At 44.8% G+C, this 72089-nt stretch overlaps 1 pseudogene; it reads right to left on the bottom strand.

Moving 5' to 3' along the window:
• Positions 1 to 23414: 23414 nt before the first annotated feature.
• LOC123408165 lies at positions 23415 to 44996 on the bottom strand (annotated as a pseudogene).
• Between the last annotated feature and the right edge of the window lie 27093 nt (positions 44997 to 72089).

Here is a 72089-nt window from a genome sequence, read left to right as displayed (position 1 = left end):
TCAATCCAGTTTTCCATGCCCGCACGAAGCATATCGCGGTTGATTTTCACTTTGTGCGTGAGCGGGTTGCTTTGGATGCTCTTGATGTTTCGTTCATCTCCAGGGTGATCAATTGGCTGACGTTTTCACGAAGCCTACTTCTCAGCTCACACTTCGCCGTTTTTGTTCCAATCTCAACCTTGTTCACCACGGTTTAGATTGAGGGGGTGTTAGAGTTGTATTTTTATATATAAGTGTACATATTGTATATCCCCTGTATTCCGTGTTCTATAAGTTGATCTAATCAATATAAAGAGATGCCAGCCGGTTGGGACTAACCACGGCAAATAATTATCTTTGACTCATCGCGGCAGTGGCTCCAGCCCCGCGCGGCTTCACACCTCATCGCGCGCGCCAGCCCTCCCATGGCGTGAACAAAAAAAAGAAGGAAAAAGAGGTCACGATTTCCTGGAGATTGGCAGGGTCACGGATTCATCCTCAAGAGCTCATGCCGCCGACTCGCCCTTGCCGCTCCAGCCGGCCTCCGTACGTCCGCCTCACGCCGCGCCTCGTCCGCTCTCGCTGCAGGACGTCCGAGCCGGCCCTTCCTCGCTGTAACCGCGCGCAGGCTCCGGCCCGTCCTCTGCTCTTCGGCCCGAGGTGGCCTCGAGTTGCCGCTCATCTCAAATGAATCGTCAATGGGCTGATGTGATCGGCCGCGAGTGTTGCCGCTCAACGTCAGGTAATTTGATGTGATGCCATCATTTCGTTGTCGCTAATAGCAATTACAGGACCAAGTTACCGAGAAGAAAAAAAAGCATCTGCCACGGACGTTGCTCCACATGTGAAGAACAATTAAGAAAAAGTCAAATTACCGAAGCACCATGAATTAGTACTAGAACGCATGCCCGTGCGTTGCAACAGAAGAAAATAAAACACCCCCATACGCACACTTGACGACACTTTAGACAATACGGGGATCAACATTAAGCCACTTGTTTACATTAATAAGGAACGAAACATATATAATAGGCAACCTAAATGTAATTTTAAAAATTACTAACATCAAGATAATAGCATATTTGATATGTACATATTTTTCTGATGGATTTTCATATATACACACTCGACGGCACTTTAAACAATACGGGGATCAACATTAAGCCACTTGTTTACATTAATAAGGAACGAAGCATATATAATAGGCAATCTAAATGTAATTTTAGAAATTACTAACATCAGGATAATAGCGTATTTGATATGTACATATTTTTCTGATGGATTTTCGTATATACACACTCGACTGCACTTTAAACAATACGGTGATCAACATTAAGCCACTTGTTTACATTAATAAGGAACGAAACATATATAATAGGCAACAAAAATGTAATTTTAGAAATTACTAGCATCAAGATAATAGCATATTTGATATGTACATATTCTTTGATGGATTTTCATATATAACATGTTAGAATTAAAGTTGAGATTTCAAAGATATGAATAGTTCAAAAAACATTTGAAATTGCATAAAAAAAAGTAAAACAAAGAGTTACTAGGCCCAATGCAGCCCATCAGCTATCATAGAGAAAATAGGATAATAAAAAAGTAAAAAGAGAGGCACCTGGAATCGAACCCAGCTCTCCCGTGGAGAAAAGAGCAACTCTTGCCACTACACTGTCAAAGCGCTAGTGATATGGGTCTCGTAGCTTATAAGAACCGAGCAATATTATGACTTGTACAGAAAAACAATTCGTTTTGACTTAAATACGTATTACGGGTTGATTACGTAAAACTGCCAGGGATTTATTGCAAAATGATCATGACGGACGATAGAAGCACTTCATGCTTTATTATTATAGAAAAATGGTCCGTGCGTTGCCACGGAAGAAAAAAACATAATCTCCAATGATGGTGACCACATTCCGTTCACATATCATCGCTTGATTTAAAAATTTTGTGCACAAATGCAAGAAAATGTTTCTTCTTTTAAATTTATTCACAAGTTGAAGCAATCTTTAAATTTTCAAAAAATATATATCATGGTTGTCAAAAATCTTGGTAACTCAAAGATTTATTCTGAATTTGAAGAATTTATTTAGAAAACATACAATAATAATCCGATCCATCCAACAGTTAATTCTTCAAAATTCACAAAGGTATATTGTCATAAAGACTTAGAAGTATTAATGTTTAACTACCTATATTAGATCTTTCGTGAACAATTTTACAAATATGGAAACAATTTTAAAATGGAGAACATTTTTTACAATTTACAAACATTTGTTAAAAATCGTGAATATTTTTTATATTTCGAACGGGTTTAAATATTTTCTTCTGAATTGACGACCAATTGATGAAAAGACGAACATAATTTTTTATGTTGGAGGATTTTATTTTAAATTCACATACATTTTTTGAAACGCACAAAGTTTTTCTGAATAAAAAACATTTTTATAAATCAGTAATATATTTATTAAATTCATGGACATTGTTTTGGGATTTGCAAAAAAATATAAAAATCCGACGATTTTTTTGAATCTTATTTTTGATTCAAAATAAAAATTCGTCAGCATTTTAATTCAAAATTCTTATTTTTTAGTTTGCAAAAGTTTTTGTAATTCTAAATTACTTAAATTGTAAATAAACAAAAATGGAACGGAAAAATTTAAATAAAAAAATTAGCTATCAAAACAGGCATTAGCTATTTTTAAAATTTTATGACATTTTTAAATGCATTAACGTATTTTGAATTAGAAAGCATTTTGTTAAATGCCTTTAATAATTTTTAATACATGGAATTGTATTTGAGATCATGAACTTTTCTTATTGTACAATTTTTTTTTCTAAAATTGCAAACATTTTATTGTATATGCGAGCATTTTTTAGAAAACTCCGAGAAGTTTTTGAAGTCACAAACATTTTAGTTTTTTTCATATGTTGATTTATAATTTTCAGTTTATCAAAATTTTAAAGATTATTTGAAGTTCTAAATTATTCAAAATAGAAAAAGAAAACGGAACTGAAAATAAATAATTAAACGGAACTAAAAGCAGGCGCCTGTGCATGGGCCGGCCCATAGGGTGTGCTGGATATTCTCTTAGCGTGCAGAGCGTAATATAGAAGGATTTTACATGGGTTGTCCCAGTCCAAGATTTTTCACTTTTGTGAAACATTTTTTATTACTTACCGGTGGCATGGTGGGTAATTTATGCAAACTTTAGGGGTAATTTCCAAGACGGACGGCAAGAAGCCGTATTTTTTTATTATTAGGGAAAGATTCATTAATTATCTGGTGGAGTGGCACATGCGCGGTTCAAAGAAGAAAAGCTGCACGTACTCGACAAAGCCACTCCGAGCAAAAATACATCCACTGCTCGCAACAATTATAATGGTGTAGTCGATTCTGATCTACAGTCGCACAGACTACACGTCCTGTTCAACTCCAACCCATCTGAACCCATTATCAATACAGTCATATGTGCACCTGCCGTGCAAAAAACATCAGGTGATATTTATCCGTTTTGCTTTATCAATACACATTTTTTTTAAACAATTACTTCGTCCATGATATTTTTCTGTGCAGGACAAGTGCTCATTACAAGACGATATAATATTGTGGATATGGAGCTCATGTTAACCACGCGCCGGCATCCATCCACGCTACATCAATCCGAGGTAGCCAACTCGCCGTCTACGCCTGTTTACAAACGGCGTGGTCAATTTGCCGTTCACCCCGGTATCCAACGGAGTGACAACTCGCCGTCATCGGCGGTTTACAATGATGCGGCCAATTCTCACGCCCGCGTGACCAAGATGGTTTACAATAACGTGCCTAACTCTCATGTCTGCGCGACCAAGACGGCCTACAATGACGCGGCCAACTCTCACTTCCGCGCAAACCAAGACAATTACAATGACGACCGATTCTCAAGTCCATGCCAAAAACATCACACAACTCTCTCATTTCAAGACCAACCAGCCGGTGCAGTGCTCGCCTATACGAGCCGCCCAACAGAAGGACGCAAGATGCCGTCCTCACGGTCCGGTTTATATTAACTCGCCGATGCAGTGCTCGCGTGTACGAGCCGCCCAACAGACGGACGCAAGATGCTTCTCCCATGGTCCGGTTTATATTAACTCACCAGTGCAATGCTCGCCCGTACGAGTCGCCCAACAGACGGAGACAAAACGCCACCCTCGTGGTCCGGACGACATCAACATATCGGTGCAGTGCTCGCTTGGATGAGCCGCCCAACAGACACGCACAAGCCGCCGTCTGTTCTCCATCAAACATATCGGTGCATTGCTCGCCTATACGAGCTGCCGAACGGACGCATACAAGTCGCCTCTGCGGCCCATCTCCCCCGACAACATTGGAGCAAAGGAAAAAATGATGTTCATATCTTACACGACATCATCAAAACACGGATCAACTCCTATTCGCGCCGGTTTACTCAATGGATAGACGCGTTGGTCAATATTATCTACTTCAACATATAAAAATAAATATGCGAGTTTGTCATGATGGAAACATCCCTGGTGAAGCTACAATTTGAGCCGGCCATCATCGAGACGACAATTCAAAGCAAACAACACAAGAAAAGGAAAGTGGCCCTGAAGAAACCACGAGAGCCGGACTACCTGAGAATTAAGCACGGGTCAAAAGTCCATTATTCACCATCAATCCTATGTGGTCTTATGTCCCAATCAAGTATGGAGATTCTCAATCTGCCCCTTTGAGTCAACTTAAGACTCGGGGGCTACATGGACATGACTCGACAGACTCAACTGGGATGAATAATTGAAGAACCCCGGATCGTAACAGCAATAAAGTCGGCGCCCACGAAATTCGGGGTCTCTGCCGTTTCAGCTTCTTGAGAGCATGAGTCTTTATTGTTTCACAAGCCGTATAAGCATGGACGCTATCAGTATCAAAGAGCATAAGTCGTCATGCTGCACTTATTTCAAAACTTGATACTGGTAAGCCAAAGAGAACCAAAGTTGCCATGTTGTATGGTTCAAACATGGGCACCCTATATGGTTCTGAGAATCAAGTCGGCTTACTTGGGGGCAACGAGTTCCCAAGTCGTTTTGCAGTATGAGTGTAAACGCTTCTGCAATCCTATGTCCGACTTTTTCCTAATCATAGGTCACTTGGGGGCTTCTACTCACTGAGTTCAGCCTGAATACCCTCTTGGCTAGCAAAAAATTAACGCATTACAATGGGTATACTGGATTGTGTGTTTGGCGACTCGCCCTATGGTCCCATGTACTCTTGGCGAGTCAATCCACTTCCGGACCCTGAACTCACCTTGGTTAAAACATGAAGGGTGCTTGCGGGAGCCGGCATATGGAAAATAGACAAACCATGGGTTCACTGAACCCGCTTCACCGAAGCTTGACTCGCGCCTGATCAGCCGGTCTAAACAACTAAGGCTGTTGCAAGCTCACCCTACCCTGTCGTGACTCACTGAGCAGGCCGCCATGACTCACTCAGCCGGCTTAACCTTTTTTGGGTACCACTAGAGCCTCGAGAGCTCGTCCTACCCGCCGTGACTCACTGAGCCGGCTGACATGACTCACTGAGTCGGCTTATTTAAAATAGCTTGATGCCATACTTATCCTATCATATACTGTCACATCCCTAACCCTTAAGCAAATAGCATTCTGCTCATGTCTTCTTTGCATTTGCATCTAAGAAGTTTCAACAAAAGCAACAAAGTGGCAAAGGAAAAACTCAAAACCGTAGCCACCATTTCAATTAAAGGAAATCTCAAACTAGTTCAAAATCAATGAACCCAAAATGGCCTCAAGAAATGTTCAAACTTTCTGATAAATCATGAAAGTAAATGAGCATTGGAGAAAACTATTTTCTTGACACTTTAAGCTTTTTGAATAAATGAAAAAGGCTACTGGTTTCAAGTTTTAAATTTGAAATCAGAAACTATAAATTTCCAAAAATGTTGAAAACCTTGGAAATGGTTGGGGATATTATAACAAATATTTCAGGAGGTCTAAAATAGTTTTTTACTTTTTGTTTTGGAGCTGAATTAATTAGCAAAACAATAATTAGCAAAACAGAAAAACAAAAACAGAAAAAAATGGAAAAACCTTACCTGTCGCCTAAGCCTGGCCCGGCCCATCCCTGGCTCGTCCCCTCCCTCGCGCCAGTAGGCAGCAGGAGGTGGCCGCCGCCCCCTCCGGCGCGGCCACGCACCTGCCTGCCTGCCTAGCCGCCGCCTCGCGCTGGCGACGACGGGGATAAGCTCCCCAGAGCCTCCCCTATCCATTCCCCGCCTCGGTTCTCTTCCTCCTCCCGGATCTCCTCCTCCTCCTTGCTGCCGCCATTAGAGCCGAGCTCGAGCTCGAGCTGCCCGTGCCCTGGCCATAGGATTCCCTCCGAGAGCACGCCATTAGCTCTGCCTCGTCGCCCTGGTCATCTCTGCAGAAGCCGAAGCTTCCTCGAGCCCTGCAACGCCCGCAACGCCGTCGTCTTCCACCTCCGGCCGCCGGACCTCTCCCGTCGATTCGTCGCCCCTAGGCCTTCCCCGAGCCGTCTAAGCTCTGCTCTGCACTCCCCGTGAGCATGTGGTCGTTTCCCCTAAGTTTTCCCCGTCGATCCCCTCCTCTAGCTCTAGTTTCACCGGAGCCCGACGAGGACCGCCGCTGCCGCTCGTCGCCGGTAGCCCTCCGATGATCAGCTCGTCCTTCCGAGGGCACCAGCAGCTCCAGGTCGACGCGTAGATGCTGTAGCAGCTAAGAACCGAGCGTAGATCCCTCTGATTCAAAGACCCCGATGACGCCCGAGCCTTGGCCGCCGCCAGGCTCGTCGCCGGCGTCATCTCCGCCAGATCAGCCCCGGCTAGGTGCAGAAATGAAGCTGCGGGGGACGTGCCGTTCCTCTGGTGCTGTCCGCGCAGCATTTGGCCCCCTGTGCGCCGTTTCCGAGCCCCTCCGCCGTGCTGGTGGTCGCCGGAAGCTCAACGCCGGCGAGGACGACCTCGCCGCCGGTGGATGCCGACGTGGCAAAGCTAATCCAGCAGATTAGGAGCTTAATCTCTCGCTGACAAGTGGGCCCAAGGCCAAGTCAAACCTCAGTTAGGGCTGGTCAGTGCGGGATTAGTCCCACAGAGGCTGACCAGTGGGGCCCCCCTGTCAGGTTTGACCTGAACAGGTCGGCTGACCTGCTGACGTCAGCCTGATGCAATAAATAGAATTCCCAGTATAAAACTAATTCAGGAAATTGCTAAAAATTGTAAAAATCATAGAAATTAATCTGTAACTCCAATGAAAATAATTTATATATGAAAAGGTATTAGAAAAATTCAAGGATTCTGATTATGCTATTTTCAACTAGGTTTAATGAAGTTACAGAACCCTAAATTGTGGAATAAGGAATAATTCAATTCTTATAATCACTTTATAAATGGAATTTGCAAAAAATTCAAATTCCATTATATATACACTGTTCACCACTGTCCTAATTACAAATCAGTACCATAACATGACATTTCATGCATGTTAACATCAAGTTGATCTGAGCATCAGGTCGAATCAATTAAACCGGTATCCGAGAATACCCCGTTTGAATTGCTATTCGAATGTGATTCAAATCAACTCTAAACCTAATACATGTTGAAAATAATAACTTATCACCTTGCATTCTCATGCCATGCTCATGCATCATTTTGAGTGCATATGATTGTTATTGAATGTTGCCATTCATTTCGGTAGGCTCCGAACCCCCGGATTCCACCGAATATCCGTCTGACGGATATCGTTCCTCCTCTGAGCAACAAGGCAAGCAACCCTTTTGATCATCCCGATAAATCCCATGTTCTTGCTCCTGCACCTATTTATTGCATTTAAGATAAAATGCTTCAACTGCTTTTGCCACGATAGTTGAACCCACTTCCTTTGCATGACTTAACCTTGTCACAGTAAATAGCCAAACCTTGCAACCTAGCATACCTGGTAGTTGCTTGAGCTGTGATGTGCCTTATCCTGCTATGCATGCTCTGCTTAGAGTTGTGTATGGTTTGTCATCTGGGAGATGAACAGAATTGTGGAACGTGTTTGGTGAGCAAAGGTTGTGTGTTGAACTTGAGTTGGTAAAGGTACTGGTGAAAGGCCGTGTAGGAGTACATGGCGGGTTGTTTCATTGGAACCGTCCTTAGGAACCGAGTTCCGTGAATGTAATCCAAGACTAGATACTACCACATGCTGGGCCCTGAAATATGACCCCGCTCAGCCTATTAATCGCGTAGTACTCGGTCCAGGAGTTGCAAGTAGTTTCTGGTGTTTATAGTAATGCTGGAGGCCGTGCATGGTGCTGACCTGAGAGGTGGGCCGTGATGCGGTAGGCAGTGGCACGGTGTACCAAGTGGCACCCGGATGGTGGGCTTGGGAACCCTGCGCACATCGTTTGAGGCCGTGGCGGAAACCTCGGCCGGACTTCCGTACGGGTTACTCTCAGATAGGCGATAAACCTGGACTAGGTACTAGTGTGGTTAACGGTCGTGGCCGACTCCCTCGCTGGGCTTCCGCTTGAAGGTTGCCGAGGTGCATGACGTGCACATAGCGATAAGTGGCGAGAGCGTGTGTGACGAAGTACACCCCTGCAGGGTTATGATCTATTCGAATAGCCGCGTCCGCGGATATGGACTACTTGGAGACATATGTTGTTCATAGATAACTTCAATGGATACTCATAAAATTGTCAAGATAAGCGTGAGTGTCGTGGACGGCATTTCCATATGGAGACGGAATGATTCCACGATAGTGTATTGTTGTGGTGTTAGTGGACTCGTGTGCGAGAAATCAAGTTGTCAAAACTAATTTCAAAACGCAAGTTGTCTAGCCACGAGTCAAATGCTGGCTTCCCGCATGAAACCCCACAATACCTTTTGATACCTTGCATGAGTAGTTCTCCTAAAGTCTTGCTGAGTACCTTCGTACTCATGTTTGCTTAATAAATGTTGCAGAGGTTGCTAATGACCCTAATGGAGGGTTCTTCGTAGACATCGACGACGACGAGTAGCTGGTGTCCCAGCTACGATCTGGCCCTACGTCGGCTCTGTAGTATAGTCAGGCCATGTGCCTTCTAGTTGCCCTGTCTGTACCCAGACAGTTTATAACTCTTCCGCTGGCTTGTAATTGAATGACTGCTATCATGGGTCGTGAGAACCTTGATGTGTAACATTATGTGTGTGGCTCTTCCGAGCCTCTTAAACAAAGTTTGTATGTTTATGGTTATGTTGTGATGCTATCGATGTATCTATACATATCGGTATGCCATGCGTACGTGTGTCGTACTTGATATGTATGGGGTTCGATTACCTAGTCGTGAACTTTAGTAGCACTCCTTACAAGGAAATGCCCCTTTGTGATCCAACGAGCCTTGGTAGTTCGCTACTGCTCCGGACACATTGGTTGACCGACATGTGTCCTTCTTAGCTGCTGTGTCTGTCCCCTTTAGGGAAATGTCATGCGATGTAATGGAATCCTTGTAGCTTGCTACGACTCGTCTACATTCGCTGATGACCGACACCTGCTTTGTTGGGTCATGTATGCCTGTCCTTGTGCGGTACTGCCACTTTGGTTTATGACTAGACATGTCGATCCGGGTTCTTTGACATTGGATTGCTAGCGACGCTATCGCATACGTGAGTCAAAAGACGCAAACGGTCCCGGCTAAGGTAAGGCTGCAGCCGTGGAGTTAACCGTGCGTGAGACCACAAAGCGATGCGATGCGTTACAGGCTGGATTCCTATGGCTTAGGATCGGGGTCCCGACAGCGTTGGTATCAGAGCCTGACTGACTGTAGGATTACTAAGCCAAACTGGTCGAAGTTGAGTCTAGAATTGCTTTAGTTATATATAAGGGAATTGTTTGTGGAAGGGAACGTAAGACTCTTGTTCTCTTCTCAAGTCATTCTATTCTGGTCATCCTCGTCTTTTCTGCGGGAATTAAGGACTAGGTTACTCATCTTCTTCTAGGCTCGTGTTTCTGATCGGTAGATTATAGGACTACGGGTCGAGAGATATTGGGTTTCTTTATTCCTAGGAAGCAGGAAGTAAGTTTGATGATCAGAGAGTTGAACTTGATAGTTGAGTGGTTATGCTATTCCATTTTTTTGGGTTGTCTCAAAATTTGTTTTTGAGCATTTACAGCCGTTATGCTGCCCAATTTTGCATTTGGAGCTCTAATGCTTTTGCATTACTCTCTATTTACAGATGCCTGGTCGTCCTTCTCATCAGGTGGTACGTCTGACCAGGTGCATTGATGTACCGGGTCATACGGCCATGCTGGTCAGGGTGATGTCGGTGTGCGATTACCGCTGGTACCCCGAGTACACAGTGGAGGAACAGTACCGCGACTTCAACCAGAGCCAGTACATCTGCACTGTTAGGGTATTTCCAGACTACCCTGGAGCTGAGAAGCCAATCCATTGGTCCTATGGGTTGGGGGTCACCGTTGACATGGCAGTTCAGGATGCTGCCTATTCAATGCTGACTATTATGAGAGCAAGACATGCACTGCTACAGAATTCAGAGTTCTGCTATGTTCCGGCCTCTCAGTCTGGTGAAGAGGGATACCTTAGTGGAGTCTATTTTGATTCTTCTATGGAGGATCCACTTCTGCAGTCCACTGTTGAGATGCTAGAGAACAGAGACAGGGATGCTCGTGCTCTCCGCATGGAGCTTTATGCTACCCGTGCCCGTCTGTGGACAGTTTTGACGCAGCTGGCACCGGTAGTCCAGACAGGGTATGGAGAGATGCAGATGCTGAACCCTGTTAGGAACCATCTTCCGGCCCATGTTAACTGGCCAGCTATAGGAGGAGTCACACCTCTTCGGGGACCCCTCTTACCACTAGTCAGGGGACCAAGGCCACATCCGTGTCCTTATGGATCCCAGGGATCTCAGGCTAGAGTGTTTCCTGATCCGCAAGTTGAGCTACCAGGTCATGGAGGTAATCTCTATGAGATGTTCTATGCGGATGCCTGAGCTATGAGCGGAAGGATAGTATGGTAGAAGCCGTACGTTCACAGTCCTGCGTGTCCTGCGTGACTTGTGAAGTATGTCTGTAATGTGAAATGAATTCTGGAGGCCTAGATAAATAATGTATAGGAAGCTTGTAAGCCTCTGATGAGTAGTTCCACCATTTCAGTAGTTTGCTCTTCGAGTAAGTTTGTACTGAACTATGTAGGGGTGTGTATGAACCATGGTGTATATATAGCAGTTGCTTGTTACCATGTTGTTCGGATATTCATTTCCGCATTCCGTGTGTTCAGTACATTCTTAATCCATAGCTAGTATTGATATGATGTTGGTCTAAGCTATGAGTTTGTTTGTCAGGATGGTGTTCACCAGGTTGAACCGTGCCCCTGCTCATGAGCAAGGTGAGGGTAGTCAAGCGTCGCAGGAAGACCTGCCTCACCCACCCTCTCTGGTGGAAGTGATGCTTGAGGCAGAAAGAAACAAAAGGGAGACCAACCGACTGCTAGAGCGTATTGAGCAGAATACGGCTCGACAGCCTAGGAATGCTGTAGTGTCCCTCAATGACTTTGTGAAGTTGAATCCTCCAAAGTTTCATCATTCCGTCGATCCCCTCGACGCTGATGACTGGCTGTGCAGCATCTCACGCAAGATTCGCTCTGCGAATGTGTCTAAGGCCGACAAGGTGACCTTCGCGGCATATTTCCTGGAAGGACCCGCCAATCTATGGTGGGAGAATTTTGAAGCTATGCGTCCCGCTGAACCAGTGGCCACATGGGCAGACTTTAGTGCAGCTTTTCGTCTGCACCATATTCCAGAGGGCCTGATGGACAGAAAGAGAGAGGAGTTCTGTGCCTTCACTCAGGGCAAGTTGTCTGTGGATGCCTATAGCCGCGAGTTCGGTAACCTCGCCCGCTATGCAACAGAGGAGGTGTCTACTGACGCCAAGAAGCAAGCAAGGTTTCGTAAGGGTCTGAGCCCTGAGCTCCGTCGTGACCTGTGCCTCCATGAGTGTGCAAGTTTTCAAGCCCTAGTCAACAAGGCGATCAGTGCGGAGACTGGTCATACTGACTTCGAAGCCACAAGGAAGCACTCCCGTGACTTTGGCTCATCTTCTGGTTCCGCGTTTCCAAAACGCAGGCTGTGGGTTCCAAACAGTTCTCTGCCGCCAAGATACACTCCGAGGCCATCCTACGTGGCGCCTCAGACGAATCAGGCCAACCCTCGAGCAAAAGCTTATGGTGGTCCAGCTAGCAATGCTGCACCACGTGCCAACCAGGTGATATGCTACAAGTGTGGAGAACCAGGGCATTATTCCCGTGAGTGTCCTCAGAATGTGGGTGCCAAGCAACCCGGAAAGTCCGTCGGGCAGGCCAAGTCGGGCAAAGCTTTTTATATGAAGCCAACTCCTGTACGTGGCCGTGTGAACTATGTGTCAGTAGAAGAAGCTGCAGAGGATCCCGACGTCATGCTGGGTACGCTTCTTGTTAATCATCACCCAGCGTCTGTTCTTTTTGACACTGGGTCTTCTCATTCCTTCATTTCGGAAAGTTATGCACAGTTGCATAACATGTCATTTTGTGATATGCCAATCCCATTGGTTGTCCAAACCCCTGGTAGTAAATGGAAAACCTCTAGGATAACCTATGACAATGAAATTCTAGTAGACAGGCTAGTTTTTCTAGCCTCATTGATAGCCTTGAAATCTTCGGATATTAATATCATCTTGGGCATGGACTGGATGTCAGTTCACTATGCCAAGATTGATACTCATTCTAGAAATGTCCAGCTTACCCATCCCTCAGGTGAGATAGTAAATGTCTCTACTCGAGGTGCCAAATGCCAACTCTATTCCCTAAATGCCAACCCTCTTCCGGAACTTGAAGACATTCCGGTAGTCCGTGACTTTCCGGATGTTTTTCCAGAGGAACTGCCAGGAATTCCACTTGACAGAGATGTAGAGTTTGTGATAGATCTTGTTCCGGGAACTGTTCCAATAGCCAGAAGACCTTATAAGATGGCACCCCTAGAGCTAGCCGAACTTAAGAAGCAACTAGATGAGGCCTTGAACAAGGGTTTCATTCGTCCTAGCTCTTCTCCTTGGGCTTGTCCCGTCCTCTTCGTCAAGAAGAAAGACGGAACGGATCGGATGGTTGTAGATTACCGACCAGTTAATCTGGTCACCATTAAGAACAAGTATCCGCTCCCCAGGATCAACGACCTGTACGATCAGCTCGCTGGATCCTCAGTCTTCTCCAAAATGGATTTGAGGTTGGGATACCATCAAATCAAGATTAAGAACGGGGACATTCCAAAAACGGCTTTTGTTACTCGTTATGGCCAATATGAGTACACCGTTATGTCCTTCGGTTTAACCAATGCCCCAGCCACCTTCTCTCGGTTGATGAATTCAATCTTCATGGAGTATTTGGATAAATTCGTCGTGGTATACCTCGATGGTATTCTCATCTACTCGAAGAATGAACAAGAACATGCCGAGCATCTAAGGCTGGTATTGATGAAACTTCGAGAGCATCGCCTTTATGCCAAATTTTCAAAATGTGAATTCTGGTTACCAGAAGTGACCTATCTAGGCCACGTAATCTCTGGTAAGGGTATTGCTGTCAATCCCGAGAGAGTTCAAGCTGTCCTTGATTGGACCCAACCTGAATCGGTTAAGCAAGTTAGGAGTTTTCTTGGTCTAGCGAGCTATTGTCGCCGATTCGTCGAGAATTTCTCCAAGGTGGCAAAGCCTCTAACTGAACTCCTCAAGAAGGATAAAAAGTTCGAGTGGACACCACAGTGTGAGCATAGTTTTCAGGAACTAAAAAGACGCCTGACCTCCGCACCTGTGTTGCTACCACCAGATTTTTCTAAGGACTTTGTTATCTATTGCGACGCCTCGCGACAAGGATTAGGTTGCATTCTCATGCAAGATCTTCATGTGATCGCATACGCATCTCGACAGTTGCGTCCACATGAGGATAATTATCCCACACATGACCTTGAGCTTGCAGCTGTGGTCCATGCACTAAAAAACTGGCGACATTACCTTCTGGGTAATCGTTGCGAAATATTCACTGATCACCAAAGTCTGAAATATATTTTCACCCAGCCGGATTTGAATCTCAGGCAAAGACGGTGAGTTGAGTTGATCTCGGATTACGACTTAGGGATAACTTACACCCCGGGGAAGGCCAATGTTATGGCCGATGCGCTAAGTCGTAAGTCTTATTGTAACAATTTGATGCTACAACAAGGTGAACCACATCTCCATGAGGACTTTCGGAAGTTAAATCTTCATATTGTTCTTCAAGGATTCCTATCTAACCTGGTGGCGAAGCCTACTCTTAAGGATCAAATTATAGCTGGCCAAAAGCGTGACAAGGGAATATCACGGATCAAGGAGAATATTTTTTGCGGAAACGCTAAAGAATTTTCCATGAACGATCAAGGTGTTGTGTTCTTCCAGAATCGTTTAGTGGTTCCTAAGAACCCACATCTAAGGCAGTTAATCCTTAAGGAGGCTCATGATTCTCCTCTCACCATTCATCCCGGTAGTACTAAGATGTATCAGGACCTACGCCAGAGGTTCTGGTGGACTAGGATGAAGAGAGAAATTGCTGAGTTCGTTGCTAACTGCGACGTTAGTCGTCGAGTTAAGACAGAACATCAAAGGCCTGCTGGCACCCTTCAACCTTTAGCTATTCCTGAATGGAAATGGGATAAAGTTAGCATGGATTTCATTACCGGATTTCCCAAGACCAAGAAAGGAAATAATGCTATCTTTGTGGTCATTGACCGTCTTTCCAAAGTGGCTCATTTTCTTCCTGTTCGTGAGAGTATAACAGCTAGCCAGCTAGCAGAGTTATATATCTCTCGAATAGTGTCTCTTCATGGTGTTCCCCTGGAAATTAACTCGGACCGTGGAAGTATCTTTACTTCTCGCTTCTGGGAATGTTTTCAGAATGCCATGGGGACTCACTTATCTTTTAGCACTGCTTTCCATCCTCAATCAAGTGGTCAAGTAGAAAGAGTGAATCAAATCCTAGAAGATATGCTCCGAGCTTGTGTTATTTCGTTCAGTATGAATTGGGAGAAGTGCCTTCCATTCGCCGAATTCGCTTATAACAATAGTTATCAATCAAGCTTGGGCAAAGCCCCTTTTGAATTTCTCTATGGACGAAGATGTCGAACCCCTCTTAATTGGTCAGAAACCGGAGAGAGGCAACTCTTTGGACCGGATATGATCCAGGATGCAGAAGAGCAGGTTTGCATTATTCGTGAAAAGTTGAAAACAGCCCAGTCTCGTCAAAAGAGCCAATATGATCGTCATCATAAGGCTATGACCTTTGAAGTTGACGAGAAGGCTTACCTTCGGGTTACACCTTTGAAGGGTACCCATCGTTTCGGTATCAAGGGCAAGTTGGCTCCTCGTTATATTGGTCCTTTTCGCGTTCTTGCCAAACGAGGAGAAGTTGCCTACCAGTTGGAACTTCCTCCGCATCTTTCCAAGGTTCATGATGTTTTCCACGTCTCGCAACTCAGGCGTTGCTTCTCGGATCCTATCCGGGAAGTGGACCACGAAACGCTTGATCTACAAGATAACCTTTCTTACCGAGAATACCCCATGCGTATTCTTGATCAAGCTGAGCGTACCACTCGACGTCGAAACCTCAAGTTTCTTAAAGTTCAATGGTCAAATCATTCTGAAAAGGAGGCAACTTGGGAAAGAGAGGATCGTCTCTGACTTGAATATCTGGCGTTATTCCCGACGACTTCTAAATCTCGGGACGAGATTCTTTTGAGTGGGGGTGAGTTGTCACATCCCTAACCCTTAAGCAAGATAGCATTGTGCTCATGTCTTCTTTGCATTTGCATCTAAGAAGTTTCAACAAAAGCAACAAAGTGGCAAAGGAAAAACTCAAAACCCTAGCCACCATTTCAATTAAAGGAAATCTCAAACTAGTTCAAAATCAATGAACCCAAAATGGCCTCAAGAAATGTTCAAACTTTCTGATAAATCATGAAAGTAAATGAGAATTGGAGAAAACTATTTTCTTGACACTTTAAGCTTTTTGAATAAATGAAAAAGGCTACTGGTTTCAAGTTTTAAATTTGAAATCAGAAACTATAAATTTCCAAAAATGTTAAAACCTTGGAAATGGTTGGGCATATTATAACAAATATTTCAGGAGGTCTAAAATAGTTTTTACTTTTTGTTTTGGAGCTGAATTAATTAGCAAAACAATAATTAGCAAAACAGAAAAACAAAAACAAAAAAAAAATGGAAAAACCTTACATCTCGCCTAAGCCTGGCCCGGCCCATCCCTGGCTTGTCCCCTCCCTCGCGCCAGTAGGCAGCAGGAGGTGGCCGCCGCCCCCTCCAGCGCGGCCACGCACCTGCGTGCCTGCCTGGCCGCCGCCTCGCGCTGGCGACGACGGGGATAAGCTCCCCAGAGCCTCCCCTATCCATTCCCCGCCTCGGTTCTCTTCCTCCTCCCGGATCTCCTCCTCCTCCTTGCTGCCGCCATTAGAGCCGAGCTCGAGCTCGAGCTGCCCGTGCCCCTGGCCATAGGATTCCCTCCGAGAGCACGCCATTAGCTCCGCCTCGTCGCCCTGGTCATCTCTGCAGAAGCCGAAGCTTCCTCGAGCCCTGCAACGCCCGCAACGCCGTCGTCTTCCACCTCCGGCCGCCGGACCTCTCCCGTCGATTCGTCGCCCCCAGGCCTTCCCCGAGCCATCTAAGCTCTGCTCTGCACTCCCCGTGAGCATGCGGTCGTTTCCCCTAAGTTTTCCCCGTCGATCCCCTCCTCTAGCTCTAGTTTCACAAGAGCCCGACGAGGACCGACGCTGCGACTCGTCACCGGTAGCCCTCCGATGATCAGCTCGTCCTTCCGAGGGCACCAGCAGCTCCAGGTCGACGCTTAGATGCTGTAGCACCTAAGAACCGAGCGTAGATCCCTCTGATTCAAAGACCCCGATGATGCCCGAGCCTTGGCTGCCACCAAGCTCGTCGCCGGCGTCATCTCCGGCCAGATCAGCCCCGGCTAGGTGCAGAAATGAAGCTGCGGGAGACGTGCCGTTCCTCTGGTGCTCTCCGCGCAGCATTTGGCCCCCTGTGCGCCGTTTCCGAGCCCCTCCGCCGTGCTGGTGGTCGCCGGAGGCTCCCCGCCGGCGAGGTCGACCTCGCCGCCGGTGGATGCCGACGTGGCAAAGCTAATCCAGCAGATTAGGAGCTTAATCTCTCGCTGACAAGTGGGCCCAAGGCCAAGTCAAACCTCCGTTAGGGCTGGTCAGCGCGGGATTAGTCCCAGAGAGGCTGACTAGTGGGGCCCCCCTGTCAGGTTTGACCTGAACAGGTCGGCTGACCTGCTGACGTCAGCCTGATGCAATAAATAGAATTTCCAGTATAAAACTAATTCAGAAATTGCTAAAAATTGTAAAAATCATAGAAGTTAATCTGTAACTCCAATGAAAATAATTAAATATGAAAAAGTAACAGAAAAATTCAAGGATTCTGATTATGCTATTTTCAACCAGGTTTAAAGAAGTTACAGAACCCTAAATTGTGGAATAAGGAATAATTCAATTCTTATAATCACTTTATAAATAGAATTTGCAAAATATTCAAATTCCATTATATATACACTGTTCACCACTGTCCTAATTACAAATCAGTACCATAACATGACATTTCATGCATGTTAACATCAAGTTGATCTGAGCATCAGGTCGAATCAATTAAACCGGTATCCGAGAATACCCCGTTTGAATTGCTATTCGAATGTGATTCAAATCAACTCTAAACCTAATACATGTTGAAAATAATAACTTATCACCTTGCATTCTCATGCCATGCTCATGCATCATTTTGAGTGCATATGATTGTTATTGAATGTTGCCATTCATTTCGGTAGGCTCCGCACCCCCGGATTCCACCGAATATCCGTTTGACAGATATCGTTCCTCCTCTGAGCAACAAGGCAAGCAACCCTTTTGATCATCCCGATAAATCCCATGTTCTTGCTCCTGCACCTATTTATTGCATTTAAGATCAAATGCTTCAACTGCTTTTGCCACGATAGTTGAACCCACTTCCTTTGCATGACTTAACCTTGTCACAGTAAATAGCCAAACCTTGCAACCTAGCATACCTGGTAGTTGCTTGAGCTGTGATGTGCCTTATCCTGCTATGCATGCTATGCTTAGAGTTGTGTATGGTCTGTCATCTGGGAGATGAACAGAATTGTGGAACGTGTTTGGTGAGCAAAGGTTGTGTGTTGAACTTGAGTTGGTAAAGGTACTGGTGAAAGGCCGTGTAGGAGTACATGGCGGGTTGTTTCATTGGAACCGTCCTTAGGAACCGAGTTCCGTGTATGTAATCCAAGACTAGATACTACCACATGCTGGGCCCTGAAATATGACCCCGCTCAGCCTATTAATCGCGTAGTACTCGGTCCAGGAGTTGCAAGTAGTTTCTGGTGTTTATAGTAATGCTGGAGGCCGTGCATGGTGCTGACCTGAGAGGTGGGCCGTGATGCGGTAGGCAGTGGCACGGTGTACCAAGTGGCACCCGGATGGTGGGCTTGGGAACCCTGCGCACATCGTTTGAGGCCGTAGCGGAAACCTCGGCCGGACTTCCGTACGGGTTACTCTCAGATAGGCGATAAACCTGGACTAGGTACTAGTGTGGTTAACGGTCGTGGCCGTCTCCCTCGCTGGGCTTCCGCTTGAAGGTTGCCGAGGTGCATGACGTGCACATAGCGATAAGTGGCGAGAGCGTGTGTGACGAAGTACACCCCTGCAGGGTTATGATCTATTCGAATAGCCGCTTCCGCGGATATGGACTACTTGGAGACATATGTTGTTCATAGATAACTTCAATGGATACTCATAAAATTGTCAAGATAAGCGTGAGTGTCGTGGACGGCATTTCCGTATGGAGACGGAATGATTCCACGATAGTGTATTGCTGTGGTGTTAGTGGACTCGTGTGCGAGAAATCAAGTTGTCAAAACTAATTTCAAAATGCAAGTTGTCTAGCCACGAGTCAAATGCTGGCTTCCCGCATGAAACCCCACAATACCTTTTGATACCTTGCATGAGTAGTTAGTTCTCCTAAAGTCTTGCTGAGTACCTTCGTACTCATGTTTGCTTAATAAATGTTGCAGAGGTTGCTAATGACCCTAATGGAGGGTTCTTCGTAGACATCGACGACGACGAGTAGCTGGTGTCCCAGCTACGATCTGGCCCTACGTCGGCTCTGTAGTATAGTCAGGCCATGTGCCTTCTAGTTGCCCTGTCTGTACCCAGACAGTTTATAACTCTTCCGCTGGCTTGTAATTGAATGACTGCTATCATGGGTCGTGAGAACCTTGATGTGTAATATTATGTGTGTGGCTCTTTCGAGCCTCTTAAACAAAGTTTGTATGTTTATGGTTATGTTGTGATGCCATCGCTGTATCTATACATATCGGTATGCCATGCGTACGTGTGTCGTACTTGATATGTATGGGGTTCGATTACCTAGTCGTGAACTTTAGTAGCACTCCTTACAAGGAAATGCCCCTTTGTGATCCAACGAGCCTTGGTAGTTCGCTACTGCTCCGGACACATTGGTTGACCGGCATGTGTCCTTAGCTGTTGTGTCTGTCCCCTTTGGGGAAATGTCACGCGATGTAATGGAGTCCTTGTAGCTTGCTACGACTCGTCCACATTCGCTGATGACCGACACCTGCTTTGTTGGGTCATGTATGCCTGTCCTTGTGCGGTACTGCCACTTTGGTTTATGACTAGACATGTCGATCCGGGTTCTTTGACATTGGATTGCTAGCGACGCTATCGCATACGTGAGTCAAAAGACGCAAACGGTCCCGGCTAAGGTAAGGCTGCAGCCGTGGAGTTAACCGTGCGTGAGACCACAAAGCGATGCGATGCGTTACAGGCTGGATTCCTATGGCTTAGGATCGGGGTCCCGACATATACATGCATCATACATACATACATATCATGCCGATCTTCAAACCGGGTCAAAGCATAAATTCTTGCAGGTGCAAATAAATCTTTGAATAGCCAATTGGTTGGATTTTCATCATGGTTTATCATAATCAGTGTTAAATGATTGGGGTTTTTAAGCGAGGTCGTAAGAATTGACTATTGTCGAAGAGCCGCCGTATCTCATATAATGTCGGGTCATCTAATTGACCGACTCTTGGATTTCTTCAACTTGTGCTCTATAGTAAACTACAACACTTATGGATTTCTCAACCATATATTTTTCGGGTTACATTGCAACCATGGGCAATGATTTCTTTCATCACAAAGGCATCATCAGCTCACAGAGTGGATATGATTTTATTCAACAATGGAAGGAATAGTCCCGAGTCACTACAGGCACACAATCCGGCACATGGGGGCTACATTATTCAAATCAAGATTACATCAAAGTATGGAAGTCCCATGTCGCTGCAAGCATGCACCATGACACTTGGGGGCTAATGCAATCCGCTTTTCAAATCATCACATCATCAACAGACCCGGCTACCTCAAGGAGATAAGCCGGCCTTGGAGGGCTACATGTCGCTTTTTATTCAAGTATGGATTCAAGGAAGAATCGGTTCATCATTTTTATAATGACCCGGTCTGAGGTTGCCCCCTCCCTTGAGGGTTTGAGGCTGCCCCCTCCCGTCCCTCCCTCCTATATATACTAGAGGAATTAGAAGCAGACCTAACCCTAATTGCCACATGCTCCCTCTACTTCGCTCTAGATCTGTTTCTTTTCTAGTCTAGTTCGGCAGTACTTAGGCGAAGCCTTGCTGGATTAGTTCACCACCACCACTACCACGACGCTGTGCTGGAGAACTCATCTACATCTCTGCCCTTCTTGCTGGATCAAGAAGGCGGTGATTGTCATCGAGCTATACGTGTGCATTACATCAGGATGGATCGTGATGGGATCGAAGGACGGATCATGATGAGATCATGGGACAGGCTGCGATTTGGATCACGAAGATGTTCCACTACATCAACCGTGTTATATACGCTTCCGCTTAGCGATCTACAAGGGTATGTAGATACACTCTCCCCTCTCGTAGATTGTCATCACCATGGATAGATTTTGTGTGCCCGTAGGAATATTTTTGTTTCCCATAGGACGTTCCCAAACACATGGTCAATATGATATCATGGGAAAAGGAACTTATAAATAAACTATTTTTCCCACGGGATTTTTCTTATGATAAATAGTAATATAATATCTCTCTCTCCATACCTTTATTTATAAAACCAAATGGCCAGATTGCCTTGATTGCCGCAAATCTTTGCCTTATAAAGGCTTTATAAAGTAGGACAAACACTCCTCTGCTACTAGCCAAGGAGGTTGAAGCCTATGGTCGGTCAATAAAGTGTTGTACGATGTGGATCCAAGCATTACTGATATAAAGAACATGGATACATATAATCATTACACATAAACTGTGTCAAACATAAGAAAGTTTATGTCAAACAAATACCGATCCTTAATTCCACCACCCGTGCCCAAATAAAGGCTCGGGGGCTACAACATTGCTTATTCAATACAGCAAATACAAAGTGCAATATAGTTTCCGAGGAGATTCGATCGTGAGGTCAGTCGGCCACACCCAACCTGATTCTCGGAGGCTATTGCACACCTGAGTTCGGCATCTTCTGTGCCTATAGTTCGACATCTTCCGTGCCGAGCTCCACCTCGTTGTTGCCAAAACACACTTAATGGATGAAATAGTTCCCAAGGAGATACGATCCTAGGGTCGAACATGTTGCCCAACCCAAGTCTCTCGGCTATTAGTTATATAGATCGTCAGAGAATAATTTACACCAACCGAAAAATCTTTTCCGACCTGTAGTTTGGCATCTTTCTTGTCGATATGCACCTCGGCGTTGTCAAAACATACAGAACAAGTGCAGAACAGTTTCCGAAGAGATTACGATCCCCAGGTTTGTCAGCCGCACCCAACCTGAGTCTCAAGGACTACACACATTGTGTTTTCGTTCCTAACTATGATGCTGAGCTAGCACTACACGAATCAGATTCTTAAGTAGACGGCAAAGGGGTGTTCCGCTGTCGGCAAAGGGTTTTGCCGTCAGCCTCCTGTTGGCAGAACTTCTACGACTACTGTCGTCGGTAAAATCCCTTCTTTGTTGTCTGCCTGGACAAAGCGGATGGCAAAGGAGTTTGCCGTCAGCCAGAGGTGCAAGCAGGCGGCAAATGTGTTTAGATGGCAGCCGAGAGTCAACTACTCCGTTAGGTGCCTAACGGAGCATCATCACCAGCCGCCTCCTCTCCTGCAGCATCATCTTCTACAGCAGCTTCATCATCAGCTGGTTCAGGATCAACCACTACAACCTCCTAGACAGAGTCGGAAGAAGTTGGTTGATCAACAAACATGGACTCCTGGTCTTGTTCTGGAGCAGCAGGTTCCTCCACAGCAGCTTCATGGGGCCAACCCCGACTGCCATCATCATGTTGAGCCAGCAGCTCTGGCATTGGTGGTGGTGGTGGTGGTGGCACAGCATTCCAGCCTAGCGTTGGTTATGGTGGAAGAGCGAATAACATGTTGTTCTGCTCCAACTGTCCTAGCAGTGGATGGGGATTGTCATCAAGGGGCATAGGATCCTCATCATCCGGCATTTGCTCAGCAAAACTTGCACCCAAGATGAACAGAGGTGTAGACCAAGAAACCCTCGCCCCACACCAAGCAGCATATTCCGAAAAAGTGACTCTGCGGGGCACCAGATTATCATCTGGGAAAGATGCAAAGACGATGGAACGGACAAGATATGGATCATCACTAACCCAATGATGAAATTCCCCAAAAGTATTAACCGCAGCCCGGAGATCATTAGTATTGCGGTAATCCAAAGGAACGCCTAAAAACATCAAACAACCCTCACGAAAGCCGACAGCCCCTCTAAAACCTACTCCCTCATTGTGTCGCATGCATCTGACAAAAGTGTCGTCCCCCATAGCTTACCATTCGAGCAGCAGCAAAGCTCTCTCCAACACACTACTAGAAAAAAGGCTATAGCTAATATGGACATTAATGACGCACCATGTATGTGCTGCACCACTGGTATATAGCACTGGCGCACCAGATACAGGTGCACCATTATTGGCCATATTACTGATGGCACACTTGGTGTGCGGTGCGGCATTACTAGTTTTTGTTCTGGCCCCACACCCATCCCAGATATAGCAGTGGCACAAGGTGCACCACTACTAACAAATTTTTTTCCATTTTTTTTTCAAAACTAGTAATGGCGCTCCACACACCAGGTGCGCCACTCGTAACCCTGGTTACCAATGGCGCATTCTTAGGAGGTGCGCCATTGGTAACCCTCCCCCACTATACAGACTCTTCCCTCCACTGTCTCGTCCCCCGAAGGCCGGCCCTAACCACCTCCCGCCATCGCCCTGTCCTCCCCTGCCGATTGACCCAGCGCCGCCGCTAGGGTTCCTCCCCCGCCGCCCGGTCCTCGCCTCCTCCCTCCGACAAGCGGGAGCCTCCTCCTCCCTCCAACCCGCGACGGCCAGTGCGCGCGGACCGACACCCGATGATGGGCGACGACAAGGCCACCATCTCCCCCTCCGCCTCCACCGCGTTCTCCTCCTCCGGCCGCGAGGTTCGCCCTTCTCTCCCCCCTCCCTCCCTTCACGCCTCCTTCGTTCCCCTTCACAAAAACATTCATAGAACCATTGTCACTAGGGGATTGATGAACATTGATTGACGTGATTGCGATGCCTATGCAAATGTAAAGTGATCCCAGGACGTGAATGATACTTCCATTATCGATATTGCTTAGATTGTAGTTTGATTATCCATTCTGCACAAGCAGACCCTCACTAGTGGGGACGGGGCCTTTAGCCCCGGCCCGTAAGGGGCTTTAGTCCCGGTTCACCAACCGGGACAAAAGGGGCGGGACTAAAGGCCTAACCTTTAGTCCCGGCCCTGGTACAAGCCGGGTCTAAAGGTGTTCCACGTGGGCGCCTCGTAGTGCCCCACGGGCAGGACCTTTAGTCCCGGTTCATTACACGGGCCGGGACTAAAGAGTTTCAGATTTTTCTTATTTTCAGGTTTTTTTAATGAAATTATTTTTGGGTTTTAGGGTTTTAGGGTTTAGGTGTTCGGGAGATTAATGTGATGCCTCGTTTGGTGTTCGGGAATTAGTTTTCATATAATTTAAATATAAATAATTATGCATATATATATAAGGTTAACTTATCTTACAAGCGAGCATATATATACAATTATATGGAGATCTGAATTATCGGGACTAGAGCCCGTCTATTTGATTACATGGACGAACATCAGTAATGGCCCCTAGCTACACTAAATCGTCCTTTGTCATCTATAGCTTCCGTCCTCAGAAAGGTCGCAAGCTCCTCTGCAACAGCAATCACGCGTTGCTCTGGTAGGACCTTCGTCGTCATGGTCGTGTGCTATATAAGAAGAGGAGATGAATATGAATATCAATCATGATAACAAAGAATGACGGGTAAAAATAGAGGTGTGAATGTTCATTGCTTACGTCGAATCTGGGATCCTTGTGCTCAGAGGTAAACGTGCGAATGGTCTGGCAAACATAGTATCCGCATAGATGCGTTCCCCGTGGGTGCTGGTCGCACTTTACGAGAATAGAATATATATAATCAAAATAATAATCTATCATCATAAATGTATTGAAAATAGAAGTATATCATACTGCTACTTACCTGAGCCACTCTAAATGTCAGCTTCTCATGCTCGATACCGGGAGTCACGCACTTGAACCGCTTTCAAACCCTGCCCGACAAGGATAATGATTTGCTAAGTTTTTCATTAATTGATATATCAGAAAATCATCGAAAGAGACCGATAGAGCGCAAGAATGATTGAAATTACCCTTGGAGCATGTCCTGCAGGCTTTGGAACTGTTCCAAGGGTCTCGATAATGGGTCGAAGGCATCAACTCTTCCCTTATCAATTTGAATGTCCAACAGAATCCAATGGAAGCTGCACATGTATATATATATATATGTGTGTGTGTGTGTGTCAGTAACTTATCAATTACACTTATAAGTGAATGGACACAACAGAGTAAAGACCCTCACCTGAAGTTGTATGGAAACAGTATGTGGTCACAGAAATTTTGATCTGTTAGAAACCTTAGAAGGTTTTCCTCCGTCTCCTTGGGATAATTAGTTAGCGTCGCTATATGTATTTTATCTGGGTCAATAAGCCCAATATTTAGGATACTCTTACTTTTACAATCCAGAATCTTCATTCTGCATAATAGAGTACAAGTTATATATAGACAATGAATTGAAATAACTAAACAAGTTATATGTAGACAACGAATTGAAAAACTTACAGACAATAGCAACTCATAAGCGATTTGTCGAGGGCGTCGCCATTGTACATCTGGAAGAGTTCATCAAAGTCGATATGGATTTGTTCGGGGCGGCCGTAGTACTCCTGTGGGACACTCAGCACGATCATCGTTCTCCCATTCTTTGATTCACTTAAGTACCATTGATGCAAGTAACGCATATTTGTTGGGAGATCATCTTTGCTGACCAAAGGCTCACCAATGACAAACTGTGGCTTAGGGGCTACCACAGCCTTGGGTATCCTGTCGTCTTGGGAAGACAGCAATTCTTCAACGAGACACCACATGCAGCCGCCAACTCCTTTGCTCTTTCTAAAGCTAGCCCCTGCACCGGAGGGGGAACATTCTCGGTTAACACCTTGAGGGGTGGGATCGACTGTTTGGCCTGTTGTCCAAGCTGAGGTACGTCTGATTTTTTCTTGCTTGTAGTTGAACTTGATTTGCTCCCAATTGCACTTGCACGTGATCTGCTCTTTTTCACTTCCTTCTGCAATGTGCGTGTATAGTCATCAGGCTTATGGTGTAAGTCATACTGTGATGGAAGGGTCGTGAAGTATTTTGCAAATGCTATTTGCTTCTCGGTGTATTCCGGGCGGGGCTCGGGTTCCTTCTTTTTCATCTGCGCATCATGATGTTCCTTTTCTATCCTGGCGTTTTTCTCGGGGTTACGATCATAAGGTCAGATAGGCAGATTAGCATGACGTACCTTTGGGAGGGGCGACCGTTTGCGCTTTGGGGTGCTCTGTGGCTTAGGAATCATCGGCGGAGCGTTCTTGGTGGCACGCTCCCGCTTAGTATCCGGAGCGGGTGGCAGCGGAGCCGGACGACCCAAGTTCGGCGGCGGTGATCGAGATGGACTCGTATTGTGCTGGCCGACGTCATGTGGAGGGCTTGCACGTGATCTGCTCTTTTTCACTTCCTTCTGCAATGTGCGTGTATAGTCATCAGGCTTATGGTGTAAGTCATACTGTGATGGAAGGGTCGTGAAGTATTTTGCAAATGCTATTTGCTTCTCGGTGTATTCCGGGCGGGGCTCGGGTTCCTTCTTTTTCATCTGCGCATCATGATGTTCCTTTGCTACCCTGGCGTTTTCCTCGGGGGTACGATCATAAGGTCTGATAGGAAGATTAGCATGACGTACCTTTGGGAGGGGCGACCGTTTGCGCTTTGGGGTGTTCTGTGGCTTAGGAATCGTCGGCGGAGCGTTCTTGGTGGCACGCTCCCGCTTTGTATCCGTGGCAGGCTCAGGCTTTGTATCTGGTGCGGGCGGCGGCGGAGATGGACGACCTGCGACGACTCGGAGGCGGTGTTGTCCTTGGGGCCGAACCTGGAAGCTTGATGTAGTTCTTGTCCCATAGGATGACTCCACCCAGTACTTCTCCTAGTGTCCTCTCATCTTCGGGTCCAGCTATGTCGAGCTCCATATCATTAAACCCCGTCATGATTTCATCCACCCCGACTTTAGCAAAGCCAGCTGGAATCTCACGGCCATGCCAGCGTGCATTAGGGCTAGAAGGTAAAGCTTGTCCGACGGCCACCTTCATGGATATGTTCTTGAATTTCTGATGGAGTTCACATGATGTTGACTCCTTGATTCCATCCACGGGGTAGCGGGGACCGCCCTCTATCATTCTTCGTTCATCGTCGGGCGGGGCCTCAGATTCAGCCACGCTGCTTTTCCGCTTAGATGGGGCGCCAGTAATATCAAGTGCAGGATCTTCCTTGCGCGGTACTCCTTAAGCTCATCAATCTGCTTCTGTTGCTCGTTAATCCTGGCAAGCAACTGGTTGAATTTGTCATTCTCCTCATCCTGCTGCCGCTTCTTTGCTCTCTCTCGGCTTCTGTAAGTGTCTTGGTCTCTGGCAAACCCAAGCCACCACGGGTAAGAAGGACCGAAGCCTCGCGTTCGTCCTCCATGTTCGTCATTGCCGAGGACCAGTGTGAGCAAATCTTTATCTCTATCTGCAGTGAACTTTCTTTGTCCCTCCTTAATTTCTTTCACTATCCTTTTCCAATTCTCCCTGGGTATCCTAAGATCGTCATTGCAGATGAGGTCCCCTGTTGTTTCGTCGTACGACCCACCATGCGGAAGGAACCAATTTCTTGCTCTCAATTCCCACTCATCACGGAGTGGTTCAGGTACGATGCCTTTATCTATCAGATCTTGCTCTTTCTTACCCCACTTTGGGATGGCAGTCTCATAGCCCCCTGGCCCCAGCTTGTGGTGATATTTCTTCTTGTCGGCATTTATCTTGTTCTTTTCTGATAATGCCTGGGCATCTTCTGACTCCTTGTACTCTTGAAATTCCTTCCAGTGATTCGCCTGCTTGGCTAGATACCCCTCGAATACTGGTACTTTCTTTGTCTTCAGATAGTTTTTCCATACCTTCTTCTTCCAGCTACGGAACAGTTTGGCCATCTTCTTTAGAGTCCACTTCTTGACTTTGGCCCTCAGTTTGTCTGAGGTGTCTTCATTCTCACATTCTGGCAGGTTGAAATGTGACATGAGATCATTCCAAAGATTATCTTTGTACCTTTCGGTGACATAGTCACTATCGGCTGCCCCTTTGCGCTTGTTCCACTCCCGAACGTTGATCGGGACGTGATCCCTAACGAGAACTCCGCATTGCTTCTTGAATGTGTCAGCAGCATTCCTAGGAAGCTTGGGTTCGCCCGTAGGCATTATCACCTCAAAGGTGTAATGCGTCCGTGCATCCAACTTTCTAGTCGGGCCTCGTTTCGTAGATTTGCTCGATGTGGAGGCCGAAGAGGGAGAAACATTCGTCAAATGAATGTATATGTATACAATATAGAGCTATCTCCAATATTTTTCACATATTACAAGTGATTGTCGAACTTCATATGTATACCTCGCCGGACTTTATTATTTCTTCATCGGCTTCTCCACCGGCTTCTCCATCAGTGGAGCTATCACCTTCTCCGTCATTGGACCTATCTCCTGCCCCATCGGCTTCATCTTCGTGTCGCTCGACCTCCATTCCATATCCGGAGTCGTTTAGATATGACGTCGGAGATCAGCTGGTTCAACGTCGGGGCCGTCTTTGATTATATCTTTGAGAAGTTCTTCCTCTTCGACGTTCCTGATATGTGGATCCATAGTTCTGCAAAAAACGGACATTTGATTAACTAATAAACTAACAAACTATATAAGAGGGGTTGGAAACTTCGAAGTGTCGTTTTATATAGGAAGCCCTTTAGTCCCGGGTCTTGGCTAGAACATAAACTCTAAAATACCAGCCGGGCGGAGCCCAGTCCCGAACACTTAAGCATATACAATAGCAAAATTAAACTAGTTCTATTAATTTTCTTGCTAAAAAAACTATTAGCACTTAAGCATATACAACAGCAAAATGAAACTATTAACACTTAAGCATATACAATAGCAAAATTAAGCAATAATCTAAGAAACACTATTAACACTTAAGCATATACACTATACAATAGTAAAATTAAATGACAAAAAATATATTTCTTCTTCTTATAACCCTACACTAATTTTTCCGCTTCTTCTATTTCTCCTCTTCTTCTACTTCTACTTCTCCTCTTCTTCTACTACTTCTCCTCTCCTCTTCTTATATTTTTCCTCTTCTTCTCCTCTCCAACTCTTCTTATTCTCCTTTGTCTTCTTTTCTTCTCCTCCTCTTCTTATTTTCCTTTTTCCTAATTCTACATATTACTAACCCTAATAATCTAGCACAAACCTAATAACAATAGGAATTAAATGACAAAAAAAATCTTTTTCTTCTTTTCTTTCCTTTTTCTTCCTTTCTTCTCCTTTTTCTTCCTTTCTTCTCCTTTTTCTTCCTTTCTTCTCCTTTTTCTTCTTTTCTTCTCTCCTTCCCTGTTTCTTCCTTTCTTCTCCTTTTTCTTCCTTTCTTCTCCTTTTTCTTCTTTTCTTCTCCTTTTTCTTCCTTTCTTCTCCTTTTTCTTCTTTTCTTCTCCTTTTTCCTCTTTGCTTGTGCTGGCCGGAGTGTTGGGGATGAGGGGGCGTGGGGCTTACCGGCCGGAGGTGTCGACGGCGCGCGGCGAGGAGGACGGCGGCGCGCGGCGAGGAGGACGACGGCACGCGGCGAGGAGGACGACGGCGGCGAGCAGGACGACGACGACGGCGAGGAGGACGGGCAGGCAGCGGCGAGCAGGACGGCGGGCAGCCTGACGGCGTCGTTGAGTTCGTCACTAGCTGTGTCGCGCCGGGCAGGGGAATGAGAGGAAGAAGAAGAGAAATGGACGATTTGGGTTCGGAATTTTCTAACTCCCGCTTATACAGGTGGATCTTTAGTCCCGGTTCGGGGCTCGATCTGGGACTAAAGACCCCTTTAGTCCCGGGTGGAGCCACGACCCGGGACTAAGGGCCCTTTTTCGGCAGACCAAAAGGCGGGAAGCAGGGGCCTTAAGTCCCGGGGCGTGGCTCGAACCGGGAATAAAGACACCCCTTTAGTCCCGGGTGGAGCCACGACCCGGGACTAAAGGCCCTTTTTCGGCAGACCAGAAGGCGGGAAGCAGGGGCCTTTAGTCCCGGGGCGTGGAATGAATCGGGACTAAAGTGTTGCCTATACAAACCCTCGCCCCTGCCCACCATATCCCTTGTTTTTTGGTTGTTGAAGTGTGACCATGCCATGCTCTTGCCACTCTAGTTCATGCACATGACGTGTTCGATGAAATGCCCGAGCCACTCTACTTAAGCTTTCTCCTCTCCAAGCTCGACCTCCAAGCTCCATTTTCCTTAATATTTGTCTAGGTTTGGCCGTGCACCAACTGCACAAGTGTTTTAAAAGGTTAGCTACTTCATCCTTTCATTTGTCACTCCTAGTGTAGCTCCTGTCAAATGCTCAAATTAACTTCTTAGAGTTTGCACATGCGTAGGGTATCGTCCCATGCCCGTCCTCACCATTGTCGATCGCCCCGTGCCGATCTCGTCGCGAGCACCACCGTGGTGAGCCTCTTGTTCTTATCTTCTTTTTAAAAGAAAAAAAAAATCTTGTATGATTTAGATACATACTTGTATAAATTACTCACTTTCATTATTTTTTGTTATTATATAGTGCGATGGTTTTGGTATCCGCCTCCGTCGGCCCTCGTCGTGTTTATGATTCGGATGTGGTATATACTATCTTTTATAACTATTTGTTTTATTTAGTGTTTATGACAATTATGACGAACAACGTAACATATATTTTTTTAATCTAGGAGGTATGTGAACCGGAAATTCCAACCCACATAAAAATTCTTGTCGAGAAGTTAAATTTGGTTGAAAAAGAAAACAAATACTTGAAGAAAAAATTGAAAATAATTGAGGATAAGAATATGGAACTGGAGTTGCATGTCGCCGATGTCATCGATGATCGCAAGATGAAGATCGATGCGATACGGTTGAAGATGGATGCAATGCGCTTGAAGATGGATGAAATGCGCTTGAAGATTAGGAATATTAGAAAATATGCCATTGATAAAGAGGCTTGGTATCATTATGCTGTTGGGTCAATTGTTACCTTAGTTGCGATTTTGATCGCGTTTGTTGTTGCAATTAAATGTTTTACATAGTTGTATGTTGTTTTATGAGAGAACTTTATGTATTTATTTTTTGCAATAATAACATTTGATCACTACTGTTCTTTGGCTTTAATGTGATGATGAACTTGTATTAATTTGGTCATATGTTCTGCAATGGTTTTTTGAGCTAGTTGACCCTGAAATTGAAAAGCACTACAAATGAACTCTGAAAATGTTGAAAGTTGGCATGCTATCATCATTTCACCCACATAGCATGTGTTAAAAAGTTGAGAGGGCTACGACAAAAACTGGATGCACTTCGTGTACAAAACGGACAATCTCTCTCGAAGTATCAGAGTTTCGAACGAGAACTCATCTCTTACATGGATACTATGAAAATGAAAAGTGTTTGAAATTTAGTACATTCCATACATGTATTACATAAAAGGTTTAATACATTATTACATTATTGCACCAATATTCCTATCTATTATTTCTGTTTTCTTCTGGGTCGTAGCCATGGAGAATCTTCATCATTCAGTACGATGGTTGGGTCAGTTTTCACTTTGAAGGGCGGAATTTCATGAAACTTATTATAATCTTCTGACATGTCTGTCTTGTCATCTACTCCCACGATGTTTCTTTTCCCTGAAAGAACTATGTGGCGTTTTGGCTCATCGGACAATATCTTCTTTTGCTGATTTCTTTTTCTAGCTTTTGTAGACATGTCCTTCACATAGAAAACCTGAGCGACATCATTGGCTAGGACAAATGGTTCGTCCATGTACGCAAGATTGTTGAGATCCACTGTTGTCTTGTCGTACTTTTGGTCTACAACTACCCTGCCTCCTGTCAGCTTCACCCATTTGCACCAAAAAAAGGGATCTTAAAAGTAGGTCCATAGTCAAGTTCCCATATCTCCTCTATGTACCCGTAATATGTTTCCAAACAGTGCCCATTCTCGTCTGTTGCATCAAAGCGGACACCACTATTTTGGTTGGTGCTCTTTTTATCTTGGGCAACCGTGTAAAATGTATTCCCATTTATCTCATACCCTTGGAAAGTACATATAGTCGAAGATGGTGGCCTGGCCAAACAGTACAACTCATCTCCAACAGTGTCGTCATTCATGAGATGTGTCTGCAACCAACTGCCGAAAGTCTTCTCGTGTTCCCCTTTAATCCAAGAGTCAGCCTTCCCCGGGTTTTCGGAGCGTAGAATATTCTTTGTTGGGGAACGTAGCATGGGAAACAAAAAAATTCCAACGCGCACGAAGACCTATCATGGTGATGTCCATCTACGAGAGGGGATGTGTGATCTACGTACCCTTGTAGACCGTACATTAGAAGCGTTAGTGAATGCGGTTGATGTAGTGGAACGTCCTCACGTCCCTCGATCCGCCCCGCGAACCGTCCCGCGATCAGTCCCGCGATCAGTCCCACGATCTAGTGCCGAACGGACGGCACCTCCGCGTTCAGCACACGTACAGCTCGACGTTGATCTCGGCCTTCTTGATCCATCAAGAGAGACGGAGAGGTAGAAGAGTTCCCCGGCAGCGTGACGGCGCTCCGGAGGTTGGTGATGATCTTGTCTCAGCAGGGCTCCGCCCGACCTCCGCAGAAACGCGATCTAGAGGAAAAACCGTGGAGGTATGTGGTCGGGCTGCCGTGGAAAAGTCGTCTCAAATCAGACCTAAAACCTCCGTATATATAGGTGGGAGAGGGGGGGCCTTGCCTTGGGGCTCAAGGAGCCCCAAGGGGGTCGGCCGAGCCAAGGGGGAAGGTCTCCCCCCCAAACCGAGTCCTACTTGGTTTGGAAGGTGGAGTCCTTCTTCCCTTTCCCACCTCCTCCTTTTTTTTCTCTTTGATTTTTCTTCCAATGCGCATAGGGTCCTTTTGGGCTGTCCCACCAGCCCACTAAGGGCTGGTGCGCCACCCTCAAGGCCTATGGGCTTCCCCGGGGTGGGTTGCCCCCCTGGTGAACTCCCGAAACCCATTCGTCATTCCCGGTACATTCCCGGTAACTCCAAAAACCTTCCGGTAATCAAATGAGGTCATCCTATATATCAATCTTCGTTTCTGGACCATTCCGAAAACCCTCGTGACGTCCGTGATCTCATCCGGGACTCCGAACAACATTCGGTAACCAACCATATAACTCAAATACGCATAAAACAACGTCGAACCTTAAGTGTGCAGACCCTGCGGGTTCGAGAACTATGTAGACATGACCCGAGAGACTCCTCGGTCAATATCCAATAGCGGGACCTAGATGCCCATATTGGATCCTACATATTCTACGAAGATCTTATCGTTTGAACCTCAGTGCCAAGGATTCATATAATCCCGTATGTCATTCCCTTTGTCCTTCGGTATGTTACTTGCCCCGAGATTCGATCGTCAGTAACCGCATACCTATTTCAATCTCGTTTACCGGCAAGTCTCTTTACTCGTTCCGTAATACAAGATCCCGCAACTTACAGTAAGTCACATTGCTTGCAAGGCTTGTGTGTGATGTTGTATTACCGAGTGGGCCCCGAGATACCTCTCCGTCACACGGAGTGACAAATCCCAGTCTTGATCCATACTAACTCAACGAAGACCTTTGGAGATACCTGTAGAGCATCTTTATAGTCACCCAGTTACGTTGCGACGTTTGATACACACAAAGTATTCCTCCGGTGTTAGTGAGTTATATGATCTCATGGTCATAGGAACAAATACTTGACACGCAGAAAACATTAGCAACAAAATGACACGATCAACATGCTATGTCTATTAGTTTGGGTCTTGTCCATCACGTGATTCTCCTAATGACGTGATCCATTTATAAAGCAACAACACCTTGTTCATAATCAGAAGACACTGACTATCTTTGATCAACTGGCTAGCCAACTAGAGGCTTGCTAGGGACAGTGTTTTGTCTATGTATCCACACATGTAAATGAGTCTTCATTCAATACAATTATAGCATGGATAATAAACGATTATCTTGATACAGGAATTATAATAATAACTATATTTATTATTGCCTCTAGGGCATAATTCCAACAGTCTCCCACTTGCACTAGAGTCAATAATCTTGCCCTTGCGAATTACATTGTAATAAATCTAACACCCATACAGTTCTGGTGTTGATCATGCTTTGGCCATGGAAGAGGTTTAGTCAGCGGGTCTGCTACATTCAGATCCGTGTGCACCTTGCATATATTTACGTCCTCTCCTTCGACATAGTCGCGGGTGAGGTTGAAGCGTCGTTTGATGTGTCTGGACTTCTTGTGAAACCGTGGTTCCTTTGCTAAGGCAATGGCACCCGTGTTGTCACAGAACAAGGTTATTGGATTCAGTGCGCTTGGCACCACTCCAAGATCCGTCATGAACTGCTTCATCCAGACACCCTCCTTAGCCGCCTCCGAGGCAGCCATGTACTCCACTTCACATGTAGAATCTGCTACGACGCTTTGCTTGGAACTGCACCAGCTTACCGCACCCCCATTAAGAATAAATACGTATCCGGTTTGGGACTTAGAGTTGTCCGGATCTGTGTCAAAGCTTGCATCGACGTAACCTTTTACGGCGAGCTCTTCGTCACCTCCATACACGAGAAACATCTCCTTAGTCCTTTTCAGGTAGTTCAGGATATTCTTGACCGCTGTCCAGTGATCCACTCCTGGATTACTCTGGAACCTACCTGCCATACTTATGGCCAGGCTAACGTCTGGTCTAGTGCACAGCATTGCATACATGATAGAGCCTATGGCTGAAGCATAGGGGATGGAGCGCATATGCTCTCTATCCTCATCAGTTGCTGGGCACTATGTCTTACTCAATCTCGTACCTTGTAAAACTGGCAAGAACCCCTTCTTGGACTGTTCCATTTTGAACCTCTTGAAAACTTTATCAAGGTATGTGCTTTGTGAAAGTCCTATCAGGCATTTTGATCTATCCCTATAGATCTTAATGCCTAGAATGTAAGCAACTTCTCCTAGGTCCTTCATAGAGAAACTTTTATTCAAGTAATCCTTTATGCTCTCCAAAAACTCCACGTTGTTTCCAATCAACGATATGTCATCCACATATAATATTAGAAACGCCACAGAGCTCCCACTCACTTTCTTGTAAATACAAGATTCTCCAACCACTTGTGTAAACCCAAATGCTTTGATCACCTCATCAAAGCGTTTGTTCCAACTCCGAGATGCTTGCACCAGTCCATATATGGATCGCTGGAGCTTGCACACCTTGTTAGCATTCTTAGGATCGACAAAACCTTCGGGTTGCGTCATATACAATTCTTCCTTAAGGAAACCGTTATGGAACGCCGTTTTGATATCCATCTGCCAGATTTCATAATCGAAAAATGCAGCTATTGGTAACATGATTCTGACGGACTTAAGCATCGCTACGGGTGAGAATGTCTCATCGTAGTCAACTCCTTGAACTTGTGAAAAACCCTTTGCAATAAGTCGAGCTTTATAAACGGTCACATTGCCGTCAGCGTCCGTATTCCTCTTAAAGATCCATTTGTTCTGAATAGCCTTGCGGCCCTCAGGCAGTACCTCCAAAGTCCACACTTTGTTCTCATACATGGATCCTATCTCGGACTTCATGGCTTCTAGCCATTTGTTGGAATCTGGGCCCACCATTGCTTCTTCATAATTTGCAGGTTCATTGTTGTCCAACAACATGATTGATAAGACGGGATTACCGTACCACTCTGGAGCAGCACGTGGTCTCGTCGACCTGCGTGGTTCGACAGAAACTTGAACCGGAGTTTCATGATCATCATCATTAACTTCCTCCTCAACCGGCGTCGCAACGACAGAGGTTTCTCCATGCCCTGCGCCACCATCCAGAGGGATGAGAGGTTCGACAACCTCGTCAAGTTCTATCTTCCTCCCACTCAATTCTCTCGAGAGAAACTCCTTCTCGAGAAAAGCTCCGTTTTTAGCAACAAACACTTTGCCCATGGATTTGAGATAGAAGGTGTACCCAACTGTCTCTTTTGGGTAACCTATGAAGATGCACTTTTCCGCTTTGGGTTCCAGCTTTTCAGGCTGAAGCTTTTTGACATAAGCATCACATCCCCAAACTTTAAGAAACGACAACTTTGGACTTTTGCCATACCACAGTTCGTATGGTGTCGTCTCAACGGTTTTTGATGGTGCCCTATTTAAAGTGGATGCAGTTGTTTCTAATGCATAACCCCAAAACGATAACGGCAAATCAGTAAGAGACATCATAGATCACACCATCTCTAATAAAGTACGATTACGACGTTCGGACACACCATTACGCTGTGGTGTTCCAAGCGGTGTCAACTGTGAAACAATTCCACATTGTCTTAAGTGAGCACCAAACTCGAAACTCAGATATTCACCCCAACGATCAGACCGTAGGAACTTGATCTTCTTGTTACGATGATTTTCAACTTCACTCTGAAATTGCTTGAACTTTTCAAATGTTTCAGACTTGTGCTTCATTAAGTAGACATAACCATATCTACTCAAATCGTCAGTGAAGGTGAGAAAATAACGATATCCGCCGCGTGCCTCTACGCTCATCGGACCACACACATCGGTATGTATGATTTCCAACAAGTCACTTGCACGCTCCATTGTTCCGGAGAACAGAGTTTTAGTCATCTTGCCCATGAGGCATGGTTCGCATGTGTCAAGTGAATCAAAGTCAAGTGACTCCAAAAGTCCATCGGCATGGAGTTTCTTCATGCGCTTTACACCAATATGACCTAAGCGGCAGTGCCACAAAAATATGGCGCTATCATTGTTAACTCTAACTCTTTTGGTCTCAATGTTATGTATGGGTGTATCGCTATCAAGATTCAATATGAACAATCCTCTCACATTGGGTGCATGACCAAAAAAGATGTTACTCATAGAAATAGAACAACCATTATTCTGTGACTTAAAAGAGTAACCGTCTCGCAATAAACAAGATCCAGATATAATGTTCATGCTCAACGCAGGCACTAAATAACAATGATTCAAGTTCATAACTAATCCTGATGGTAACTGAAGTGAAACTGTGCCGACGGCGATTGATCAACCTTGGAACCATTTCCTACGCGCATCGTCACTTCATCTTTCGCCAGCCTTCGTCTATTCCGCAGTTCCTGTTTCGAGTTGCAAATATGAGCAACAGAACCGGTATCGAATACCCAGGCACTACTACGAGAGCCGGTTAAGTACACATCAATAACATGTATATCAAATATACCTGATTTTTCTTTGGCCGCCTTCTTATCTGCCAGATACTTGGGGCAATTGCGCTTCCAGTGACCCATACCCTTGCAATAGTAACACTCTGTTTCAGGCTTAGGTCCAGCTTTGGGTTTCTTCATCGGATTGGCAACAGGCTTGCCGCTCTTCCTTGAATTACCCTTCTTGCCTTTGCCGTTTCTCTTGAAACTAGTGGTCTTATTCACCATCAACACTTGATGCTCTTTACGGAGTTCAGACTCTGCGACTTTCAGCATCGCAAACAACTCGCCGGGAGACTTGTTCGTCCCTTGCATGTTGTAGTTCAACACAAAGCCTTTATAGCTTGGCGGCAGTGATTGAAGGATTCTGTCAGTGATAGCCTCTTGCGGGAGTTCAATCCCCAGCTCAGCTAGACGGTTTGAGTACCCAGACATTTTGAGCACATGTTCACTGACAGACGAATTCTCCTCCATCTTGCAAGCATAGAATTTATCGGAGGTCTCATACCTCTCGATCCGGGCGTTCTTCTGAAAGATAAACTTCAACACCTGGAACATCTCAAATGCTCCATGACGCTCAAAGAGACGTCGAAGTCCCGGTTCTAAGCCATACAAGACTGCACATTGAACTACTTGAGTAGTCCTCCTTACGTTCTAACCAAGCGTTCTTAACATCCTGATCAGCCGTAGCGGGTGGTTCATCTCCTAGCGCAACATTACGGAAATAATCCTTCTTCCCAGCTTGTAAGATTAGCTTAAGATTATGAGCCCAGTCTACAAAGTTGCTTCCATCATCTCTCAACTTAGCTTTCTCTAGGAACGTATTAAAATTCAGGGTGACTGTCGCGTGAGCCATGATCTACAACACAAATATATTCAAAGTGGACTTAGACTATGTTCAAGATAATTAGAGTTTAACTTAATCAAATTATTCTCTAAACTCCCACTCAAAAAGTACATCTCTCTAGTCATTTGAGTGGTTCATGATCCACTTACACTAGCTCAAGTCCGATCATCACGTGAGTTGAGTATAGTTTCAGTGGTAAGCATCCCTATGCTAATCATATCATCTATATGATTCATGATCGACCTTTCGGTCTCATGTGTTCTGAGGCCATGTCCGCACATGCTAGGCTCGTCAAGCTTAACCGAGTGTTCCGCGTGCGCAACTGTTTTGCACCCGTTGTATGTGAACGTTGAGTCTATCACACCCGATCATCACGTGGTGTCTCGAAACGACGAACTGTAGCAACGGTGAACAGTCGGGGAGAACACGATTTCGTCTTGAAATTTTAGTGAGAGATCACCTCATAATGCTACCGTCGTTCTAAGCAAAATAAGGTGCATAAAAGGATTAACATCACATGCAATTCATAAGTGACATGATATGGCCATCATTACGTGCTCCTTGATCTCCATCACCAAAGCACCGGCACGATCTTCTTGTCACCGGCGCCACACCATGATCTCCATCAACGTGTCGCCATCGGGGTTGTCGTGCTACTCATGCTATTACTACTAAAGCTACATCCTAGCAAAATAGTAAACGCATCTGCAAGCACAAACGTTAGTATAAAGACAACCCTATGGCTCCTGCCGGTTGCCGTACCATCGACGTGCAAGTCGATATTTCTATTACAACATGATCATCTCATACATACAATATATCACATCACATCGTTGGCCATATCACATCACAAGCATACCCTGCAAAAACAAGTTAGACGTCCTCTAATTTTGTTGTTGCATGTTTTACGTGGTGACCATGGGTATCTAGTAGGATCGCATCTTACTTACGCAAACACCACAACGGAGATATATGAGTTGCCATTTAACCTCATCCAAGGACCTCCTCGGTCAAATCCGATTCAACAAAAGTTGGAGAAACTGACACTTGCCAGTCATCTTTGAGCAATGAGGTTACTCGTAGCGATGAAACCAGTCTCTCGTAAGCGTACGAGTAATGTCGGTCCAAGCCGCTTCAATCCAACAATACCGCGGAATCAAGAAAAGACTAAGGAGGGCAGTAAAACGCACATCACCGCCCACAAAAACTTTTGTGTTCTACTCGAGAAGACATCTACGCATGAACCTAGCTCATGATGCCACTGTTGGGGAACGTCGCATGGGAAACAAAAATTTTCCTACGCGCACGAAGACCTATCATGGTGATGTCCATCTACGAGAGGGGATGTGTGATCTACGTACCCTTGTAGACCGTACAGCAGAAGCGTTAGTGAACGCGATTGATGTAGTGGAACGTCCTCACGTCCCTCGATGCGCCCCGCGAACCGTCCCGCGATCAGTCCCGCGATCAGTCCCATGATCTAGTGCCGAACGGACGACACCTCCGCGTTCAGCACACGTACAGCTTGACGATGATCTCGGCCTTCTTGATCTAGCAAGAGAGACGGAGAGGTAGAAGAGTTCTCCGGCAGCGTGACGGCGCTCCGGAAGTTGGTGATGATCTTGTCTCAGCAGGGCTCCGCCCGAGCTCCGCAGAAACGCGATCTAGAGGAAAAACCGTGGAGGTATGTGGTCGGGCTGCCGTGGAAAAGTCGTCTCAAATCAGCCCTAAAACCTCCGTATATATAGGTGGGAGAGGGGGGGCCTTGCCTTGGGGCTCAAGGAGCCCCAAGGGGGTCGGCTGAGCCAAGGGGGAAGGTCTCCCCCCCAAACCGAGTCCTACTTGGTTTGGAAGGTGGAGTCCTTCTTCCCTTTCCCACCTCCTCCTTTTTTTTTCTCTTTGATTTTGCTTCCAATGCGCATAGGGTCCTTTTGGGCTGTCCCACCAGCCCACTAAGGGCTGGTGCGCCACCCTCAAGGCCTATGGGCTTCCCCGGGGTGGGTTGCTCCCCCGGTGAACTCCCGGAACCCATTCGTCATTCCCGGTACATTCCCGGTAACTCCGAAAACCTTCTGGTAATCAAATGAGGTCATCCTATATATCAATCTTCGTTTCAGGACAATTCTGGAAACCCTCATGACGTCCGTGATCTCATCCGGGACTCCGAACAACATTCAGTAACCAACCATATAACTCAAATACGCATAAAACAACGTCGAACCTTAAGTGTGCAGATCCTGCGGGTTCGAGAACTATGTAGACATGACCCGAGAGACTCCTCGGTCAATATCGAATAGCGGGACCCGGATGCCCATATTGGATCCTACATATTCTACGAAGATCTTATCGTTTGAACCTAAGTGCCAAGGATTCATATAATCCCGTATGTCATTCCCTTTGTCCTTCGGTATGTTACTTGCCCGAGATTCGATCGTCAGTATCCGCATACCTATTTCAATCTCGTTTGCCGGCAAGTCTCTTTACTCGTTCCGTAATAAAAGATCCCGTGACTTACACTAAGTCACATTGCTTGCAAGGCTTGTGTGTGATGTTGTATTACCGAGTGGGCCCCGAGATACCTCTCCGTCACACGGAGTGACAAATCCCAGTCTTGATCCATACTAACTCAATGAACACCTTTGGAGATACCTGTAGAGCATCTTTATATTCACCCAGTTACGTTGCGACGTTTGATACACACAAAGTATTCCTCCGGTGTTAGTGAGTTATATGATCTCATGGTCATAGGAACAAATACTTGACACGCAGAAAACAGTAGCAACAAAATGACACGATGAACATGCTACGTCTATTAGTTTGGGTCTAGTCCATCACGTAATTCTCCTAATGACGTGATCCAGTTATCAAGCAACAACACCTTGTTCATAATCAGAAGACACTGACTATCTTTGATCAACTGGCTAGCCAACTAGAGGCTTGCTAGGGACAGTGTTTTGTCTACGTATCCACACATGTAAATGAGTCTTCATTCAATACAATTATAGCATGGATAATAAACGATTATCTTGATACAGGAATGATAATAATAACTATATTTATTATTGCCTCTAGGGCATAATTCCAACATTCTTGTGTCTCACGATATACGGAGCCACCACGGTGGAATTGTGTAGAACTGTGTAGTGTGCTTGAGAGAAACAATGCCCGTCCATACATACTTTTGCTTTCCTTCCTAGTGTGCCTTTTCCTGTCAGCCTACCCTCATACCGAGATTCAGGAACACCAATCGGCTTAAGGTCAGGAAGAAAGTCCACACAAAACTCAATGACCTCCTCTGTGCCATAGCCCTTGGAGATGCTTCCTTCTGGCCTAGCACGATTACGAACATGTTTCTTTAAGACTCCCATGAACCTCTCGAAGGGGAACATATTGTGTAGAAACACAGGACCGAGATTTCTAATCTCTTCGACTAGGTGAACTAGGAGGTGTGTCATTATATTGAAGAAGGATGGTGGGAACAACAACTCAAAGCTGACCAGACATTGGACCACATCAATCTGTAACCCTGATAGACTTTCTCGATCGATTACCTTCTGAGAAATTGCATTGAGGAATGCACATACCTTCACAATTGCCAGGCGAACATTTTCCGGTAGAATTCCCCTCAATGCAACAGGAAGCAATTGCGTCATAAGCATGTGGCAGTCATGAGACTTTAGGTTTTGGAATTTTTTGTCTTTCATATTTACGATTCCCTTTATATTCGACGAGAAGCCAGTCGGGACCTTGATACTGAAAAGGACTTCAAGGAAGATTTCCTTCTCTTCCTTAGTAAGAGCGTAGCTGGCACGCCCTTGAAACTGCCCTGGATGCATGCCATCTCTTCCTTTATGACGTTCCTGGTCCTCCTGTGCTTCCGGTGTATCTTTTGTCTTCCCATACAAGCCCAGGAAGCCTAGAATATTCAGCAGAGATTCTTCGTCAGGTGCATCACGTCGATTGCCGAGCGGACCTCATGGACTTCCCGATAGGGTAGCTCCCAAAATATAGATTTCTTCTTCCACATGGGTACGTGCTTATCAGGGCCATTAGGAACAGGTTGGCTGCCAGGACCCTTTCCAAATATTACTTTTAAATCTTTGACCATATCAAATACTTCCGCACCAGTACGGATGACAGGCTTCCCCCGGGGTTCTGCCTTGTCATTGAAATGCTTGCCTTTTTTCTATAAGGGATGCTTGGGCAGAAGAAAACGACGATTGTAAAGATACACATTCTTCCTACATTTGTCCATATATATATATTTTTTGTCTGATCCAAAAAGTGTGTGCATGCATTGTATCCCTTGTTTGAGTGTCCTGAAATGTTACTAAGAGCGGGCCAATCATTGATGGTTACGAAAAGCAACGCTCGAAGGTCAAATTCCTCTTGTTTGTGCTCGTCCCACACACGTACACCTGGTTCGGCCCACAGCTGTAAAAATTCATCAACTAATGGCCTTAGCTACACATCAATATCGTTGCCGGGTTGCTTTGGACCTTGGATAAGCACTGGCATCATAATGAACTTCCGCTTCATGCACAACCAAGGAGGAAGGTTGTAGATACATAGAGTAATGGGCCAGGTGCTGTGACTGCAACTCTGCTCCCCAAAAGGATTCATGCCATCTATACTCAGACCTAACCATAAGTTCCTTGCGTCAGCTGCAAATCGCTGGAACTCTCTCTCGATTTTTCTCCACTGCCGACCATCAGCGGTGTGCCTCAACTTATTGTCTTTCATACAATCTTCCATGTGCCATCGCAACAACTTCGCATGATCTTTATTTCTGAACAGACGTTTCAACCGTGGTATTATAGGAGCATACCACATCACCTTGGCAGGAACCCTGTTCCTGGGTGGCTCGCCCTCAATATCACCAGGGTCATCTTTTCTGATCTTATACCGCAATGCAGTGCATACCGGGCATTTATCCATATTCTCGTACTTCTCACCGCGGTAGAGGATGCAGTCATTAGGGCATGCATGTATCTTCTGCACGTCTAATCCTAGAGGGCAGACAAGCTTCTTTGCTTCGTTTGTGCTGGCGGGCAATTCGTTCTTTCTTGGAAGCATCTTCTTCATCAGTACCAGCAACTTTTCGAATGACGAGCCAGTCACACCGGTCTCTGCCTTCCACTTCAGCAATTCCAGTGTGCTACCCAGCTTCTTCTGGCCATCTTCACAAGTTGGGTACAACAATTTGTTGTGGTCCTGTAACATCTGCAAGAACTGCAACCTCTCTTTTTCTGTGTCGCAACCTCGCCGTGCATCAGAAATGACCCGGCAAAGATCATCAGCGGGCTCATCTGGTTCCCGTTCTTCATCCTGATCTTCTTCTTCATTGTCTTTCATTGCGGTATCAGCATACTCAGGGAACATAGATCGGTAGTTGTCATCATCGTTCTCTTCTTCTTCATCGTCATCTTCCATCATAACCCCTCTTTCTCCGTGCTTGGTCCAAACATTATAGCCCGACATAAAACCGGACCGTAGGAGGTGGCTCTGAATGACTCTTGAGGAAGTGTAATCCTTCTCATTCCGACATTCAACACATGGACAAAACATATAGCCACCACCATGCTTGTTCGCATCGGCTGCATCTCGAAAAGAATGCACGCCTGTGGTTGTGCGTCGATCACCGTACATCCATGGATGGCTGATCTGTGTTATACGACAGTATATCAAATACAATGACGATCCTAAAAATTAGTACCGCACGGTCTAAACGAGGAAGTATAGTTGCTAACCTTTTAGAATAAGTAGAAATAAAGAGGAAGAGGTTTAAGCGTGGCTCAGGCATCTCATATCGTAGTTGTGTTCGGTGAACTGAAGCGGCATCGCTCTAACACACATTTCAACAAACACCTCTAGTGCATCAAAAAAAGTGGAGAGCAAGCACCCACCCACAATCCTCCATCCAAGAAAAATGCAAGGAAGAGGGGAGAGAGGGGTTGTGCTATATATAGGCAGAGGACTTTAGACCCGGTTTGAGACACAAACCGGGACTAAAGGTGGTGCACATGCGGGTTGCCCACCGCGTAGCCCTTTAGTCCCGGTTTGGGACATGAACCGGGACTAAAGGCTCCTTACGGGCCGGGACTAAAGCCTCGAGGGAGGCATTGAGAATTGGGGCGACGTGGCCGGGCCCTTAGTCCCGGCCCAGAGGCAGGCCGGGACTAAAGGTTCCAGGCCAAAGGCCCGTTTTCCACTAGTGCCTCTTGAACCATGCGTTTTCTTTTGGTAAGGCAATGGTAAATTTATTTTTGCAACTCACCAGCAGACCGTCTTGCAGCGCCAATTGTTGCGCCATCTTGACAGCATCCTCACCTTTCACCTATTAATTTTTACATGCGTGGATTCAGTAAAAAAATATAGAATAGAACATAAGTCCAGTTTGATTTGAATCCTTAGATCAAGAACCTTCTCCATTATATCCATGTCCAAAATGTCTGGCTTAAATCCCACACCATTTCCCGTGATGAGGTGAGGCCCTGTACTTAGGTTCAGTTAGCAACATGAGTATAGAAACTAAAATAAGAAGAAGACTACATCATTTACAGAAAACCCAATAGCCTACCTGGCTTGCCACCATTTAGAACATTTGCTTCAGTAGGTTCAACTCCATAGATCTTGGCATTGGGGTTCTTCTCCTTAAGGTACTTGCCAACGCTGGTGACAGTACCGCCGCTCCCGATGCCCATAACGAAGATGTCGACCTGCCCAAGCTTGTCCTCCCATATATCTCGACCGGTGGTATCATAGTGCACCTGGACGTTGGCAGGGTTCTCGAACTGATCGAGCCTGAAGGGACTGGGATGGTTCTAATACAGCTGGGTGGCCTTCCTCACGATGCCCCCCATCCCTTTGGCCGGGTCGGTGAGCACGAGCTGCGCGCCGAAGGCCTTCATGACCACCCTCCGCTCGAGGCTGGTGTAGGACGGCATCGTAAGCACGAGCTCGTACCCTTTGAGCGCCGCCATGAACGCCAGGCCTATGCCCATGTTGTCGGACGTAGGCTCATCCATTATTCATTAGTTGTTGCTCCCACTTTGTCAGGTGGTTGCTGGTATGCTTGGTCTGATTGTGCATCATTTTTGTATGTTTCCGGACGACAGTTGGAGGAGATGATCAGTGGACAACATGCAACACCTAGCTCCACAAACATTCAGTGGTTAATTGGAGTAGCTAGCTGCCTGCAGACTACAATTATTATCTTCCTAGGGTGCTTGCCGCGTTGAAAGAAAATCCGAACCAATTATTATCTGACAAAGATGAAAGTAGAATGCTGATGTTCTTTATTCTTGTTCATTCATGCTTTTCCTTTTTGATACTTCCCATGCACCGAAAGAGTGATCTTCATGTTTGGTAGCTTTGCTTGTATTTCTGAGGTTTGGTCAACTTAATGTTTTGCCAGAATGTTGATTCATTTCCATTCTGGCAAATTTCGGACGCTCCATATGTCCACTTTTTAGTAAATGTCATGCCCAAATTTTCTCTGTTTTAGGAAATGTCGTCTGACGAGGAATTCGTTATGTGCGAATACTGCCAAGACAAGCGCGACCTTTGCGACACGCCTTTCCTAGTTGATGATAGGTGCTTCAGCATCATGCTGGATGAGGACTTCGAAGTGGATACAGTAAGTCACAACAACAAGTCTTTTTTCGTAATTAAGCATGACTTCTTTTGCTTCAACTTACTTTTTTTATTTTTTACTATTCTACTAGTGTAACCCCTGCCATGCAAGTTATTATGTGTTGGATCAGATTGGTTTCAGTACTGAAATAAATATGGAGGTAAAGATAGTTCACTTGAGGATCGAGCATGGTTATACTTTTGCCGTAAAATTATACAATGCAGACACCTACTCCTTTTTTGAATGCAAAACTTGGGTAGCACTATGCAAGGCTTATGCATTTGAGCCTAATATGCTTATCACCTTTGATATTCGTCCAGAAGATGAAACTGAAGGTAATATCGACATCTGGGTCGATGTGCAGACGCCTCCAGTTTTACCATTATGTGAGTTTCTCAACCACATTTATTAAGTAATTTATATTATTTATTTAAAAATAGTTGACAACTTATTTCCATTAACAACTTATTTTCATTCATCAAAAAATTTACCGAAAATAGTAGACAAAACCTTTTACTAAAATGATGAAGCAGAATTAACTTGTAAGGAGAAACATTATCTTGTGCAATTTATCAATGATCTTGAGAATTACAATACCTATCAACAAAATCCCCAACATTATGGTCAATATGTGCCACTAGTGCACGTGGTGAACTACGGTAACATGCATGGAGATTGGATGGCAAGATTTTCTACTATTACGACATCCATGCATCTTTTAGATAAATTCTTGTAAAACTAAACTACATTGCTAGCTACAAAGCTAATACTATGTTTTTCAACAGAAAATCCAGGAAGATTGTGCGCCTCATCTGATGTTACCAAGAGGTCGTGTTGATGTTATGATGATAGGACCAGCACGGCCAGGTCAGCCTAGGTATCTGATTTACTCCTGTCCATACCGGATTTCTAAAACCGATGAAGTCATGACAATCAAAGATTGGAAAAATATGATGTCTCATTGACTATGATGATTACTTCTACATCACTATGTATCGCTATTTTCGAGATGATGTGATGATATTTTATGAAACTATTGTATATAATATGTATCACTTACTTCTACATCACTTATATTGTGTGTTGTAATTTATTTTGTAACCTGTGCAAATATCAGAAAAGCGAAAAAAGAATTCCTAATATTCATAGTAGTGGCGCACCATCTAAAAGTGTGAGTAACCCACAACAGTGGCGCACTTCTAGGCCTAGTAATGGCCCACCATGTAGATTAACAGTGGCGCACCAGGCGTGCGCCATTACTATTTATTAGTAGTGGCGCACCTATAGTGCGCCATTAATAGACAAAATAGGTGCGCCACTATTAGACTTTTTTCTAGTACTGGCATCCCTAAGCTCAAATAAACCTACCTCCTCAATCCATGGTTGAGCAGAACGGATATGAAAGCCGAGGTTATGGAGAAGATCAACAACTACCTCCTACCGTACCTGGGCGACGTGATCAGCAGGGGCAGGCATGACTTCAGCGATGACGTACTGTTCATGTCTGCATGCAATGAGTTTTGCTGGCGTGATGAACGTCCGCGGGAGGCGGTCAGGGCCTCCGTCAATGATGTTACAACCCAAAGGAACAAACCGCTTAGGGTCGAGCTCGAAGTTGGCCTTGTCAGGGAGAGTTGCAGGTGGAGGAGGCGTCAATGGTGGTGTCTCTGATGGAGTCCTAGGAGGTGACGAGTGCGATAGGACATGCAGGAACTGTTCGGCAGGCGGTGCGGCTTCCCCAAGAACAACAGAGGTTCCCGAGAAATTGGCGACAGGGGAGGTGGTGGGGCTCTTACGTTGCCAAGTAAGACAATTTTCACGCATAAAGGAAGCATAGTTAGATTTGGAATGGTCCACATAGCCGCAGGAGGAGCATATCGCCGACGTTTAGTTGGGGGCTAGATGCCCACGTTCAGAGCAGATCGTGCAGGAAAATATCTCATGAACCATGCCGTTGATCCGCTCGTCAAAGTGCTAGTGGGATTCTTCCGAGGAAGGAATTTCCAGACCCATCGAGGGAGAGCTCACCGATGGCCCAGTAGGTTTAGTAGAATCAGGCCCGGAGGTAAAATTAATCATCCCTGAGAAATCCAGAGATTTTAAAATCCTGCTTGAGGGTCGGGGGTCACCCGATCAGCGCAATGAGAGGGAGAAATCCCATCAGTCATGCACTACAGGAATCACCTTCTTTGCCGTCTGCCATCACATACAGCAGAGACTAAATCCCGGACGGCAAAGACAAAACAACAGACGACAAGAATCTCACGGCCGGCAAAATTTCTGCGTCAGCCTATGACGGCATAGGACCTTCTTTGCCGTCTGTCCCCCCAAAGCGGACGGCAAAGCTCTTTGCCAACAGCTTTCTTTAGGAGCAGTCGGCAAAGTGCCCGAGACGGCAGCCGACACGCGTTGCCTACGTTAGGTGTTAACGGAGGCTTTGCCGTCTGCCTCCTCCTTAATCTTTGCCGTCTGCCTCCCCCTTAACCTTTGCCGTCTGCCTTCCCCTTAATCTTTGCCGTCTGCCTCCTGCTCCTCCCCCCTCCACTCTTTGACATCTGCCTCCTCCTCCCCCGCTCCTCTGTGCCCTCTTCTTTGCCGTCTGCCCACCCGGGATGGCAGACGGCAAAGAGCCTATATAGACACCCCAGGATGCACAGCTGGGTGCCATGTGGCATCTTTGCCATCTGCCAGCTGATGGCACATGTCTTTGCCATCAGCTGGCCGACGGCAAAGAGCCCATATAGTACCTGTTTTTTTTGTTTTATATTATTTCACATCACATATATATATATATATATATATATATATATATATAATTCACTACACATATATGATATATAGTTCACCACACATATACTTGCCAACACATATATATATAATTCACCACACATATATGATATACATATAAATCAATGTACATACCCATATATCGAAAGAACCAACATACAAAGTATTGCACTGTTTATCCATATATACATATACATATAGTTCGACATTTTTCATCAACTCAAATGAAAACTAGATGATATACATATAAATTTCATCCATCGACATTGTTCAACTCCATGAATTCTAGCTTCCATGCATGTAGTATATCCAATCTGCAAAAATGTGAATAAGAAAGTCAGAACAAGAACAAAATATGATGTTTTCAGCTAATTATGTCATTTTAGCGGAAAACAAGCTAAGAATATAATATTCATGAGCTAACCAAGGTTCTTATGCCATTTTTAGCTTATTATGGCATTTTGGAGCTAAATGGGTTAATTAAAACAAGGATAATATGAAAGAGGAGAAGAAAGAGGAGGAGGAGGAGAAGAAGAAGAAATCAAGAAGGAGGAGAAGGACTAGAAGGTCCTTGGCCTTCTTCTCCTTCTCCTCCTCCTCCTCCTCCTCCTCCTTATCCTTCTTCTCTTCTTCTTCTTCTTCTTCTTCTTCTTCTTCTTCTTCTTCTTCTTCTTTCATTTCATTTTTCCTATTTCTTCTCCTCTTCTCCTCTTGCTGGAGCTAAATTACCTAATTATGTCTTTTTCGAGCTAAATGGGCTAATTATCCCATTTTAGAGGAAAACAAGCTAAGTATATAATATTCATGAGCTAACCAAGGTTCTTATGCCATTTTGAGCTTATTATGGTATTTTGGAGCTAAATGGGCTAATTATGTCATTGTTGGGGAAATTAAATCAAGGATAATATGAAAGAGGAGAAGAAAGAGGAGGAGGAGGATAAGAAGAAGAAATCAAGAAGAAGGTGGAGAAGGAGGAGAAGGACTAGAAGGTCCTTGGCTTCTCCTTCTCCTCTTCCTCCTCCTCCTTCTCCTTCTTCTCTTCTTCTTCTTCTTCTTCTTTCTTTTCATTTTGCCTATTTCTTCTCCTCTTCTCCTCTTGTTGGAGCTAAATTACCTAATTATGTCTTTTTGGAGCTAAATGGGCTAATTATCCCATTTTAGAGGAAAACAAGCTAAGTATATAATATTCATGAGCTAACCAAGGTTCTTATGGCATTTTGAGCTTATTATGGCATTTTGGAGCTAAATGGGCTAATTATGTCATTGTTGGGGAAACTAAAGCAAGGATAATATGAAAGAGGAGAAGAAAGAGGAGGAGGAGGAGAAGAAGAAGAAATCAAGAAGAGGGAGGAGAAGGAGGAAAAGGACTAGAAGGTCCTTGGCCTTCTCCTCCTTCTCCCCCTCTTCCTCCTCCTCCTCCTCCTTCTCCTCCTTCTCCTTCTTCTCTTCTTCTTCTTCTTCTTTCTCTCCATTTTTCCTATTTCTTCTCCTCTTCTTGGAGCTAAATTACCTAATTATGTCTTCTTGGAGCTAAATGGGCTAATTATCTCATTTTAGAGGAAAACAAGCTAAGTATATAATATTCATGAGCTAACCAAGGTTCTTATGCCATTTTGAGGTTATTATGGCATTTTGAAGCTAAATGGGCTAATTATGTCTTTTTGGGGAAATTAAAGCAAGAATAATACGAAATAGGAGAAGAAAGAGGAGGAGGAGGAGAAGAAGAAGAAATCAATAAGAAGGAGGAGAAGGAGGAGGAGGAGAAGGACTAGAAGGTCCTTGGCCTTCTCCTCCATCTCCTCCTCCTCCTCCTCCTTCTCCTTCTTCTCTTCTTCTTCTTCTTCTTCTTCTTTCTTTTCATTTTTCCTATTTCTTCTCCTCTTCTTGGAGCTAAATTACCTAATTATGTCTTTTTGGAGCTAAATGGGCTAACTATCTCATTTTAGAGGAAAACAAGCTAAGTATATAATATTCATGAGCTAACCAAGGTTTTTATGCCATTTTGAGGTTATTATGGCATTTTGGAGCTAAATGGGCTAATTATCCCATTTTAGAAGAAAACAAGCTAAGTATATAATATTCATGAGCTAACCAAGGTTCTTATGCCATTTTGAGCTTATTATGGTATTTTGGAGCTAAATGGGCTAATTATGTCATTGTTGGGGAAATTAAAGCAAGGATAATATGAAAGAGGAGAATAAAGAGGAGGAGGAGGAGAAGAAGAAGAAATAAAGAAGAAGCAGGAGAAGGAGGAGGAGGAGAAGGACTAGAAGGTCCTTGGCCTTCTCCTTCTCCTCCTCATCCTCCTCCTTCTCCTTCTTCTCTTCTTCTTCTTCTTCTTCTTCTTCTTCTTTCTTTTCATTTTGCCTATTTCTTCTCCTCTTCTCCTCTTGTTGGAGCTAAATTACCTAATTATGTCTATTTGGAGCTAAATGGGCTAATTATCCCATTTTATAGGAAAACAAGCTAAGTATACAATATTCATGAGCTAACCAAGGTTCTTATGCCATTTTGAGCTTATTATGGTATTTTGGAGCTAAATGGGCTAATTATGTCATTGTTGGGGGAAATTAAAGCAAGGATAGTATGAAAGAGGAGAAGAAAGAGGAGGAGGAGGAGGAGAAGAAGAAATCAAGATGAATGAGGAGAAGGAGGATAAGGAGGAGGAGGAGAAGGACTAGAAGGTCCTTGGCCTTCTGCTTCTCCTCCTCATCCTCCTCCTTCTCCTTCTTCTCTTCTTCTTCTTCTTTTTCTTTCTTTTCATTTTGCCTATTTCTTCTCCTCTTCTCCTCTTGTTGGAGGTAAATTACATAATTATGTTTTTTTGGACCCAAATGGGCTAATTATCCCATTTTAGAGAAAAACAATCTAAGTATATAATATTCATGAGCTAACCAAGGTTCTTATGCCATTTTGAGCTTATTATGGTATTGTGGAGCTAAATGGGCCAATTATGTCATTGTTGGGGGAATTAAAGCAAGGATAGTATGAAAGAGGAGAAGAAAGAGGAGGAGGAGGAGAAGAAGAAGAAATCAAGAAGAAGGAGGAGAAGGAGGAGAAGGAGGAGGAGGAGAAGGACTAGAAGGTCCTTGGCCTTCTCCTTCTCCTCCTCCTCCTCCTTCTCCTTCTTCTCTTCTTCTTCTTCTTCTTCTTCTTCTTCTTCTTTCTTTTCATTTTGCATATTTCTTGTCCTCTTCTCCTCTTATTGGAGCTAAATTACCTAATTATGTCTTTTTGGAGCTAAATGGGCTAATTATGCCATTTTAGAGGAAAACAAGCTAAGTATATAATATTCATGAGCTAACCAAGGTTCTTATGCCATTTTGAGCTTATTATGGCATTTTGGAGCTAAATGGGCTAATTATGTCATTGTTGGGGAAATTAAAGCAAGGATAATATGAAATAGGAGAAGAAAGAGGAGGAGGAGGAGAAGAAGAAGAAATCAAGAAGAAGGAGGAGAAGGAGGAGAAGGACTAGAAGGTCCTTGGCCTTCTCCTCCTTCTCCTCCTCCTCCTCCTCCTCCTTCTCCTCCTTCTCCTTCTTCTCTTATTCTTCTTCTTCTTTGTTTTCATTTTTCCTATTTCTTCTCCTCTTCTTGGAGCTAAATAACCTAATTATGTCTTTTTTGAGCTAAATGGGCTAATTATCTCATTTTAGAGGAAAACAAGCTAAGTATATAATATTCAAGAGCTAACCAAGGTTCTTATGCCATTTTGAGGTTATTATGGCATTTTGGAGCTAAATGGGCTAAATATGTATTTTTGGGGAAACTAAAGCAAGGATAATATGAAAGAGGATAAGAAAGAGGAGGAGGAGGAGAAGAAGAAATCAAGAAGAAGGAGGAGAAGGAGGAGGAGGACAAGGACTAGAAGGTCCTTGGCCTTCTCCTCCTTCTCCTCCTCCTCCTCCTCCTCCTTCTCCTTCTTCTCTTCTTCTTCTTCTTCTTTCTTTTCATTTTTCCTATTTCTTCTCCTCTTCTTGGAGCTAAATTACCTAATTATATCTTTTTGGAGCTAAATGGGCTAATTATCTCACTACAAGAAATATGCTCATACTTGACGTTTTTTAAAATGTCGTTGATGAATTCATCATAAATCTATGACGATTTCATCCGAGATTGTCGTAAACCGTTTGAGGGGATCAAATCTACATATAAATTACGATGATGTGAGTCAAAAACATCGTAACCGCATAAGATGAGATCGTCATAACTTTTACGATGATTATAAAAATGTAGTAACATGTTCTAACCAATCAAAACTCTTTCCACGGATCGATGACATGGCGTCCATCCATCCATCCATCCACCTCACTATCTCACATCCATCCATTCATGTATCTAGAAAATGAAAAAAATTAACCCCACCAGCAGCCCAAACCTAGCTCAGATCCCATGGACCCCTCCTCGCCATGTCCTCGCCGCCGCCACCTCCTCCCCGTCCCCGCCCCCCTCCCGATCCGGTCCTCCCTCATCCCCATCTCATCGCCGCCGCCACCTCCTCCCTCGTCCCCATCTCCTTGCAGCCCGGCACCAAGCTCCCTCCACCCGCACCCACACCAAAAAGCTCCAGGGAAACCCCCCGCGTGCCCGCCTGGTGCCGGATCTGATCGGGGATGGGGACGGCGCCGCCGGCAACAACATCGACATGGTCCTCGAGAAGAAGGGCACCCTCATCCCCCTCCCCTCTCCTTCAAGCTAAAGGCAACCCTCCCTCCCTTCCTCTCCCCTTCCTCCCACCCTTATCCGTCCCCTACGGATGCCGCTACTGCATGCCGGACCCGGAGGGGGACCTCGGCGCTGGCTACCGCGGGCGCGACGTGGTGCTGGAAAACCTCCGGCAGCTGTGCGTGCATCGGGTGGCCAACTCCCGGAACGCCTCGTGGGCGTGGTGGAACTTCCTGGCCGACTACCGCGTCCAGTGCTCCATGCAGGAGAAGAAGTACTACCGCAGGTGTGCCGAGGAGGTGTTGGCGTCGCTCGGCCTGCCGGCGGAGCTGGTCGAGCAGTGCATGGGTGACCCCGACGGCGACCCCTCGCCGGCGCCGGCCAGGTTCTCCGACGACGTCTGCGGAACAGTATTTTGACTATCATCCTTATCCTGTTATCAGGTAGAAGACTTTGGCTAACTTGAGATTTCCCCTGTTGATGGAAGGACATTGACAGATTTCATGCACACAATAGGCCTCCAGATGCGCTCACTGGGACAATTGGTACATACCATGTAGTTCGGTCAAGTTCAAGAACATATCTTCATTTAGCTGAATAAATAAAAGAACATAAAACAGCTGATAAAAATCACAACTGAAGCACTCTTTTATTTTGTTGTGTTTCAGGTTGAGCTTTCTGATAAGCTCCCGCACATACAGTCACTGTGTATACACGAGATGGTAGTTCGAGCATTTAAGCACATAGTTCATGCAGTTATTGCAGGTGTCGATGATATAAATGACATGGCTCAATCAGTTGCATCATGTTTAAATATATTGCTGGGACCATTTCCAGAAGAAAATAATGATGGCAAGTGCGGAGAGGATCATAATCTCAGGCAGAAGTGGTTGGAGGTCTTTTTGATGAAGAGATTTGGCTTGGCATGGAGGCTTTTGTTGAGCACAACAAGGTGAGATTCGCTAATGCTTGTTTCTAACCAAAAACAAAATGTAATCAGATGCGCTTCAACATGTGAAACATTCAGAATCTAAACCAGTATTTTTGGGCAGGTGGACAAGGACACCCTCATCTTCATGGTTGTTGCTGCTGCAGGTGGACAAGAAGCCGTGAAGAATTTGGTGAGCTCCACCACATGTGTACATCTGATTTGATACAAATTCGTGCGCCATGTGTGATTATTTTTTTCAGATGTGTGTGTTAGATATGCTTTTAACTTCTAGCACGAGGGAAGAGCAGCATCAGAGACAACGAGCTGTATGAGGGAGATTTTTTCAACCTTTTTCGTTAGCGTAATTTATAAGTATTTTCTGTTCCAAGGACTTCTAGTGCTCGAGCTGTCTACTAATGAATCGTTGGACACGGATAGTCAATAACCCCGAGTTGTCTTTAAGGAGGGGGTAGGCTGAATAGTCAATAGTACTGAATTCTTATAGGCTACTATTTCCGAATCTCTTTTTTAGGCAGAATTGACAACCGACAACTATCTCTTGAATTTCTTAGACACAACCGGCAATAACACTGCAATGTAATTGCAGGCAATTTATTTCTGCATTTCTATAGAACCTGGGAACTATGGTATTGATCTCTCTAACAAGCTGGGAATCTCACCTTGGCACTTGGCCATTAATTACTTCAGGTTCCTGGATTATGAACTTTTGCGGGAGCACAGTATGCTCCAACCAAGATGCCCTTGATCATTACTACCAGCACCGCATCGACACCCGTCTGCCCATCGAGATCACAGTCAGCCCTTGTTCCAGAACCCACGCAGATGCCCTTGATTATCACACGCAGCAATTGTTCATCAGTTATTTGCCATACCAAATTTAGGCCTATTTTTATAACTGACTAGCTGTTTGTTGTGCCACTAGATGGGTGAGCTGAAGAAGCTGGTGGAGGACGGCAAGATAAAGTACGTCGGCATGCGGAGGCCTCCACTTCCACCATTAGAAGAGCCCACGCCGTCCATCCCATCACCGTCGTGCAACTCGAGTGGTCGCTCTGGACCAGAGACTCTGAAGATGAGATCATCCCTACCTGCAGGTCCAAACCTTCTCATTTCAATTCAGACATATACTGGATACTGCATCGTCATATTGTTCTCTTCTTAGTTCTTAATTACCCTGCAATTGCCAACACCGGTAGATAAAAACCTTGACCCATGGAAACTCCATCGGTAGATAAAAAAGGAACCACCATTAGGCGTGAAAATAGTTGGTACAGGATTAAAGAGAAAGTTACATAATAGAGATGGTCCCTTGTGTTAATGTAAAAACGCAATTGTCACGATCACCGTTAGCAAAAGAAAAACAAAGAAAACCTTGACCCACAAAGAAAACCTTGACCCATGGAAACTCCACCGGTAGATAAAAAAGGAACTACCATCAGGCGTGAAAATAGTTGGTACTATAGATGCCCATCTATCAGCAGTGTTCATGACTTGATCATGCACTTCACGCTACTAGGAGAACCACCACGAGTGGTCACATCAGTCCGACGGCAACACATAATCCCGACGGTAGCGTTTGCACCTGTCACACCCTAATCACGTTACTCTGCATAATTTGAATGTCTCCACCTTCAAAGTTCTACCCAGACATCAGTGCAGCGTCTTCATTTGATAAATTCATCCCATGATTGGGTGGCTGCTGCAATTGGCATCACTGCTAAGCAAAAGATTTACGCCAACTAGCGGTCAAGCAATTCACCCCCTCGACACCATTCAGTTGTGTCGCTGGTGACGCCTACTCCCATCGATTGGAAAGTAGTTATGTATACATAAATTAAATGCTCCAGATAATTTTTAGTCTTATAATTTGATTATATATCCTCTTCAAATTGTTCATGGTAATTAGGTCCATAACTTTAAGATGGAGTTCGTTCTTTTTTTGTGGGAAAATTTAAATAGTTCGTCCCTTAATTTTATAGCTTCAACAGAAAATAGTGCCATTGATGTTACGTCCATATATATATGTGTGTGGTATAGCTCATGTTTAATGTGTTACTTCATGGTATACCGGTATAGATAATGTTGAATATGTTACTTCATAGTGTCCCGATAGAGGAAAATACACAAATATTTTCTGTTATTTTCTATAGATGCTGAAGTGTATGATCCAGTTTCCAATATGTGTATATTTAGTAACTTGATGAGTTATATTATATAACTAGGAACCTCCTAGGATATTTAAGTGTGTATTTTCAGTTATGCTCTCGCATGGGTGATGCACAGCTCTTAGTCAGGTTTGATTAAACGAGAACAACACCTACTGATTATATGTTTGCACGTGCGCCATGCCAAATTCCTTCTTTTTTAGTAAAACGAACATATTACTTCTATATGTTGTAATGCTTCCCGAACTTCTTTGCTACCACAAAAGAATATGTGGGTGTTATTTTCCCATCTATATACCGGTTTTGCTGTTTCTAAAAATAGACATTGAGGATCTATTCACATGTTTTTTCTACACCCTGCTGAGATGTTTAATAGAAGTTTCTATATATGAAAAAAAGCAACAGATGCCAAGCACAATTTACCGACTATCTACGGGAAAATATGTTTCTTTCTACATCCATGGCAAGTCTATCTACGGGGAAAATATATGTATTCTTTGTTATTCAAATGGAATAATCTATATAATTGTTATTATTTATACAGAACTGTTTATTCAGTTAAATGTGCTTTTTGTTAGAGTGAAAACTGCCGAGAGCCAAGTTGTATGGTAAACCAGTACAATAGTTATGTAGTTGTAGTTGGCCAATATAAGCTAATTGGGTTATTCTAGGCTAACATTGACCAGTTATTTAATATTCAAATTTTCTTTCAAGATGCTACTTCCTACATAGTGGTGTGCCTAATCTCACTCCACACGAAAAAGAAGTTTGCAATTATACAATAACTTCTAACTCTCCTTTCAACTGATTATTTTTTATTTGAAATATATATTTTTTAGCATGAGCATTAAGGACACAACACATCACTACTATTTGGATAAATTAGGTTGTTCCTCATATGTTGTGCGATCTACTTGATTTGCAGCTAAACTGATCACTCTGTGAAAGTAATGTACTCATGTTGTGCGATCCAGCTGAGCTTTTTGTGAATGGAGAGATTGTTCATGGTCTCCGGAGAGGCAGAGAAGGGTGGAGCCTATGCCTTAGAGAGCACTTGATAACAGATTTTGTGATAGCACTTGGTTTGATAGCAGATTTTGTGATAGCACTTGGTTTGGTAGCAGATTTTGTACACTTGGCTGTGTAATTTTGTACCTGATTGTACTATAGTTTTGATATTTGGTTGTGCTACAGGTTTTGGCTATATTATCAAATCTTGAAATGTGCTTCAAATTTTGTGGTGTGGGCTGTTATTTAGAGATGTTTTAGATTTATGTGTATGGGCTTCAATGTTGTATGAGCTGTTATTTATAGATCCATTAACAGTATAAAAGAAAAAAGTTGCCGAATTCAAAAATGAAAAAGGGCCAAATCTGAAACTGGACCAAATGGGAACTAAAAGGCCGGGGCCCAAATTATAATGATACAAAAAATTCAAAAAAAAAATATAAGTTGCTTTAAATAGGCTAAAGCCCAAAAATAAGCCCAATAAGAAAAAGCCCAAAAAAAATTAGCCCATGTGGTCAATTAAAATTGGTTGGGCTGATTTCAACCATGATGTTTTATTTTCGTCGTAATTTTGCCACGTAGGACTGCCACGTAGGACTGGGTTTGATTGCCAACGACGATTTATGATCGTCATAAAGGTTACGACAATCTAGGAATCGTCGTAAAAGTTACGACGATTTCGATCAAAACATCGCTGCTGTTCATTTCTGACGCTCCATTTTCGACGCTTGGTTTTTCATCGTGAGATCGTCGTAAATTAAAAACTGTGACGATGCAGCGACGAAAAAACAGCGTCGTGTATTAGCATATTCCTTGTAGTGTCTCATTTTAGAGGAAAACAAGCTAAGTATATAATATTCATGAGCTAACCAAGGTTCTTATGCCATTTTGAGGTTATTATGGCATTTGGGAGCTAAATGGGCTAATTATGTCTTTTTGGGGAAATTAAAGCAAGGATAATATCAATCGTGCCGTGGTCTGGTCCCTCTCGTCAAGAGCAGCCTGAAGAGCAGCCTAGCTTGCCAACATCTCTTTCTCAAGAGCAGCCTGGTTTGCCGCTCTCTCTTTCTGAAGAGCAGCCTGAAACACCATTCCTCGTTAGCACAGTAATGATCTATGGTGACACACATAATGAAATGGATGAAAGTGTTCTTAGTCCGTAGAACTAACCTCGATGGCAAGTTCGACTGGCCGTGGACGACGCGTTATCTTAGGACAGCTGCTCGAGTGGTGCGCCTTGATCTCCGGAAGAGTGAGCGGACAATGTATTATCCCATCTCCAATGGCTATCGAGCCATGGGGCCTCCCGCCAACAGATATCATCACCAGCTCTAGATCCAAAGGTTCCTGGCTAGGGTTAAAGTCATCTCCTTTCGTAGCCTTCGCCGCGTCCCTGTATGCCACAAGCTTCTGGTGGGATGATATGTTGGTGAAGTTATTCGGATCATCCAGGTCAGACTCAGAGAATGCCTTCGCCTTCTTGTACGAGGCAGTATGGGCCATGCCATAAAGGTCGTACAAGTGTGGCATCTCCGTCTTATTGTGATGCACCTAAAAGAGAGGAACAAAATATTAGCATCAAGAATGAATTGCATGAATCATGAAGAAAATCACATACCCAGTTTCATCCAAACTGAAGTAAGGTGGCGCTGCCTTGATGATGTGGAACACCAACCATTTGGCTACGCCGATCCTTCGCATTCTCGTGGACGGCTCGCCAGCTGCCTATGCAACACTCATCAACCAACGCCTCCCAATAATCCATCTTATCCGCACACCATCTCGGAGGCACCTATAAGTTATTAGAAAGAATTTTCAGCGCCACGCCTATGAATGAAATCAAGAAAACTACGTAGAAGGACTTAAGAATAGATAATTACCTTCATGTATTGCTCCTTCTTCAGAAACTTTCCGCGGAAATCCTTCTTCTGCTTCTTAATACCACGCGTGGCGTAGTAATCTCGAATAGCCTGCGACCGAGCCTCATGGCGCAAGTTCTATAGTAACTGCCTACACTCGGCCTCGAGAACCCTAGCCGCCTCCTCCTCATATCCATCCTCACACCTATAGAAAGTCTGCAATCAAACGTGAAAACACTGATTAGTACAATAATTAGCTATATTGTTAATGTTAGATTCTGTAAAAGGATAATTTACCCAAAAGCTCTTGATCACCATCTCGGCCCTTGTGTGGCACAAGACACCATCTATAATATCTTCCGGCGGGGCCTGCGCAGCCTGGTAGTGCTCCCAGGAAAATCCTAGTGTAGGAAACTGACCCTCACCAGGCAACGTGACAAACCCCGGGAAATTTGTCCGGCAAAGCACACCAAGGACGGAGTTCGGCGTGCGGACTCCAAGAGGGTGTACCCATCCCTTGCAGTATGATAAGGTCAACACATTAGATATTTGAACAAACTTGAAGGCAAAAGCTAAAAACAGAGTAAATGTACTTACCTATCTCCTTCAGGTTTAATCACCGGCCTGTGCTCGCGGGTCGCCAGCGCGACCGGGAGACGTGTACTACCACGCTTGTACACGGTGGCCCCGTCCACCTGCACATCGCCCTCACTATACGTAAGCTCATACCCGCCATCCCCGCCCCCTGAGCCACCCGGACCCTCGGTCCAATCCGGAAACTCGGTATGATCCGGCCAGGTCTCCCATCCGGGCCTCTCCACGTCGGGTGAAGCCTTCGGAACCGTAGTCTCCTCCAGCTGCTCCTGGGCCTAATGCACCTCGACCCGAGGCTGCTCCTGGACCGGAGTCTCATGGGACGAATGCCCGTCAACAACAGGCTCCTGGAACGGAGTCCCCGTAGCCTCCTCCGCAAACGGGTCGACCATACTAGTCCTATGCTCGGGTGAATGAGCTGGTGGTGATGGCGAGGACGGCTCAACAGTCCTCCTGGATCTTCCGCGGCCACCACCTCTCCCTGTACCCACCCCCTTCTTCCCTACCCGACCAGCACCTCTCCCAGTGGGCAATGCCGTCGACGAAGAAGAACCCACGGGTGGTGTCGACAGACTATCTGCCAAGGCTCTACGGAGAGATAGGGGTGGAAGGGAAGTACCACCCCTCGTGCGGGGTGGCTGGGAAGAACCCATCGAGCGATCTGGACCAGCTCCCACCATCTTTCCACACCTGGTGACCTGCCATGATAAAGATTAAAAGAAATTAGTACAACATAAACTAATTTAATAACTGACATGAATAATAATATGTACATGAATAATAAAGATTGAAAAATATATAATTTAAGTTGTGAATCTTACAAACTAATAATCATCATCAATAAATGCATCATCATCATCACTATCACGCATGTCTTCATGAATGACGTGCTCGTCGGGTTCAATGGCGTGAAGTTGTGAAAGGCCTTCCTTTAATCGTTGAAGCATTGAGAGGTCATCCGCATCAGTAACCTCTACGAGTTCCAGGTCTTCTGGTTCCGTCTCAGGGCTGGAGTCGGATTCATTGTCGCTGTCTACTTCCATGTTCTTGGGTGAAGCACGGCGGTTCTTGAAACGTTTCTTGGAAAGACGTGATTCTTGGAAGAATTTTCCATCATATGTGTCTGGGTTAATGTGTGGTTCGTAATCCTGTTCATTTGGGAGAGGTGGTCTGACATGTGGCGGCACTTCATAAACAACATACCAACCTTCCAGATTCTTATCCGTTTGGCATGCCCACGGTAGATAGAAAACTTGGGTCACCTGTTGAGCCGTAATATAGACATCGGGAACATCTAAATGGGTGTTTGGATTGATTTCGACTAGTCCTATATGTTCATATTTCCTTCTAGTCTTTTTCGGCTGGAACCAATAACATTTGAAGACTACGACGTTCGGTGGGTTTTCACCATAGAATTGAAGTTCATAAATTGCTTCAACTCTTCCATAATACTCGATAACACCTTCGCCGATAGCAGAGACACCACAATTTGTAGATTTCCGGTCGGGCATAGATAGCTCTTTGCCAAAGGTACGAAAGAGATACCCGTTGATGTTGTATTTCTCAAATGAACGGACCTTATAGTCAAAACCATTAGCGACTTGTCTCAATTCGGCGTCCATAGACTCTGAATTAGCCTACAAGTTTAATACAAACGGTTGTTGCATTAGCCGCAAGTTAGACCAAGGACGAAATGGTCCATTATTGATAATTACCGTTTGTTTGAACCAAGAGATGAAACTGGGATAGCCGCCTCCTGTCTTTGACAGAAGCTCATACTCTTCGCCGGAATCATTTTCGATCACCGCTCCACCCGAGAATTTGACGATGTAACGACTGTTTGAAATATCCAGGAATAAGAGCAGTTCAAATGAATTAGAAGTTAAGGGAAAATGTGTCGAGAACTCACTCGATGTATGGCCACACTTCTGTTAGGTTGTTGAAGATATACAACGAAATGTTCCGCCATTCTTCGACATCCAACGTTATTGGTTTTGAAGCACCGGCTGGTGCGAGCTTCCCTTTGAATAGGCTGAGGTGGGACCCACCTTTTTTAGGGTCTGGATCATTGTGTCGAGGCTTCGGATTATGCAAATGATGATTTTTGGCTTCGTAGTGTGCTGTCACAAAGTTTGCCACCTCCTCAGTAATGCAGGCCTCAGCCATCGATGCTTCAATTCTACGCTTATTTTTACATTTAGCTCGAAGGGTCTTCTGCATCCTCTCAGTTGCATAGCACCAAAGATCTTGCACGGGACCACCCAATCTTGCCTCGGTCGGTAGATGTAAAATCAAATGCTACATTGGATTAAAGAAGCCCGGTGGAAAGATCTTCTCTAACTTGCACAACAACTCCGGTGCAAACTCCTCCATGTCTTCTACCATGCTAGGTGACAATTCTTTCGCACAAAGAACACGGAAGAAATAGCTCAGCTCCGCCAGTACTAGCCATTCATCCTTAGGAATAAAGCCACGTAACATCACCGACATTACCCGCTCTAGCCATATGTGCCAATCATGACTCTTGAGACCAAAGATTTTTAATTTTTCAAGACTTGCTCCCCTCTTTAGATTCGCTGCATACCCATCGGGGAACATCAAGTGCAGTTTGACCCACAAGATAATTTCCCTCATAGCTGGCCTTCCAAGATTGAACCAGGCCTTTGGCTTCGACCACTTCTGCTTTCCTTTGCCTTCTCGTATGTTTTGTAACGGTCTATAACATAGTGTCTCTTGATCGACTCTAGCCTTAATATTATCCTTTGTCTTCCCATCTATGTCGAACAATGTACCAAAAATAGCCTCTTCGATATTCTTTTCAGTGTGCATCATGTCGATATTGTGTGGAAGAAGGAGGTCTTTGAAGTAAGGCAGATCCCAGAAGCATGGCTTGTGAGTCCAGGCGTGTTTTGAATTATTCCCCTTGAAATACCCTGGACGCTCTGGATCAGGCTCGAGGGCGTTTAACTGATCCAGGATCTGTTGGCCTGTGAACGCAGGTGGTGCCAAGTTTTTGACAACTTTACCTTTCGTAAAGTTCTTCTTGTCTTTTCTGAACTGATGGTTAGGATCTAGGAACTGTCTATGCAAGTCAAAGCAAGAATACTTCCGACCCTCCTGCAACCAATGAAACTGAAGAGCTGCCTTGCATTGGGGGCACGGGAACCTTCCATGCACACACCATCCAGAGAATAGCGCATACGCTAGCAGTTCATGCATAGAGTACATGTACCACACATGCATTTTGAAGTTTTCTTTTCGAGCGGCATCATATGTCTTGACCCCATTATCCCAAGCTTCTTCCAATTCATCCTTAAGCGGTTGCAGGTACACATTCATATTCTTCCCCGGATAATTGGGCCCTGGAATTATCAACGTCAGAAATATGTTCTTTCTTTGCATAATCTGCCCCTGGGGGGTGGGGGGGAGATTGAGTGGAATGACAAATACAGGCCAACAACTTTATTGGGTTTCCGTCATGCCGAAGGGATTAAAACCTGTTGGGGAACGTCGCATGGGAAACAAAAATTTTCCTACGCGCACGAAGACCTATCATGGTGATGTCCATCTACGAGAGGGGATGTGTGATCTACGTACCCTTGTAGACCGTACAACAGAAGTGTTAGTGAACGCGGTTGATGTAGTGGAACGTCCTCACGTCCCTCGATCCACCCCGCGAACCGTCCCGCGAGCAGTCCCACGATCTAGTGCCGAACGGACGGCACCTCCGCGTTCAGCACACGTACAACTCGACGATGATCTCGGCCTTCTTGATCCAGCAAGAGAGACGGAGAGGTAGAAGAGTTCTCCGGCAGCGTGACGGCGCTCCGGAGGTTGGTGATGATCTTGTCTCAACAGGGCTCCGCCCGAGGTCCGCAGAAACGCGATCTAGAGGAAAAACCGTGGAGGTATGTGGTCGGGCTGCAGTGGAAAAGTCATCTCAAATCAGCCCTAAAACCTCCGTATATATAGGTGGGAGAGGGGGGCCTTGCCTTGGGGCTCAAGGAGCCCCAAGGGGGTCGGCCGAGCCAAGGGGGAAGGTCCCCCCCCCCCAAACCGAGTCCTACTTGGTTTGGAAGGTGGAGTCCTTCTTCCCTTTCCCACCTCCTCCTTTTTTTTCTTTTTCTCTTTGATTTTTCTTCCAATGTGCATAGGGTCCTTTTGGGCTGTCCCACCATCCCACTAAGGGCTGGTGCGCCACCCTCAAGGCCTATGGGCTTCCCCGGGGTGGGTTGCCCCCCCGGTGAACTCCCGGAACCCATTCGTCATTCCCGGTACATTCCCGGTAACTCAGAAAACCTTCCGGTAATCAAATGAGGTCATCCTATATATCAATCTTCGTTTCTGGACCATTCAGGAAACCCTCGTGACGTCCGTGATCTCATCCGGGACTCCGAACAACATTCGGTAACCAACCATATAACTCAAATACGCATAAAACAACGTCGAACCTTAAGTGTGCAGACCCTGCGGGTTCGAAAACTATGTAGACATGACCCGAGAGACTCCTCGGTCAATATCCAATAGCGGGACCTGGATGCCCATATTGGATCCTACATATTCTATGAAGATCATATCGTTTGAACCTCAGTGCCAAGGATTCATATAATCCCGTATGTCATTCCCTTTGTCCTTCGGTATGTTACTTGCCCGAGATTCGATCGTCAGTATCCGCATACCTATTTCAATCTCGTTTACCGGCAAGTCTCTTTACTCGTTCCGTAATACAAGATCCCGCAACTTACACTAAGTCACATTGCTTGCAAGGCTTGTGTGTGATGTTGTATTACCGAGTGGGCCCCGAGATACCTCTCCGTCACACGGAGTGACAAATCCTAGTCTTGATCCATACTAACTCAACGAACACCTTTGGAGATACCTGTAGAGCATCTTTATAGTCACGCAGTTACGTTGCGACGTTTAATACACACAAAGTATTCCTCCGGTGTTAGTGAGTTATATGATCTCATGGTCAAAGGAACAAATACTTGACACGCAGAAAGCAGTAGCAATAAAATGACACGATCAACATGCTATGTCTATTAGTTTGGGTCTAGTCCATCACGTGATTCTCCTAATGACGTGATCCAGTTATCAAGCAACAACACCTTGTTCATAATCAGAAGACACTGACTATCTTTGATCAACTGGCTAGCCAACTAGAGGCTTGCTAGGGACAGTGTTTTGTCTATGTATCCACACATGTAAATGAGTCTTCATTCAATACAATTATAGCATGGATAATAAATGATTATCTTGATACAGGAATTATAATAATAACTATATTTATTATTGCCTCTAGGGCATAATTCCAACAGTCTCCCACTTGCACTAGAGTCAATAATATAGCCCTCACATCATCATGTGAATTACATTGTAATAAATATAACACCCATACAGTTCTGGTGTTGATCATGCTTTGCCCGTGGAAGAGGTTTAGTCAGCGGGGCTGCTACATTCAGATCCGTGTGCACTTTGCATATATTTACGTCCTCCCCTTCGACGTAGTCGCGGATGAGGTTGAAGCGTCGTTTGATGTGTCTGGACTTCTTGTGAAACTGTGGTTCCTTTGCTAAGGCAATGGCACCCGTGTTGTCACAGAACAAGGTTACTGGATTCAGTGCGCTTGGCACCACTCCAAGATCCGTCATGAACTGCTTCATCCAGACACCCTCCTTAGCCGCCTCCAAGGCAGCCATGTACTCCGTTTCACATGTAGAATCTGCTACGATGCTTTGCTTGGAACTACACCAGCTTACCGCACCCCCATTAAGAATAAATACATATCCGGTTTGCGACTTAGAGTCGTCCGGATCTGTGTCAAAGCTTGCATCGACGTAACCTTTTACGGCGAGCTCTTCGTCACCTCCATACACGAGAAACATCTCCTTAGTCCTTTTCAGGTACTTCAGGATATTCTTGACCGCTGTCCAGTGATCCACTCCTGGATTACTCTGGAACCTACCTGCCATACTTATGGCCAGGCTAACGTCCGGTCTAGAGCACAGCATTGCATACATGATAGAGCCTATGGCTGAAGCATAGGGGACGGAGCGCATATGCTCTCTATCCTCATCAGTTGCTGGGCACTGAGTCTTACTCAATCTCGTACCTTGTAAAACTGGCAAGAACCCCTTCTTGGACTATTCCATTTTGAACCTCTTCAAAACTTTATCAAGGTATGTGCTTTGTGAAAGTCCTATCAGGCGTTTTGATCTATCCCTATAGATCTTAATGCCTAGAATGTAAGCAGCTTCTCCTAGGTCCTTCATAGAGAAACTTTTATTCAAGTAATCCTTTATGCTCTCCAAAAACTCCACGTTGTTTCCAATCAACAATATGTCATCCACATATAACATTAGAAACGCCACAGAGCTCCCACTCAGTTTCTTGTAAATACAAGATTCTCCAACCACTTGTATAAACCCAAATGCTTTGATCACCTCATCAAAGCGTTTGTTCCAACTCCGAGATGCTTGCACCAGTCCATAAATGGATCGCTGGAGCTTGCACACCTTGTTAGCATTCTTAGGATCGACAAAACCTTCGGGTTGCATCATATACAATTCTTCCTTCAGGAAACTGTTAAGGAATGCCGTTTTGACATCCATCTGCCAGATTTCATAATCGAAAAATGCAGCTATTGCTAACATGATTCTGACGGACTTAAGCATCGCTACGGGTGAGAATGTCTCATCGTAGTCAACTCCTTGAACTTGTGAAAAAACCTTTGCCACAAGTCGAGCTTTATAAACGGTCACATTGCCGTCAGCGTCCGTCTTCCTCTTAAAGATCCATTTGTTCTGAATATCCTTGCGGCCCTCAGGCAGTACCTCCAAAGTCCACACTTTGTTCTCATACATGGATCCTATCTCGGACTTCATGGCTTCTAGCCATTTTTTGGAATCTGGGCCCACCATTGCTTCTTCATAATTTGTAGGTTCATTGTTGTCCAACAACATGATTGATAAGACGGGATTACCGTACCACTCTGGAGCAGCACGTGGTCTCGTCGACCTGCGTGGTTCGACAGAAACTTGAACCCGAGTTTCATGATCATCATCATTAACTTCCTCCTCAACCGGCGTCGCAACGACAGAGGTTTCCCCATGCCCTGCGCCACCATCCAGAGGGATGAGAGGTTCGACAACCTCGTCAAGTTCTATCTTCCTCCCACTCAATTCTCTCGAGAGAAACTCCTTCTCGAGAAAAGCTCCGTTTTTAGCAACAAACACTTTGCCCATGGATTTGAGATAGAAGGTGTACCCAACTGTCTCTTTTGGGTAACCTATGAAGATGCACTTTTCGGCTTTGGGTTCCAGCTTTTCAGGCTGAAGCTTTTTGACATAAGCATCACATCCCCAAACTTTAAGAAACGACAACTTTGGACTTTTGCCATACCACAGTTCGTATGGTGTCGTCTCAACGGTTTTTGATGGTGTCCTATTTAAAGTGAATGCAGCTGTTTCTAATGCATAACCCCAAAACGATAACGGCAAATCAGTAAGAGACATCATAGATCGCACCATCTCTAATAAAGCACGATTACGACGTTCGGACACACCATTACGCTGTGGTGTTCCAGGCGGTGTCAACTGTGAAACAATTCCACATTGTCTTAAGTGAGCACCAAACTCGAAACTCAGATATTCACCCCCACGATCAGACGTAGGAACTTGATCTTCTTGTTACGATGATTTTCAACTTCACTCTGAAATTGCTTGAACTTTTCAAATATTTCAGACTTGTGCTTCATTAAGTAGACATAACCATATCTACTCAAATCGTCAGTGAAGGTGAGAAAATAACGATATCCGCCGCGTGCCTCTACGCTCATCGGACCACACACATCGGTATGTATGATTTCCAACAAGTCACTTGCACGCTCCATTGTTCCGGAGAACGGAGTTTTAGTCATCATGCCCATGAGGCATGGTTCGCACGTGTCAAGTGAATCAAAGTCAAGTGACTCCAAAAGTCCATCGGCATGGAGTTTCTTCATGCGCTTTACACCAATATGACCTAAGCAGCAGTGCCACAAAAATATGGCGCTATCATTATTAACTCTAACTCTTTTGGTCTCAATGTTATGTATGTGTGTATCACTATCAAGATTTAATATGAACAATCCTCTCACATTGGGTGCATGACCATAAAAGATGTTACTCATAGAAATAGAAAAACCATTATTCTCTGACTTAAAAGAGTAACCGTCTTGCAATAAATAAGATCCAGATATAATGTTCATGCTCAACGCAGGCACTAAATAACAATGATTCAAGTTCATAACCAATCCTGATGGTAACTGAAGTGAAACTGTGCCGATGGCGATTGCATCAACCTTGGAACCATTTCCTACGCGCATTGTCACTTCATCTTTCGCCAGCCTTCGTCTATTCTGCAGTTCCTGTTTCGAGTTGCAAATATGAGCAACAGAACCGGTATCGAATACCCAGGCACTACTACGAGAGCCGGTTAAGTACACATCAATAACATGTATATCAAATATACCTGATTTTTCTTTGGCCGCCTTCTTATCAGCCAGATACTTGGGGCAATTGCGCTTCCAGTGACCCATACCCTTGCAATAGTAACACTCTGTTTCAGGCTTAGGTCCAGCTTTGTGTTTCTTCGTCGGATTGGCAACAGGCTTGCCGCTCTTCTTTGAATTACCCTTCTTTGCTTTGCCGTTTCTCTTGAAATTAGTGGTCTTATTCACCATCAACACTTGATGCTCTTTACGGAGTTCAGACTCTGCGACTTTCAACATTGCAAACAACTCGCCGGGAGACTTGTTCATCCCTTGCATGTTGTAGTTCAACACAAAGCCTTTATAGCTTGGCGGCAGTGATTGAAGGATTCTATCAGTGATAGCCTCTTGCGGGAGTTCAATCCCCAGCTCAGCTAGACGGTTTGAGTACCCAGACATTTTGAGCACATGTTCACTGACAGACGAGTTCTCCTCCATCTTGCAAGCATAGAATTTATCGGAGGTCTCATACCTCTCGATCCGGGCGTTCTTCTGAAAGATAAACTTCAACTCCTGGAACATCTCAAATGCTCCATGACGCTCAAAGCGACGTTGAAGTCCCGGTTCTAAGCATACAAGACTGCACATTGAACTACTGAGTAGTCCTCCTTACGTGCTAACCAAGCGTTCTTAACATCCTAATCAGCCGTAGCGGGTGGTTCATCTCCTAGCGCAACATTAAGGACATAATCCTTCTTCCCAGCTTGTAAGATTAGCTTAAGATTACGAGCCCAGTCTACAAAGTTGCTTCCATCATCTTTCAACTTAGCTTTCTCTAGGAACGTATTAAAATTCAGGGTGACTGTCGCGTGAGCCATGATCTACAACACAAATATATTCAAAGTGGACTTAGACTATGTTCAAGATAATTAGAGTTTAACTTAATCAAATTATTCGCTAAACTCCAACTCAAAAAGTACATCTCTCTAGTCATTTGAGTGGTTCATGATCCACTTACACTAGCTCATGTCCGATCATCACGTGAGTTGAGTATAGTTTCAGTGGTAAGCATCCCTATGCTAATCATATCATCTATATGATTCATGATCGACCTTTCGGTCTCATGTGTTCCGAAGCCATGTCTGCACATGCTAGGCTCGTCAACCTTAACCCGAGTGTTCTGCGTGCGCAACTCTTTTGCACCCGTTGTATGTGAACGTTGAGTCTATCACACCCGATCATCACGTGGTGTCTCGAAACAACGAACTGTAGCAACGGTGCACAGTCGGGGAGAACACAATTTCGTCTTGAAATTTTAGTGAGAGATCACCTCATAATGCTACCGTCGTTCTAAGCAAAATAAGGTGCATAAAAGGATTAACATCACATGCAATTCATAAGTGACATGATATGGCCATCATCACGTGCTCCTTGATCTCCATCACCAAAGCACCGGCACGATCTTCTTGTCACTGGCGCCACACCATGATCTCCATCAACGTGTCGCCATCGGGGTTGTCGTGCTACTCATGCTATTACTACTAAAGCTACATCCTAGCAAAATAGTAAACGCATCTGCAAGCACAAACGTTAGTATAAAGACAACCCTATGGCTCCTGCCGGTTGCCGTACCATCGATGTGCGAGTCGATATTATCTATTACAACATGATCATCTCATACATCCAATATCTGACATCACATCGTTGGCCCTATCACATCACAAGCATACCCTGCAAAAACAAGTTAGACGTCCTCTAATTTTATTGCTGCATGTTTTACGTGGTGACCATGGGTATCTAGTAGGATCGCATCTTACTTACGCAAACACCACAACGGAGATATATGAGTTGCTATTTAACCTCATCCAAGGACCTCCTCGGTCAAATCCGATTCAACTAAAGTTGGAGAAACTGACACTTGTCAGTCATCTTTGAGCAACGGGGTTACTCGTAGCGATGAAACCAGTCTCTCGTAAGCGTACAGTAATGTCGGTCCAAGCCGCTTCAATCCAACAATACCGCGGAATCAAGAAAAGACTAAGGAGGGCAGCAAAACGCACATCACCGCCCACAAAAACTTTTGTGTTCTACTCGAGAAGACATCTACGCATGAACCTAGCTCATGATGCCACTGTTGGGGAACGTCGCATGGGAAACAAAAATTTTCCTACGCGCACGAAGACCTATCATGGTGATGTCCATCTACGAGAGGGGATGTGTGATTTACGTACCCTTGTAGACCGTACAGCAGAAGCGTTAGTGAACGCGATTGATGTAGTGGAACGTCCTCACGTCCCTCGATGCGCCCCGCGAACCGTCCCGCGATCAGTCCCGCGATCAGTCCCACGATCTAGTGCCGAACGGACGGCACCTCTACGTTCAGCACACGTACAGCTCGACGATGATCTCGGCCTTCTTTATCCAGCAAGAGAGACGGAGAGGTAGAAAAGTTCTCCGGCAGCGTGACGGCGCTCCGGAGGTTGGTGATGATCTTGTCTCAGCAGGGCTCCGCCCGAGCTCCGCAGAAACGCGATCTAGAGGAAATCCTCGTGACGTCCGTAAAAACCTTTTTTGGGCGCGGCGCGAAGCGCGGTTGTTGGAGATGCTCTTAGTTGTGCTACAAAAACAAGCCCACAGACCTTTCATAGTTAGAAGAAGCAAAAACCGCAGATTAGATGGGTCCACATTAGCCTCCACGTTTAATCTGGAAAGTTAAAATCATACGGTAGCTACAGATTCGATCTTTTTTTTTCTTTGAGTATCTTAGATCTTTTCAATCTAATCTTTCCCTAATAATAAAGCAGATATTGCTTCTGCCGTACGTCATAATTTTTACCCCTAAAGTTGCCCTAAATTACCCACCATGCCATCCACAAGTTAAGAAAACGATTCAGATTTTCTCTCCTGTCAAAATCGCCGTGAGGTTTCGTTCTTATAACTTTGGACAAGAAAATGTTACAAAGGCATGCGTAGTGCAGTGGCTGAAGCCGCATGCTGCTTGAGAGCACACCCGGGTTTGATCCCTGGATCATGCGGCTTATTTCCAGTCTCTCCTTTTTCTTTTTATTACAACTGGAATGCACATCCTCCTTTCCAGTATGTTTAATGGTCGGTCCATGTTTTTATCTTAATTTTTATGTCTTTATTTCTCATTAATTTTTTTATTTTTCCTATCTTTAAATTATTTCGTAATTTCTCAAAAATCCAAATTTTAAAAGTTGTGAGTTCTAAAAAATTGTTCATGAAATCATACAATGTTTGTTATTCAGAAAATTCGGACATTGTAAAAAAAATGAATTTAACAAATGTTTAAGATCATGCGACTTTTTTCCAGTCTCTCCTTTTTCTTTTTATTACAACTAGAATGCACATTCTCCTTTCCCGTATGTTTAATGGCCGGTCCATGTTTTTATCTTAATTTTTATGTCTTTATTTCTCATTAATTTTTTTATTTTTCCTATCTTTAAATTATTTCGTAATTTCTCAAAAATCCAAATTTTAAAAGTTGTGAGTTCTAAAAAATTGTTCATGAAATCATACAATGTTTGTTATTCAGAAAATTCGGACATTGTAAAAAAAATGAATTTAAAAAATGTTTACGATTTCTAATAATGTTCGTTATTTCAAAAATGAATTGTGGATCAGAGAAATTTTCATTATTCAAAAATTTGGAAGAATTTAGGAAAACGAAAAAGAAATAAATAAAAAAGTAAAAATAAAAACTAAGAGAAAATGTGAAACCGAAAAGAAAACATAAAAACATAAGATAATAAAAAATAGAAACCAGGCAAAAAGAGATTCATTTTGCGAAATCGATGGACACTAAACTATTGATATGAGGTTTATGCACCAGTGGTTTAATATTGATTTTCATATTGTTTGAAATTGTGCTAATAATGATTATTATTTTCATACTGTCATGTGGTCTATTTTAGTAGTTCTTCATAAGATTGATCTAATTAGCTTTAGAATTTGAGCGGTTAA

This window comes from Hordeum vulgare, chromosome 7H, assembly GCF_904849725.1.
Source record: "Hordeum vulgare subsp. vulgare chromosome 7H, MorexV3_pseudomolecules_assembly, whole genome shotgun sequence".
Classification (NCBI taxonomy): Eukaryota; Viridiplantae; Streptophyta; class Magnoliopsida; order Poales; family Poaceae; genus Hordeum; species Hordeum vulgare.
The sequence above is the reverse complement of the archived record's forward strand: the minus strand, read 5'-3'. Positions and strand labels throughout refer to the sequence as shown.